This window comes from Magnolia sinica, chromosome 15 (genome assembly GCF_029962835.1).
Source record: "Magnolia sinica isolate HGM2019 chromosome 15, MsV1, whole genome shotgun sequence".
NCBI classification, from domain to species: Eukaryota; Viridiplantae; Streptophyta; class Magnoliopsida; order Magnoliales; family Magnoliaceae; genus Magnolia; species Magnolia sinica.
This window is the reverse complement of record NC_080587.1, coordinates 32,465,405-32,537,493: the sequence shown is the minus strand read 5'-3', so window position 1 is coordinate 32,537,493 and position 72,089 is coordinate 32,465,405. Positions and strand designations below refer to the sequence as shown.

The following is a 72,089-nucleotide window of genomic DNA, read 5'->3' as shown; positions in this document are numbered from 1 at the left end:
TGTGAGATCATAACTCAATCAATGTTTACAACTTCTAATTTTGGATTATCAATTCAAACTTAACTATGAAATCCAACAGATCTGAATCCAAGCGTCTTAAATTACCAACATCACGTATCTTGAAATTCCAAGTGCCCTAGATGGCCGTAAAAATCCCTTTGAATTCACAAGAAAGTCCAGAAAAATTTAAAAAATTTCACAATTTTTGCTCAAGACCAAGAAAATACTGATTAGGAAACCTAATCTCCCACCCCCAACCTAAAATCTACATTGTCCTCAATGTAAAAAAATAAGCATGCAATGCACATGGGACAACAAAATATAAGAGGAGTGATGGAAAGATAGTACCTGGACGAAAGAATCAAAAGACTTTTCCAAGAGATCGCAGCATGGAATCCGGTCAGCAGGAGAGAGAAAGTGACACAAAACTAACAAAAATAAAATCCTACCTATACCACTTTCGCAGGTGCTCTCGATTACATTTAGCGCATGCAACAAGCCTTTAAACCCCTAGGTTACCCCTAGTGGACGAGTTGTAGTCTCGTGAGGGTTTGCGGCAATGCTACCCACAAACATTGAACTAATGAATTGAAATGAAATGAAGAGCTGGGTTGCCTCCCAGGAGCGCTAAGTTTACGTCTTCAGCCAGACCAAAGCAACTACCATAATCCTATGAAAGCGATAAACCTACCTATACCTCCATCGGACTAGGAGATCAGTCCTGGTAAACAGGATCAGTCAAGGCATGGACATGTCCTCTGAATCAAATTTCTCAACAAATGGCTTTAAACGATGTCCATTTACTTTAAACTCCTTGCCATTGTCGGGATCTCTTATCTCGACGGCCCCATGAGGATAAGCAGTAACAACAATGTAAGGGCCGGTCCAACGAGATCGAAGCTTACACGGAAAGAGATGTAATCGAGAATTATACAAAAGGACCTTTTGGGCCTGGCGTGAATGATTTTCGTAGAATATGTTGATCATGAAATGCTTTCATCTTGTCCTTGTAAATTCTCGAATTCTCGTATGCATCGTTAGGATTTCTTCAAGTTCATTCAATTGCGAAGTTTGCGTAGCGAGCCAGCGTTGTCGTTGAAATTAAGATTTTTGATCGCCCAATATGCTTTATGTTCTAACTCCACAGGCAAGTGACAAGCTTTCCCATAGACAAGTCTAAAGGGAGACGTTCCAATAGGGGTTTTAAAAGCAATACGGTATGCCCATAAGGCATCGGTCAATCGGATTGACCAATCCTTAAGATCAGGGTTAACCGTTTTCTCTAATATATGTTTGATTTCCCTATTGAAAATCTCAGCTTGTCAACTTGTGGATGGTATGGGGTGCTCACCTTATGAGAGATACCGTATTTCTTCATTAAGCTCTCGAATGGTCTATTATAAAAGTGTGAACCCCCATCACTAATGATGGCTCGAGGTGTACCGAACCACGAAAGGATGTTCTCTTTTAAGAATTTAATGACCATGCGATGGTCATTATTTCGACACGGAATTGCTTCGACCCATTTAGTGACATAATCTACGGCGAGCAAAATATACAGATTTTCAAAGGATTGGGGAATGGTCCCATGAAATCGATGCCCCAAAGAATCAAATGCTTCAATGATAAGAATGGGATTCAAAGGCATCATATTTCGACGGACAATGCTCCCAATTTCGACAACGCTCACAAGCTTTGCAAAACTCATGAGTATCCCTAAACATAGTGGGCCAAGAAAAGCCACACTGCGAGAATCTTGGCCGTGGTCTTTTTAGCGAGAAAAGTGACCACCACAGGCCTCTGAGTGACAAAAGGAGATGATGCTCTGCTCATCGTCTAGTACACATCTCCTTAGAATTTGGTCCGGGCAATATTTAAATAAGTAAGGATCATCCCAGAAAAAGTTGCGCACCTCGGTGAAGAATTTCTTCTTATCTTGCGCAGTCCAATGTGTCGGTATGGAACCTGTGGCAAGATAATTAGTAATATCAGCGAACCAAGGTGAATGGGAGACTCTGAACAGTTGTTCATCAGGGAACATATCATCGATATGGGTCGCCTCAAGGGAATCGGAGGTATTAAGGCGAGAAAGTGATCGGCCACTACGTTCTCTACTCCCTTTTTATCTTTAATTTTCAAATCAAATTCTTGGAGTAGAAGGATCCATCTTTTCAGGCGGGGCTTAGAATCATTCTTAGAAAGAAGATACTTAAGTGCCGCATGATCTGTGTAGATAATGATCTTGGACCCGATCAAATAGGACCTAAATTTGTCCAAGGCGAACACTACTGCTAAAAGTTCCTTTTCTGTAATTGAGTAATTCACTTGGGCCGGATTTAAAGTCCTACTCGTGTAATAGATGACGTAGGGTCTCTTATCTTTTCTCGGCCTAGGACCGCCCCAAGAGCATAATCGAAGCGTCGCACATAAGCTCAAAAGGAGGGCCTCAAATGGGTCGGGTCGCATGATAGGTGCGGTGGTTAACGTGCCCTTAAGCTTGGTGAAAGCTTCCGGGCATTGCCAATCTACTCGCACGGAGCATCCTTTTGAAGAAGATTACATAAAGGGCGAGAGAGAAGACTAAAGTCCTTTATGAATCGCTGTAAAATCCTGCGTGTCCTAAGAAGGATCGCACGTCTCGATGTTCTTGGGTGGAGGTAGGTTAGAGATAAGATCTATTTTTGCCTTATCTACCTCGATTCCTTTGGACGAGATGATATGCCCAAGGACAATTCCCTTGAACCATGAAATGGCACTTCTCCCAATTAAGTACCAAGTTCTTCTCTTCACATCTTTTCAGCACACATTTAAGACTTTCCAAGCACTTGCTGAAAGATGGACCGTAAACAGAGAAATCGTCCATGAAGACCTCTAAATATTGCCCCACCATGTCAGAAAAAATACTAAGCATACATCGCTGAAAAGTGGCAGGGGCATTACATAGTCCGAATGGCATCCTTCGATAGGCAAAGGTGCCGTAGGGACATGTAAATGTAGTCTTTTCCTGGTCTTCAGGGGCTATCTCTATCTGGTTGTAGCCTGAATACCCGTCAAGAAAACTGTAATAGGAATGACCAGCTAACCTTTCCAGGATCTGATCAATGAATGGTAAAGGGAAGTGGTCTTTCCTCGTGACGGTATTCAACTTCCTGTAGTCAATGCACATTCTCCAACCAGTAGTGACTCTAGTTGGCACGAGTTCATTATTAGCATTGGCTACGATGGTGATTCCGGACTTCTTAGGGACCACTTGAGTTGGACTCACCCATTGACTATCAGATATAGGGTATATAATACCCACGTCCAATAGTTTAAGAACCTCGGCCTTAACCACTTCCTTCATGTTTGGATTTAGTCTACGTTGTGGTTGCCGAGCGGTTTTTGCATTATCCTCAAGATATATGTGGTGAGTACAAATCGAGGGATCGATTCCCTTGAGGTCCGCTATCGTCCATCCCAGGGCTCCTTTATGCTCAATGAGAGTAGATATAAGCATACTCTCTTGTTCTTTCTCCAGGTGGGCAGAGATCACCACCGGGTATGTCTCATCTTGACCCAAATATGCATATTTCAAATCAGAGGGCAAAGGTTTTAGGTCAAGCTTCGGCGGCTTGAGGTTAGACGGTAGAGGCACTACATCGGTTTGTGGCAATTCTTCATTTTGTGGCCTCGATCGGTGAACTGCAAGTACCGGTGCAATATCAAGCAAGGCGCACGTCTCCCTAATCATGTCATCAGCAAAATCATGGGAGTGGGCCAGGCACGTCTCTAGATGGTCGGAGGATAAGGTCTGAGGTTTCGTATCTTCCACGAAAGAGTCAATCATGTTAATGTCGTGGAACTCGTCATCATCCTCTCAGTTTCTGCCGTTATTAAAAAAATGTTTGACTCCAATGTCAAATTTCCAAAAAACATAGTCATGATACCATTCCTACAATTGATAATTGCATTTGACGTGGCAAGGAATGGGCGACCAAGAATGACGGGAATCTGAGTGCTCATGTTATTGATGGGTTCGGTGTCCAGGATGATAAAATCTACAGGGTAGTAAAATCTATCAACTTGGACCAACACATCCTCAATTATCCCTCTTGGTACACGAACGGAGTGATCAGCAAGTTGTAGTGTGGTTAGGGTGGATTTTAATTCACTCAAACCTAACTGCTTGTATACCGAGTAGGGAATCAAATTGACGCTCGCTCCTAAGTCAAGAAGTGCGTGATCAATTCGATGGTTCCCGATTACACATGATATGGTTGGGCTACCGGGATCCTTGAATTTCTGTGGCACGTCTTGCTTCAGGATGGCACTCACTTTCTCAGTCAAGAAGATTTTCTTTTGAATAATTTTCCGTCTTTTGGTCGTGCATAAGTCTTTTAGGAATTTGGCATATGAAGGTATCTGTTTAACGACATCAAGTAGAGGAATGTTGACTTTCACCTGTTTCAACACCTCTAGGATATCTTGAGAGTTAGAGAGAGGTTTTGGTGAAACCAACCGTTGGGGGAATGGAGCAACTGGCTTCTCTAGAAGTTCCGGTTCTACTTTTTGTGGGGCATCACTGGATCCATTATTGTTATCCTCTTTTGGTTCTTGAGGCTTTTCGGGCCTAAGCGGAAGAGTTTTATCAATGATCTTCCCACTCCTAAGAGTGGTGATGGATTTAGCATGCCCCATCTGATTTGAAGAGCTGGAATCATTATTTTCGTACTGCGGTTTAGGATTGGGGAGAGGTTGTGCAGGAAGCATCCCCTTTTCTATAACCGTCATATGAGAATCTATCTTTTGCATAAAATCTGTAATTCCCCGCATTGCCTGAGCCAGCTATTGTATAGGATTTTGAACCGGTTCCTCTTGAGGTTTCACTTGATTTGGATTTTGATTGAAGAAACCTGGAGGAGTCGCCGTTTGTCCATTCCTCCAACTAAAGTTTGGATGATTTTTCCAGCCAGGATTGTATGTGTTGGAGTTAGGTCCAGTAAAAGGTCTTTGATAGTTATTTACGGCATTGGCTTGTTCATTCAACACTCCTCGAAAGGCAGGTATTGTAGGACAGTTTTCAGTTGTGTGAATGTTGCAATCACAAATGCCGCAAACAATTTCATTGACCTTATCCTTCTTTCCTTCCATGGCCTCAACTTTCCTTATGAGCGTAGTCACTTTACACTTGAGATCATCCTCTTCTTTCAAGAGGTATAATCCACCTTTCTCCTTTAATTGAGTCGGCCTAGACGTGGTGTTCGACTTTGGGTAATAGTCCCAAGATTGTGTTTTTTCAGCCAAACTGTCGAGGTAGTCCCATACCTCGTCGATATCTTTATTAATGAACTCTCCATTACACATTGTCTCGACCATTTGGCGCATGGAAGATGTCAGTCCATCATAGAAAAAATTTGTAATGCGCCACGTTTCAAATCCGTGTTGTGGGCATGAACTGACCAAATCTTTGAACCTTTCCCAACATTGAAAGAATGTTTCATCTTCCTTTTGGGCAAAGTTCATGATCGCTTTTCTGAGGGTAATCGTTTTATGATGTGGGAAGAATTTTTTTATGAATTCCCTCTGCATGTCGTTCCACGTGCCAATGGATCTAGGACGTAGTGAATGTAACCACGTCTTAGCTTTCTCTTTTAAGGAAAAAGGAAAGAGTTTCAGCCTAATCCTCAGATACATTAGGAAAACATAATGTAGCTATTATCTCATCGAACTCTTTCAAATGTAAATACGGACTTTCAGATTCAAGTCCATGGAATTTGGGAAGGAGTTGGATAACTCCGGGCTTGATGTCCATTTGTCCTGTGTTTTCAGGAAAAATCATGCATGAGGGCGTACTCACTCCCGCCGGTTGTAGAAAATCTCGTAAAGTACGAGGCGGGGGTGCCTGTTGCACCTCATTCTCATCATGGTTATCCTCCACCCTGGGTGGAAGTAGAGGAGGTTGGTCTTCAGCCATAACCTCAGTTAACTCAGGGGATTTCGAGCGGTGTCTAATCCTGCGATGGATAGTCAACCCCTCAACCACTCCTCCTTCAGTCAAGAGACGTCGAGTGTCGTCACGGGCCCACTTGGGCATGAAACACTCGCAGCCCTCAATTCACAGCCTAATCCTAAGGAAGGAAAAAAGAAAATCTAAAACGAAAGAGAGGGAGAATTGGAAAGGAATTACCAAATTGAGGCTCCTAAGTTAAGGACCTGCAAAATAAAACAAGAATAAGTTAGATTCTATAAAGGAGAGAAACGATACTTTAAAAGAAAAATAACAGTAAAGTAATTTCTAAAAGAAAGTATTCTTTAAAGAAAAACGGAAATTTCTAAAGTAAACTAGGAAAGCCTAAACTAAAAAGTAAATTACTACAAGAAAATTGAAAAATAGAGAGTAGGGAAGGAGTGTACCAAAATAGAGATTTCTATCTTAAAGGCCTACAAAATAGGAAACAAGTTAGTTCTAAAAATCAAATAGAAAAAATCTAAAACTAAAGTTAATAAAATCCTAATCTTATCCTAATTCTAAAACTAATTAATTTCAGAAAATCGTAACTATCAGTCCCCAATGGTTGTGTTCACACCCCAAGTGCAGGTTGTGATGTAGTAATAAACTCGGTAAGACCGAGGTCGAATCCACAGGGACTAAACGTTATCTGAAACCAAGTAGAACTAGAACTAGCCTAAGATGTAATCAAAATCAAATGTAAATTTAAGGAATAATTGTGGAATAATTATCTAAAACTTTAAGGAATTCAGAGGAAGAAAACTAGGGATTCAGAGGCTCCACTTGTAGAGATCAGGGAGATCTATGCCAGTATCACAAATTATGAAAATTCACTGAACTGCCATTGATATAGGTTTCAAGAGATGAAAGGTGTATGAATTAGAATGGATTCCATCATCTAACCATGCCCAGGAGACAAAGTAAACAACAGGATTAAACTAATTACCAACCAATCAACAATGTATGAAGATCAGGAAGGGTACTGTCATCCTACCATGCCCAGGAGACGATGGTGAACAACAGGGCCTCCTGACGTCATAAACATTAAAAGAGAAGAGGAATACTCAGAGCCATTGCAAGCCCATTGTAATTTCAGTCACAACATGCCGTTAAATACTGAGAAAATATTCCTTGAATTATCAACTTAAAAATCAAACTAAGTTCAGAAATTTTTAAATTAAATGCATAGAATAAACTCTCCCATCTCGCTACAGGCTTCACCTCTTAGCCCTAGCTAAGAGGTTTAGCCCAACATGAATGGGCTGGATCCAAAACAAAGCAAAATAAAATAAAAAGAAAAATAAATAAATAAAAAATACCAAACTCCAACTTCTCTCTTTTGTGCAATAAGCCAAACCGATCCGTCCTCCACCCGTTCTTGGCTCCCCGTTTTTCTCTCCGTTTCTCTTCCTTCGTTCCCCCAAAAAAGACAACTTCTCTTGGCCTCCACGGCTTTCTTTATAGGCTGATGGAGGTGATGGCTGCGTGATGAGAAGGGCTTCCGCATTCCTCTTTACGCAGCATGTTTGTAACCGAGCTGGACTTCCTGTTTTGCACAGGGAAAACCGTATACATCCTTGCATTCGACGAATCGTCTCGAGTGGCCGATCATCTACCTTACCCGTCTGACATCATGGTTGGAACCTTCCTTATCTTGAGAATCCTCTGGACGGTCCGGATCACTGATCCGGCCTTGATAGTGATCACAGAACGGCCCACTGTGGCCGTTTTTCACGGACGCTCGTCCATGCGTAAGCAGGAAACGCTGTGACAATCGGTGGGCCCCACAGTATAGTTTTTAGAGAAATCCACCCCGTTCATTGGATTCCTGACGAAAAACTGGTCAGGAAGGGTGGGTTTTCTTAAAATTCTGCATGGCCCATTGTATCAGATCCCTTCACCGTCCATCTTGCTTTTGGACGATCAAGAATGGATCTCCGGGACTTTTGGAAATTTGCCACCTAGGCATGAATGATATGGCCCTTGTGATTCTCATGGACTGTCTAGATCAGTCATCTGGACCATGATGGTGGCCCATAGAGATCGAACGGCGCCCCTGTTTCATGACAGAAAAAGAGTTCACGTAAACAGAGTCTGTGTTGCCATGCACTCTTAGTGCAAAAAGTGTAGTATATACACCGTATAATGATTATGAGAAATCCACACCATTCATCTTGTTCTCCATTTCATTTGAACCGTGGGGGCCAAAGTTAAAGCGTATATGGACAGCGGGTTTTATGGACTGATCTGTTAGTTCAACCACTTTCACGAGGATCCAATGGCTGAAATTTGACGTGTACGGTTAGTTTTGGTCCTCGAGCCATGTATAAAGTTTTGAGCTGATCGGATGGCGAGAACCCCGTGATCTTGCATTTTTCACCAATTTCGGACCTCTTTAATGTGAATGGCCGCTTTCCTCGGATCCTTGATGCATAATTCCATCGATCTTCGTCTCCTGGAGTCCGTCCCTTGCCTTGGGTGTCATCGAGCGTTAAATCCATGCATTTACCACCTTTTTCATCCAGGCTCTTAAACACACCGCATTACAAACACGATTAAATCGGTCTTTAAACAATACTACGTTTGTAAATCCAGGTAAGAACTGGTCCGATATGCAATATTTGACCCTCAACAGCCTATTCAAGAACTTCGTGATACAGATAATATGAGGGTAGAAGAACTAGTTGGTTCTTTACAAACCTATGAGTTAAACTTTAAATCTCCTAAAGGTAAATCAATCGCTCTTAAATCTTCTAAATATATTTCTCAAGAAAATTTTGAAGACGATATGGCTCTTTTAGCAAAAAAGTTTTACAAGATTTTCAAAAGTACGAAGAGGGTTGATTTTAAAAAATCAAATGATAAGAAAAGATCTAAACCTAAATCTAAAACTTGGAAATCTTTGAAAGATAGTTAATGTTACAACTGCCAAGAATATGGGCATTTAGCAAACAAATGTCCTAAAAAAGACAAATCTAAAAGAAAGGAATCGTCTAATTCTGAAGCCTCTTCTGAATCAGAAGATTCTGAAACTGAGTCGGGCAATGAAGTTAAAGCCCTTATGACTCTAGCCAAGTTCATTTTTTCAGATCATGATGATTCAACTAGTGAAGAAAATCTGAATAGTAATCATGAAAATGAAGAAGATCTATAAGATGTTTATAATGCCTTATACAAGGAAAGTTGTAAAATTGCCGTAAAACTAAAACTTTAAAAAGAAAAGTTTTTAAAACTTAAAGAAAATTTTGAGTCTCTTGTTTTAGAAAAATCTCATATTTCAGATTGTTTTGAAAAGACTAAAAGTGTTTTAGAATTTAAAACCTCCCTGATTGAAAAACTTAAATCTAAAAATGATAAACTTAAGCTTGAAAACTCTTCACTTTTGATTTTAAAGGATACATGGAGGTATGCCTAAGGAGATCCAAAGTTTGAAAAACTTCTATCCGGATCTAGAAAATGTGGCGACAGATCTGGGTTGGGCTATGATAAAAATATACCTTCTAAACAGAAGAATTCTCCTCCTAAGTTTGTGAAAGGAGAAACCTCTAACTCGAAAGGGAAAAGTATTAATCAAAGTTTCTCTAAAAATGCTAAAACTTTTCAAAAACCTAAAAGCAATTATGTTAAATATAAAACTCAAAACCAAAACCCTTTAGCTAAAAAACTAGTTGATTTGCTTAAGGAGCTTTTAAAATCTAACTCAATAGGTCATTCTTAAAACAACAGACAGAAAAAAACCAACTATAATCCTAAACCCAAAACAGTTATGAAATGGGTTCCTAAGGTTACTTGCTTGGTTGCCCACACTGCTTTCAAAGCTACAAGCCATTCAAAGTGGTACCTTGATAGTGGGTGCTCTAGGCATATGACAGGCGACAAGACTTTATTCACCGATCTTAAAGATATGACTGATAGGTGAGTCACATTTGGTGATGGTAGCAATTGCAAGATTATTGGCCAAGGTACGGTTCAACTCTATAACCTCCCCTTATTTAGGAATGTTTTATATGTTGAGGGGCTAAAACACAACCTGTTAAACATATCTTAAATATGTAATAATAATCATAGCATGAAATTTTCTAATAAAGATTGTGAAATCTTAAACAAAAAGAGTTCTGTAATATTAACTGGTCACAGGACTTCTGAAAACTGTTATATTATAAGCGATGGTAGCTCATCTAATCAATCATGCTACATAGTCCATACCGATGAAACAGAATTATGGCATAAACGCCTTGGACATGTACACTATCGTAATTTACATAGATTGAGCAAGAGAGAACTAATAAGAGGTCTACCTAAATTACAAAAAGTAGACAATATGTGGTAAATGCCAGTATGACAAGCAAACAAGGAGCTCTCACAAAAAGGTGAACTCCAATGCTACATCCAAACCACTTGAGCTTCTCCATATGGACCTTATAGGACCTACCAGGATGAAGAGTCGAGGTAACAAAAAATACATACTGGTAATCATGGATGATTTTACCAGATTCACTTGGGTAGCCTTTTTAAGGGATAAATCAAAAACCCTTGATGAAGTAAAAAGGATTCTCAAACGGATCCAAACTAAAAAAGGTTCTCAAGTTTGTAAGATCCGTAGTGATCATGGATCTAAGTTCGAGAATAGCAGTTTTGAGAAATTCTGTAGCGATTAAGGAATATCGCATGAATTCTCTGCGCCCAAAACACCATAATAAAATGGAATTGTGGAGAGAAAAAATAGAGTATTTCAAGAAATGAGAAATGTAATGTTGAATAGTATGAAGCTCCCTAGAAATCTTTGGGCTGAAGCCATAAATACTGCGTGCTATATTATCAACTGAGTTTATACATGTAAATCTAATAATAAAATTGCTTATGAACTTTGGTTTGATAAGAAGCCTACTGTCAAATACTTTCGAGTTTTTGGCAGCAAGTGCTATATTTTGCGTGACCGTGAAAATTTGAGAAAGTTTGACACAAAAAGTGATGATGGGATCTTTTTAGGATATTCTTTAAACAGTCGTGCATATCGTGATCTAAACAACAGGACTAGTGTGATTCAAGAGTCCATTAATGTGGTCATTGATGATCACTTGAATACACCTGCCCCTAGTTCAGATAATGATAAAGTTCTTTTGATTGACAAACCAGATACTTCATCAAGTTAAAATAATTCTGAATTAAGGACTGTCAAAGATCATCCAACCACTCAAATTTTTAGAAACCCTCTCACTGGTGTGCGCACTCGTAGACAATTAGAAGACATGTAACTACGTGTGTTTTACATCCCAGATTGAACCAGTAAACGTAAAAGAAGCTCTTTCTGACAAAAAATGGATAGTAGCTATGCAGGAAGAACTTAATCAGTTTGTTCAAAATGATGTTTGGTACCTTGTTCCTAGACCTATAGATAAACATATTATTGGAACAAAGTGGATTTTCAAAAATAAGTCTAATGAACTTGGGAATATTATTCGAAATAAGGCAAGACTGGTTGTACAAGGGTGCACTCAAATAGAAGGGATTGATTATGATGAAACCTTTGCCCTAGTTGCTTTCCTTGAATCAATCAGACTTTTTATGTCCATTGCATGCTTTAAAAAGTTTAAAATTTATCAAATGAATGTAAAGAGTGCCTTTTTGAATGGCGATTTACATGAAGAAGTATATGTTGAACAACCTACAGGGTTTGAAGACCCTAAGTTTACTGGTCATGTATACCATCTTTAAAAAGCTTTATATGGTCTACAACAAGCTCCCAGGGCATGGTAAGAAAAATTGACTAAGTTTTTACTAAGTCATAATTTTCAAATGGGTAGTGTCGATAAGACGCTCTTTGGTAAGAAACATAACGATGATATCTTAATGGTTCAGATCTATGTTGATGATATTATTTATGGATCAATATGTATTAACATGACTGTTGAGTTTGTAAATTTAATGAAATCTAAGTTCAAAATGAGCATGGTTGGGGAATTAAATTATTTCTTAGGGTTACAAGTAAAACAACAACCTGATGGTATTTTTATTTCTCAAACCAAGTATGCCTTGAACTTGATTAAAGAGTTCAGATTTGAAAATGGTAAGAATTTTGATACTCCTATGAGTACAACTCTAAGACTCTCAAAGGACTCGACAGTTAAAGATGTGGATCCTAAATTGTATAGAAGTATGATTGGTAGTTTACTTTATTTAACTGCTAGTAGACCTGATATTGCTTTAAATGTTGATATTTGTGCTAAATATCAGTCTAACCCTAAAGAGTCACATCTAACTGCGGTTAAGCGGATTATTCAATATGTCGCAAGTTCTGTAAATTTGGGTCTTTGATATCCATATAATACTAGTGTTCAGTTGGCTAGGTACACTGATGCTGATTGGGCTGGAAATATTGATGATAAGAAATCAACCAGTGGTGGTTGTTTTTATATTGGAAATTGTTTAGTCTCTTGGTTTAGTGTCACGTCCCAAACTCGGAAAACGGGCTCACAAAATTCCCGATCGCCGAATCTAGTGCCGACAGCCTCCGTAGTGTCCCATTCTCGGATTCCGGCACTCTCATGCCAGATTCCGATCCTGGGATCCTACAAGGAGGATTTTCAGTAGAAATTTTTTTTTGTAATAGAGCATAACCATAAGCATAACCAAGTCACAAAACAACATCACCACATATCCACTATATCGAAAACTTTAAGTACAATGCAGAAGGGGAAATACAGGGTGATCAAAAGCTTCAAAATAAACTGATGTGCACTCCTGCCTCAGCGCTGCTGCTGTCCAACACTACCTGCACGCAACGGTCGTGCATAAGCTTACAAAAGCTTAGAGGGTGGTGTAAGTGTGTGTGCAAGGCCAGCGCCAAGTGTACAATATCAGAGTAATGCGGAAATATGCGATAAGTCCATGAATGCTATCAGCTGTACCAACGTTATATGATGCAAGACATGAATGCTATCGGCCATACCAAGGCCGTGCGATGCGAGGCCTATGTAGCCAAATGTCATATGCGAGATGCGAAGCAAGCATGTCAGTCCTCATCAAGTACACATATCAGTACAGTTCCTCTCTGGATATCACCGGGGTCTAATACACCTCACACTGACTGCCTCCTCCCTAGTTGCACAGTCAAGCAAGTGGAAGAGACCACACTATCCGCCTGACCAGTAGTCTGCCAATATCTACCCGGCTCGTCGATAGCGGACTCATTTGCGAGCTGGTCAAACTCAGCCTAGCTTATAGCCCCCTCACTCGGGCGGATAAGGCCACACCCCCTTCCAACCGACCACGAAACAGTGGGAGACGCGGCCTACTGGTATTCGGCACTCGGGCGCTCGTGTATCCACTTAGTCTAGGCGTTGGAGCATCTCCTGGTACCAAAAAGGTTCTGGAATTTTCACCCAAGGACATCCTAAGTGCCCATAGTGCTAGAACCAAGCATTTCCGGTATCCGATACGGCCATCCACGATGTGTCTGTGGAGCCACGGCCCTGATGTCGCTAGGGCGTGCAGTGATCAAGTCACACATATGCAAGATGCATGAGTCACACCGTACAATCATACAGCAATCTCACGCGTACCACACAATCATGTGGGGCACTCCGTCTCATAAGAAGTCCCGTAAATGTCTCAGTCCAACGGCTTATGCTATGATCAAACATTCCTCATATCAAGCATACAAATGATGCGTATGGGTATGAATCATGGGGCTATACTAAGCATGTTATAAAGTGGTGAACTATCAACAAAAGTGGGCCTACTAATGGGCCCTAGGGAGAGTTATAATGCGGACATTTAACCAACATTATTCTTACAACGTGGACGTCAAACCAACATTTCTCCCAAGGCATAACCTGTCATCAAACATTATTACACACACTATGGGGGAATCCCTCATTGCAATGGACCCTAAGGACATCCTGTTGGGCCTCGACCCATGGGCCTTATATTCATCAAATGGGCCGCATCATATGGGCCTTTTATAAATCAAGTGGGCCACATCGAAGGGGCCTTATGTACATTGCAATGGGCCATATCCCACGGGCCTTTGAATGCATCACAATGGGCCTTGTAACATGGGCCTCAAATACATTGAATGGGCCCCATCACATGGGCCTTACATGTATACCAAGGTGGGCCACACCAAAATACAAGTGATGATGATGATTTCCACCATTAAAATCCCTAAGGCCCACCAATAAATATATATTATATAATATAATATATAATATATACAATATAACATATATAATATAATATATATATATAAATATATATACATATATATATTATGATATATATATATAGATAATAATATATATATTTATATACACACACACCACACGCACGCACGCACACAGCACACACACACACGCGCGCGCGCACACACGCGCACAGGGGGGGTCCCACCGTCCAGGGTGGACGGTGCGGACGAACACATACAGCAAGGTAGGCCCCACCGTCCGTCTGGACGGTGGGCAACAACACATACATTTCTGTGGGTCCCATGTGGGGCCCACCATAACGTTTATCTTCCATCCAACCCGTTCACAAGGTCGCACGGGCCTGGAAGAAGAGAAAAAAACGAATTTCAGCTTGATCCGAAACTTCTGTGGCCCATAAAAGGGTTTCAATGGTAGAGTTCAATCACCGCTGTTTTCTTGTGGTGTGGGCTGCCTGAGGCCTGGATCTGACTAATTTTTGGAGGGGACCCACCTCAAGGGGTGGTCCACCTCATGGACGGCGTAGATACAAAATATACATCATGGTGGGGCCCACATGAGGGGCCGTGGGTCCCTGCACGGACGCCCGCTACACGCAGCGCCTGCGTCTCTGGCGCTGTCAGCGGCAGCAGCGAAAGCTGCTGCCCATATATATATATATTTTTTTTGAAGAAAACCTCTGTTCTCAAGGTTTTGCATACGTGGGGCCCGCATCAGGGAGATCCGAGCTCGCCATCGATCCCCATAGCTCAAGACAAGAAGGATGAGCCCAATATTCAATATATTTTGGTGAATAAAAACAGCAGTTGGATTTTTAACGGTAACCAACACTGTTTCTCATGCTATGGCCCACCAGTTACTCGGATCTGCTTCATTTTTCGGCTCAACGCCTAAAATGAACTCAAGAATGGAATGGACGGCATGGATTGATCTCATACATCAATGTGGAGTCCACACAAGTGGACCACCTCAATAGGGTGTGAACCAAGCTGATATTTGTGCTTTCATTTCAGCCCAGGGACGTCCCTGGACAGGGACGGCCTATGCATAGTGCATGCACAAGGTGGGCCTTGCTCCTGTGGGCCACCAAATGGATGAATGGTAAGGATAAAACATACCTTAAGGTGGGGCCCATCCAAGTGGGTCACATGGCCACCCCATCACACACAAAGATAAATAAATAAATAAATAAAAGAGAAGGAGAGAGAGAGATAGAGAGAGAAATGGGACACGCATGATGGAGGGCTCCGCCACTATGAGCCCTCCCTTACAAGCAATCATACATCGAGTGGGTCCCATTGTATGTGGGCCCACCAAATCAAGGATCAACGGTGGAGATCCCTTCTCCACCAAAATGAAAGGTCTAGATGACCCTTTACAAGCTAGAAAATAGACATCATGATGGGGTTCATAGAGAATGGCCCCATCACGGAATGATCATGAAGATCAAGGTGGGCCATCGACCACATCTTAAGGTCCCAAGTGAGATCCATACCATTGATCGGTAGGCCTCACTTGGTCCATCATCAAAACATGAAAAACCTATCCTATAAGGCACCCACCGTCCGATCTTCTTGGTCCGATGGAAAGCCGACCTCCTTGTGCTTCACTTTGATGGTGGGAGATGAAGATTCAAGGGCTAAGATGGAAGATTTTGGGATGGAAAGTGGGCCACACTACTCACTTCTCTTTTTCTCTCCTTGGAAAAAATGTGGACGTGTGAGGCTTATGGGTTGCTTGGAATTGGTGTGAGAAAAGAGAAAGAGAGAGAGAGATAAGGAGAGGTGATGGGTGTGATGGGTGAGTGATGTGAGGTGAGGGATGGGTGAAGTGAGAGGTAGTTTGACTTTGGTGAGAAAAAGCATGGGTTGCTTTACTTGTGGAGAAAGGTGATGTGTACTTGACATGAGGTGATGGATGGGATTGATTGATGGGATTGATTTGACACATTATAGAGATTCTCTTGGGATTGCAAACGCGCGGCGTTTTCTTCGAAATAAACGCCGGCTCACATCTTCCTGCCAGGGTATCGGATCGGTACAAGAGACGCGGCGTTAGAACCACGACGACGGTGCGGTCGCAAAGGTACAAGTCTCGAATTAAACCGACTCAAATCTACAACATACAACTTAGGGTCGATCGCAACGTCGATTATACGTCACAGGTCGTCGAAATTCGACAGGAAGGATCGCGGGACTCGATGGAACAGTATGGACTAGGATACGAGTCTTACATTTAGCAAGAAGCAAAGTTTCATATCACTCTCAACTGCTGAGGCTGAATACATTGTAGCTGGAAATGCATGTGCCCAGCTTGTTTGGATGAAACGTATGTTAAGTGATTACGGAATAACACAAGATTTTATGATCTTATATTGTGATAATTCCAGTTCAATAAATATTTCTAAAAATCCAATCCAGCATTCATGTACCAAGAACATTGACATTAGGTATCATTACATTCGTGAATTAGTGGAAGATAAAATAATATCTTTGGAATATATTCCGATCGAGACTCAACTTGCTAACATTTTCACTAAACTACTCAACAAAAGTAGGTTTAGTAAATTGAAATTTGATCTTGGTATGTGCAATTTAAATTGAATATTCTTGCATACTTGTATCATAGTGTGTGTATATATATATTTGATAATTTAATAGTTTAAATTTTAAATTTTTATGAAAAATGCTTATTTTTGTCAGTACACGACCAGTCATGTGTGTACTCGACCGGTCGTGTCACGACCAGTCGAGCACATCCACAACCCGTCGTAAAACTCGGTGGATTTTTTAAAATTGGGGAAAACCTTTTCTTCTTCATTTTCACTTTTCTCTCCAACAAGCCGATGCCCAACCAGTCGTACCCACCTTCATTGTTATTCAAGGTTAGTGGGTTTATGCATTTTTGTTGTAGATTCTAGTTAATATTACTTCATTTTCACTATTAGAGTAATCTATTTGATCTTTTATTGCAATTTTGGGATTTTCTTTTGAAAAATCTGATCTATTAAAACCCCACTTCAAATCTTTTGTATCTATTTGTTTCTTTGAGTCTTAGATTGCAAACGGATGCTAGGGGGAAAAAGAAAACTTCCCTTGGTCCATCATCTTCTAGATCAACTTCTATCACTCTACGCCATCTTCGGTCACCCGAAAATGATCCCTCCGATGTACGGGATCTACGTATGGGCAAAGTCATTATTGAATGTCCTGTTAACCTTAACCGTATTGCTCATTTTGGTATCCTACCTCTACTCCAATCTATAGGATGAGATAACATCTTACATTGGGGTGGATCTGCATACTAATCTATTGCTCAATCCATGTTTTCATGCATTTCTTATTTTTCTAATGAGAATTTATCATTTAAAATTGATGATAGAGAAGGTCCATTTGATGTAGATCGTCATCTAATTGCTGGCCTTATGGACACTCCTGTTAATGATGAGGGTATTCTCATTCATACTTTAGCTGAAAAACCCTCAGAATTAGAAAAGCGTATGCTCACTAGAGAATTTTGTAATTTGGATGTGCAATGGACTCATAAAGGGAATGCGCTCCCCTCAAAGTATTTGTTACCTAGATACAGGGTTCTTCATAGAATCTTTATTTCAAATCTGTACCCACGTTCCGTAACAAAACAGACCTAATTGCTTTTATGGTTGGTGTTTTGTATTCTGTCATCTCTGGTGTAAACATCTGTCTACCTTCTTTAATCTGTCATTCCATCATTCAGTTTCGTCTCCATTCAGGTCATAGTGATATTCCATTTGCCTATCTTATGACTGTTTTAGCCACTCACATGCTCGTGGCAATGCCTGTTGGAGAGGCACTTATCTATCATCTTATATTCAACAATACAAATACTAACAAGATGAAATTGGAATTGGCTCCTGGCCAAGTGGATGTTGTTGGTAGTGGTGTTGAAGCAGGGAATGAAGCAGAAGCTGGGAATCTTCCTCCTGACGATGTTGATATGGATGATATTTTTGATGAACTGGGATCAGACTCTGGAAATGATCCAGATTTTCAGCCTCTGATGTTGATGAGAGGTTGAATTCTCTTAAGGAAGAGATAACTCAATTACGTGTAACACAATCATCTCAATTTGCTTATCTGCGCAAGTATATGAAGCGTGTTACTAAGGGTTTACACAAAATTGATCCATCTATTCATGCTCCCTCTTCTGGATCTAACTAAATGTTTTTCTCTGATGGTCTGTAATAACTTCAATACTTCTTTGCTCTCTCTTAGTTTGTAAGACTGTTTTTATCTATCTTTAGATTGAACTGGATTATGATATGTGGATTTTACTTGTGCTTATCTTTTTCTCATATCTAACCTAGTTATTTCATCTTTTACTCTCCTATTTATTATTCTTGTCCATTTATTCTTCCTTTGTCATTTTGTGACAAAAAGGGGGAGAAGCTTTTAGTTTGATTGCTTATGGTTATGAAATGGAGATGGATATAGATTAGTAGCAGCATGGATTAGTAGCATCAATAGATTTATAATTTTTTATGTATGCTACTCAGGGGGAGTAAGTATAGAGGAGTGCCTCTACATGAATGTTGTGTGTTAGTTTATGACAACAGGTGCATGATTCTTTAACCAGGCTATAACTGGTTTTCTGCTATAATTGGTGCATGATTCTTTGTTAAGTATGTGTTGTGCTTCTCTTATTTTTATTTGAGTGTGTTTTGTCACAAATTTGACAAAGGGGAAGATTGTAAGTGCTATGGTCTCATGCTCCTTTGGTTGTCAAATTCTGTTGTGCCAAAACCTCTATATGTGTCTTGTATAGTTTGTTGTTATATGAATGTTCAAGACACTGCATCAATGCTTCAAGTCAAGTACAGTGATCTACTTCAAGAAATGCAAGGTCATGTACTTGGTCCTCTTCTGTAAGCTTCAATATTCAGAACTACATCGATAAGAAGAGTGCTTGTTCAATTCTAAAGAAGATGTTCAACTCAAAATGAAGTACAACCTAAGAAGACAAATCCAAGCTTTAAAAGATCTCAAGATCAAGTTACATTAAGTAAAGATGTTAAGCTTCATAAGGCTCAAAGGTCAACCATCTTCTGATTGAATGAAGTTTTAATGTTCATACTTCATGTCCTAGGTATGATAAACCATAGTTTGACCTTAAGGTAGGCCATTTTTTATACATAATTTAAGTTAAATCTTTTTATATAATTTTGGTCTGTTCTAAGACTAGTCCTGGACCTTGTTCGACTAGTCTTAGCACTGGTTCGACCAGTCCAAGAAATTCCATGACCAGTCCTAAGTTGTTGCAATTTTTCAGAATTTTTTGGTTATGCTATGACCTGTCCTGAGACCTGGTCGACCGGTCGTGTGAACAATGCACGACTCGTCCCACGACCAGTCCTGATTCTACGACTTGAACTATAGCAACCAATCCTGGTTTCCTACGACTAGTCCTGGGTCTGTTACGACCAGTTGTGGATGGTCTAAGACCAGTCGTGGACATCCTAAGACTAGTCGTAGAACGGTTTTTTCAGATAGCACTTAAAATTTCAAAATACCGTTGGTTCTACGACCAGTCGAAGTGTTTTCAAGACCAATCATAGATGAGGTTTTTGCATCTATAAATAGAGCACGAATTTTAGAGATTGATAACTCAATTCAAGAAAATTCAAGGCTTCACTCTGAGATAAGTTTGTGTTCATTTTAAGCTACTTTGTGCTTATTTAATATTCTCTTTTTGTTAGCTTATGCATTTGATTTTGTTTCTACATTCTAATATGATTTGAAAGAGGAATTTTTGTATTCTGTCTTCTTGGAATCAAAATCAAATAAAGCTAAGCCCAACTGGTTTAATTTAAAATCAATTAGAACCTAGAATCATTTTAAAGTGAGTATTGGACATTGAACTTCTATATTTGAACTTCTACTCCGATTGGTTCTTTTGGGCTACTTCAAAGAAAAAGAGAAATCCAGGTATTTTACATTATTGTAACTTACATTCTTTTTGGTTTCTTATTGGATTCGTCAGAAAAATCTCATTGTACTGGTTATCTGAGGAAAGCCAAAAAACTCAGAAAGAGGGGTTTTGAATTGTGTAAGCCCATTTAAAAGACACAATTGTGAAGGTTTTAAGTGAACCTGTGAAACCTATTTTGATATTGAACGATAATATCCCCTATGCGAGGATATTAGGAGTGGAGTAGCTGTGTGGCTGTTGTTTAACAGTTGGTGTACACACAAGCGAACCACTATAATTTCTTGTGCCATGTAATTTGAATGTTTGTTTAATTTCTATATCTTTTATCATTTAGATTTGGGGGATGTATGTGTGGATGTGAATATGAATGTTGTGATATTTACATTTCTAGCATTGTGGGAATGTTGTAATAGTTTAGAATTTATTTACTGCTATTTCTTTTATTTCCTTTTCAGTTTGAGTTTTTGATACAAAGAACGTTCTAGAAATAAGGTTGTCCTGCCATAAACCCTTGGTTTTTATAGTGTAAGGTTGTCCTTAGGACAACATTTGTATCAACATCTCAATACTTGATTAGTAAGGCTGCTTTTTATTTTAGCATTGTGAATTGATTTCCTTTATTTGGCTATTATACTTTTTTACTCTGTTGTTATTATTTTAACTTGGCATAGTCCTATTCACCCCCCCCCCCCCCCCCCCCTTTAGGACATATAGCTAGGCCATTTCAGTCATACACAATTTCATCCATGTTTGCGGTGAAGATGGATTTACCGAAGCAATTGAGGATAGTGAAGACAGTACAAAGGACATTTCGCCATTTCATGTGGAGGTTACTAATGCCGAAGAAGGTCGAGCATTATCTGCGTGATAGACCGCCCAAGAGAGGATTGAGCGAAAAAGAGGGATGAGATTGCGGAGATGATGTGGAATGAGTCTTCCATGCACGCGACAACGTTATTAATTCATATTACAGTTTCTGTAATGAACTGTTTATTGTAACAGCGGGATTGTTAAGACAAATATTTCGTATTGTTCCATGAACGATGTCTTGTTTGAGATACTTCACTGCAATTTCAGTACATTATTATATTTCCATCATATTATATAACAGTCAAGCTTTATATATATCTTGAATTCCTTCATCATTATATTAATGTCACATATTTCTGCTTGTTGTGCTCTTTCCATTTGACTATTACTGATGTGTAGGTATAATGAATTTCCTCCGGAACTCTTTGAAGATATCAAGAGATAGGAATGAGAGGGCGTCGCCTGTAAGGTTGCAGGCTCACCAAACAAGAGTTTGGCATTATCGAGTCAGAATGTAGGTACACTAACTAAGAAAACTTTGATTCCATCAAGCAAAGCTCCTTCACCAATGAGCCTGAGTAACCTCAATCGAAGGATATCCGCTGGTAAGAAAAATGCTCAGATTCGATGGAGTGATCCAATGTGCAATACATTAGTTGATGCATTAGTGGAGCAGGTTAATCTTGGGCGTAAGAGTGACATTGGCTTTAAACTTGAAGCTTATAGGGCAACGATCACAGAAATTCAAGATAGACGTGGAATCGAGTTGGAGAATAAATATATTTCAAACCATTTGCATACCTTAAAAAGATTCTATTGGACAATCAAAGATATGCTGAATGCCAGTGGGTTTGGATGAGATTCCGATGAGAAAATAGTTATCCATTCGGATGATGTTTGGGATAGTTACATTGCGGTAAGTAAATGTCCTAAACTTTTAGTGCATACTTAGAGAGATTTTGGTATATTCTTTGTGATTAAAAACATCGTGTAGTAATTGAGTTCTAACTGTCAATATCTGCAATTTCACCCATATGCTGAACGAGTTTGTGGGAAGCATATCGATAGATACAATAACTTGGCCTTTATGTTTGGTAATGAATGCGCACATGAATCATTTGCCAGTACTACCTACTCATCACTCCTTTCCGGTAGACGCCGCCCAAGAAATGAGCTCAATTCCAATGAGGATTCCGAAGACAATGGATCTAAAACTATTCGTCTATTGTCAGACAATGATGATGGTCATGAAAGTAGTTCTAGCCTTTATGTGAACAAGGGATCACAACAGCGGTAAAATGGTATAACAAAAACCCTATGGAGACCTCGAAAGGGTTTAAAAACAGTCGTTCCACCTCTAGCGACATGACCCGACAGAGAAAAGGGTAAGCCAAGTGATCACATTGGTGATAAGATAAGAGAGATAGTTGAGGCAGTCAAGACCCTGACTATTACAATAGCACATGGTAAAAGTATGACCCGACTTCAAAGAATGTTAGGCATTCTAGAAGAAGTTGACGGACTCAGCCATGAAGACCAACTTCGGGCTGTTAGGGCGTTACAAGCAGATATAATTAGTGCAGGGTTCTTCATGAAAATAGGGCACGAGAGGAGGAAGGAGTGGATTCAGAAACTTCTCCTCGACCGCACTGGCCCACTCTAAAAGTGAACTAGCTTCAAATTACACTCCTCAAGACTTTCATGAAACACACTCTCTTTTTTGTATTATTTTTTTGGATATTCAGGGTTGCAAACTTTGGGTGCTTCTTAAGCACATAGCAGACTGGATTGCCTATGGTTTGGATGATGCAATTGCTGATGGTTTGACTATCTGCAAGTAGCGTGCTTTTATTATGTTAACTTTTTAGATAGTTAAGATGTCAATGATAGTTATTTTCTTCGATGCAGGTGCAACACATGTTATATTCATCTGAAAATGATGAATAAACGGACATAGGCGTCTTGATAACCTCGAAAGGCATAACCATGTTGTTTACTGGTTGTTATTGATTGGGATGCACGTGTGATTGTTTGTACTATTCAATATGCTACAATTCCGTTGATATATCTAGATATGATGTTATGCATATGATGATATATCCATGATTAACAATTTTGTTGATGATCCTTAATTTCATATCGTAATTTGTGCTCTTGTTTTTTCATATCGTCTTATAATATCTCAACATGGTAGAATTGTTACTCTAATGAGGAGTAATATAATACATATTTAGTCACAGCATGAATGATTTGGTTCTATGAATACTTGTATTGATATGGAACATAGGGAAAGATTGAAACATCATAAGCGGGTCAGATGTCGGAATATACGTTGTCCACATCATTTTGATTGTTTTGAATCATACTCAATGAATCTTTGTTTTGTATTATTATGTCTTAATGGGAATAGTGGTAGTGATACTTTCATAGGCTAGTTCGTAACTTTAATGATGATCTAATTTTAGGTGCCAATGGGAAAGTATTACGTGGTCTTTGTGGGGAGAGTTTTAGGGATTTATTGCAATTAAGAGGATGCTCGTGAACAGGTAGATTGATTCAGTGGCTATAGACACCAATCGTTTAAGTCATATGTTGAAGCCACGACAGAGTGGAAGAAATACAAGGTAAGGAAGACATCGGAGATGTTTGCGAAATCACTCTGTTGGATAATTTCAGATCAGTTTTGATTAAACCATATCCAACAAAGAATGGTTTGTGATAATTATTGTGGGCCGCCCTCCAGCAATCAACAAGTTGGAGGATCCGTGAAGAGCATAGCAGTGTGTCAGAAAAGCGTAGTGAAGGCCTGTTTAGGAGGGCGAGTGAAGAAACTGCTCGGATTTGCGATTCGGTGATTGTTGACGATAGACATGGTGGGGTGCATGATTCTGATTCTTGTATTGTGGATGTGGTTGAAGAAAATGCAGATTGCGGGACGATGAATGCTATGATCGGTGTTCTTCTCGGAGTGTTGGTTATATACGCAGCGCTTACGTGGTTCATTTCATCTTTATTTAGGTAAGAAAGGGATGTTTGGTTGCATCCTTCAAAACCATATGTTGAAGGGTTTTCTTTTCTAATAGAGGACTTGGACTGGAGTCTTCAAATTTTGCTTTATTTTTATTAGATATGAAATGTTTAATGCACCGTACTTCTTTATTCAACTTCATCTTCATCTTCTTTCATGCGTCTTTGTATGGAGGACCTTGAGCTCGCTCACCCAATACACAACGAAAAATGGTTATCAAGGTGATTCGGTGGTATATCGAATCTAATCTCCCCACCTCGTCTACATTTATATGAAGCTTCCGATTTAAGCCCACAAATATTATGTGGGCTATGGTCGACCTTCCGTATCTGATTGGTATAAATACATCAACTAGGGGCACTATTGACAGTTATGTATATGTGAGCATTATCTTATAAAATGGTTGCTACCTTTATTCATTGCGCCAATATCATTCTTTTCTAAACATCGATTAATCCATCGCCTTTGTATAATAATCCAAATCTACTTTGATCCAAACAGTTTAATTTTCTTTTGAAAAATGAAAGAATATGAACTTTTATATGTTAAATACCTTGGCCATGCAAAAATATAATACAGAACAATATTATAGGCAAATCCAAACAGCCCTTAAGCCCTTGGGGTTGATGTTAATCGGTTTGGATGGAACCGCTTTACCGATTTTGGCTCGTCCTCCCACACCATATGGTGCGAGAAACAAACCGAAGCGTTACACGTACATCGTGGTAACACGGTCCACCGGCGAGTCGCAACTGGCGGTTGTGTCGGAACGTGCCTTTAGTCACATGCTTGGCACGTGGTTCTGTGTCCCGCGGATAGGCTCCACGCTATCTCAACACACGAATCCCCTCATGACTAGTAGGTGCGGATTAGGTACTTACAGGATCAGTAGCCACTTCACTCCTGAAGTGACGTCACCAAGCAATGTGGGCCCCACCATGATGGGTGTGTTGTATCCATGCTGTCCAACCATTTGTAAAGATCTTTTTATGGCACGAGAAAAAGAATGAGATAAATATAAAATTCAAGTAGACCCACCACGGAAAGCTGTCCGATCAATCACACTCACACTAAGACATTTATAAGGCCCACATGATGTATGTTTAGATCCAACCTATTCATGAGTTAACGTTGAGACATACGAAGTGATAACAAAAATATTAGCTTGATGGGAAACTTCCGTGACCCTTAATAAGTTTTGAATGGTGGATGTCACTATCCCCACTGCTTTCTATAGTGGGGTTCACTTGATTAACTTTACATTTATCTCATTATTTTTCAAATGGCATAAAACGATCTCTATAAATGGATGGACGGTATGGATATAACACACGCGTTACGGGGGTCCACAGAGCTTGGTGACGACACTTCAGTAGCGATTTGGATACTGACCTTGTCAGGATCTAATCCGCGCCCGTGACTTGTACGCTTCCCCGTTAAAGAAACGTCTCCAAAACTCTATCCACTGGGGATTTGTTTGCTCGGCGCCAACGGAAAAAAAAATGGCTGCCATTTTCGCCCTCTCTAAACCCTATCCCTCCCTTAAAACCCCATTTATTCCTAATCAGTCTTCCCAATTCAAGGTACCTTTTCCTCTCTCTCTCTCTCTCTCTCTCTCTCTCTCTCCGGTCGGAAGCAGTGTATTTTCATCTTAGGAATTTAAAGATTACCAAATACGAAGTGCTTGTTTGAGTCAATATCGGTGTCCCCCGCCGCCACCACCACCACCACCACCACCACTCTTTGCTTCTCACAGAGCGGACTTCCCTTCATCTTCTCCATGCATGCATTTTCCTGGGCTGAGGTTTTATGGTGGTTTTCAATTGTGACAAGTGGGGAGCATGCTTCGATAATCCATGCCACTGTTCTGTTTTGTTGTGATGCAGGGCCATGCCCATATAGGCCTACGGTATGGCCCAACAAGACGTAGGCCCAACATGTGCTGATTTTTGGACTGATTATTTACAAATTTGGGAGACTAAATCATGGATTATAATTTACTATATTTGCAAGATATGGAGGACTGATTAAATATATGATTTTAAGATTTGATTGATATGATCGAAGATATGGGCTGGTTTTAGAGATAGAATTACTTTTCATGTTTGGTTTTTTTTTTTTAATAATTATTATGCTTTTACGAAGATTAGATTGATTTGTAATAAATTGTGATTAATTCTCTTAGTTGGTGGATTTCAATTAAAGATTCATTAAGGATCTATAGAAGGGTTCATGCTGTAGGAATTAATCATTCGAATAGTTTTCTAAGTGTTAGTTTTCTTAAAGTTTTTGTAAGAGAAGGTTGATATTTAACAAAGTTTCTCAATCTCTACTCATTGTTCTTGTGGGTGTACTTTTTTCAAAAATCTTTTTGCAACTTGGGTATTGAGATCTCATTGACTCAATAACCAGGTTACACCATTTTTGTATTAAAGCGGGTCGTCTATAGGAATTTTTTGACTCGACATCATCTCCTAATGGTATCTAAAGAGGTGACACTAGAAGAGTTAACGTAAATAGCTCAATTGATTCATGCTCACAGAGTGGGTAGATCAACTCATGCATGCGGTAGGCAACCTCGCTAATCAAGTCGGGAGCTTTGGCATGAAGGGAATCCGGAGACTTAAGTTGTAGCATACGGACACATAGGGGAAGGTCTCTACCAAAGTCCTTACCAACAACGGATTGTCTTGGCCTATGAAGACACCAATGATTGAATCCTTCAATTGTTGGAACGTGACAGAGAACTCGAAGTTAAAGTAGAAATTTCGAAAACGACGAAGAGATCAACGGAGTTAAAAGAAAAGTAGACATCTGACGTGATTGATGTTTTAACGTTAGACCTACACTTGAATTCGCTAATAGATCCATTGATGGGTCCAATGATAGTGACATTCACATTAATAGTCATGCAAGTAGGTCTCAATACTCAAATTCAAACACTTTTTCAAAAGATCATTGTGGCATGAAAAATGGGGCAAATGTTTTAGGATACACGAAGAACTTTAAAGTTACAACAAAATAGTTGGCACCCACAAAAGCGTATGTGAAAAAGACATCATCTATAGTGAGCTCCATCAAATGTCATGCTGAGCCGATGCTTAGGGTTGCCTCATCAACTTCTACCAAAGAAGAACATGATTCGTCATAGTCCAAAGTTTGAGATTGGTTTCAACTCGAAGACGAGTTCTTTTGAAGCCAAGAAAAATTGATGCAAGCACATTAATGCAGGGGCATTTTCACATCGGACTCGAGTAGGGTAGCTCGTGGGATGCAGGAACACACTCAGGGTGGGTGACCCATGTGATTTGGGGCCCACAGGGGAGGTCTCGTGTTTGAGACTCATCACTGGGGGTGATTAATGCAAGGGCATTTCACATTGGGCTCGAGTGGGGTAGCCTGTGGGATGCGGGGATACACTTGGGGTGGGCGGCCCATGTGATTTGGGGCCCACGAGCCCACGAGGGGGGTTCAGCTGAGGTCCTAACCCATGAGATGTGGGGCCTGGGCTATGAGATAAAGGGATTAATTCGCCATCCTCTAACAGTTCGAGCTTTTAGAGCAAGTGGTTAATTGTCCTGCATCAAACTATTCCAGTCTCGCACCGTTGTCTTGTTCCTATTCAGTTTGGATCATATAAAGACATACTTTGGTGTGATGTTGTTCGCATGGATGTTGGCCATATTATTTTGGGTAGGCCCTAGCTCTAGGACAGAGATGTCACCATATTTGGTCGTTCAAATGTGTGTACATTCTGGTTTGAGGGCAAGAAAATCAAGCTAAATCTACTTCCACCCAAGAACATGACTGGAACGGAGTCCTCCACAAAGAGTGGTGTGAGCGGCTCGAAGGAATTGAATGAGTTGAAGTCCAAGTTTAAGCCTCTCCATATTCTAAATGCCAAAGACTTTGAGCGAGAGACTGAGTTGAAATTGGTGGTGTACGTCCTTGTGGATAGGGAGAGTGCGCCAAAGGCTAGTGTAGAGTTACCCATTGAAGCCATTTCGGTAGTGGATGAGTTCCGTGATGTCTTTCTTGAGAATCTACTGAATGAACTTCTCCCTGTGAGGGATATACAACATGCCATTGATTTAGTCCCTGAGACGAATCTACCAAATCTTCCTTATTACAGAATGAACCCAAAGGAGCATGCAGAGTTGAAAAGACAAATTGATGAACTCTTAGAAAAGGGTTTCATTTGAGAGAGCATGAACCTGTGTGCCGTGCCCGCCCTTCTTACACCTAAGAAGGATGGCACATGGAGGATGTGTGTTGATAGAAGGGCCATCAACAAAATCATAGTTAAGTATCGGTTTTCCATACCGCGTCTTGATGACATGTTAGATATGTGGCCAATGTTACTATCTTATAAAAAATTGACCTCGAAAGTGGTTATCACTAAATCCGTGTAAGCCCTGGTGATGAGTGGAAGACAACCTTCAAGACGAAGGATGGGTTATACGAGCGGCTAGTCATGCCTTTTGGGCTGACTAATGCTTCAAGTATTCATGCGTGTGATGACCCAAGTGTTGAGGCCCTTCATGGGGAAGTTCCTGGTCTCTACTTTGACAATATCTTGATTTATAGCATGACCAAGGAACAACACCTTAACCATTTGAGGTAAGTTTGTGGGATCCTTAGAGCCGAGAAATTGTACGCCAACCTAAAGAAGTGTGCTTTTATGTTTAGTAGTGTTATCTTCTTAGGTTTTGTTGTGTCAGCTGAGGGTGTATCTGCAGATCCCGAGAAGGTCAAAGCCATTTTCAATTGGCATGAACCCCGCAATATTCACGAGGTGCGCAACTTTCACGGCTTGACCACCTTCTATAGGCAGTTTATTCGAAGTTTCAGTTCCATTATGGTTCCCATCACGGATTGCATAAAAAAGGGGAGTTTCAATGGACAAAGGTAGCCTCGAAAGCCTTTAAGGAGATAAAGGTCAGGATGACTGAAGCTTCAGTCGCGCGACTTTCGGATTTTTCGAAAGCTTTTGAAGTCGCATGCGACGCGTCAAGGGTTGATATGGGAGGAGTACTTTGTCAGGAAGGGCACCCTGTCACCTTTTTTAGTGAGAAACTAAATGAGGCGAAGCAAAAATACTCCACATACGACAAAGAATTTTATGCGGTAGTGTAATCATTGCGCCATTGGCGTCATTATCTACTGCCGCAAGAATTCGTCTTGTTCTCAAATCACGAGGCTTTTAGATATCTGAACTCTCAGAAGAAATTAAACCCTAGGCACCCCAAGTGGGTTCAATTCCTTCAGCGGTACACTTTTGTGCTTAAGTACAAGGCCGGTGTAGAGAATAAGCCTGCCGACGCGTTGAGTCGTCGAGTCGCGTTACTCAATTCCATGAGTGTCGAAGTCACGGGCCTTGAGCGTGTTAGAGAGGATTATTTTGAGTGCCCAGATTTTGGAGTCATGTACGCGTCGTTGTTAGAGAGTCCGTCAGGAGCTAGTAGTGAGTATTTAATTTTAGATGGATATTTGTTTAGGAGTGATTGCTTATGCATACCGCGCACCTCCCTCTGCGATTTTCATGTATGGGGGTTACATTCAGGAGGGGTCGCGGGTCATTTTGGTAGAGACAATACCATTGCCCTAGTGGAGGATAGGTTCTATTGGCCAAGCCTCAAGCGAGACGTGGCCAAAATTATAGGACAATGTCGTACTTGTCAATTGGCAAAACAGAGAAAGCAAAATACGAGACTATACACACCTTTACCAGTTCCATTCATTCCTTGACAGGGCATCAATATGGACTTCATGCTTGGGCTCCCCAAGATTATTCGGAAACATGATTCCATATTTGTTGTTGTGGACCGTTTTTCTAAAATGGCCCACTTCATTCCTTGTTCTAAGACTTCAGACGCATCTCATGTTGTCAAACTGTTTTTTAGTGAGGTTGTCAAACTTTATGGGTTACCAAAAAACCATATTATCTGACCGTGATGTGCAATTCATGAGTTATTTTTGGAAGACACTATGGCACATGATGAATACTAGGCTCCAATTTTCTTCTACCTACCACCCTCAGACCGATGGTCAGACTGAGGTGGTCAATAGGAGTCTAGGGAGTTTGCTTAGATGTTTAGTGAGGGAGCACACCAAGACATGGGATACCGCACTACCCATAGCCGAGTTTGCATTTAATAGTTCTGTCAATAAGTCCACAGGTTTAAGTCCTTTTGAAGTCATTACTGGTTATAAACCTAGGAAGCCTATTGATCTTGTCCCTATGTCACTGTCCCATAAGTCATCAGAGTTTGCAGAGTCCTTTGCGCATCACATTCATTCATTGTATCAAGAAATCAGGCGAAAGATCACTACTAGTAATGAACATTACAAACTTTCTGTAGACCAACATAAACATTTCAAGGAATTCAATGTAGGGGATTCTGTGATGGTCCGCATCAGGCGAGAGCGGTACCCTCAGGGAGTCGTTCGTAAATTATACGCGCGTAGCGCTGGACCATTCAAAATTATAAAACGAAACGGTCTCAATGCATTCGTAAATACACGTTCGTAAATTACACGCGTGTAGCGCTGGACCATTCAAAATTCCACTTTCTATGGGAATTAGTTTCACATTCAATGTGGAGGATCTAGTTGCATTTAAGGAGACCTTTGATACATTGTCCAGCCTCTCACCTAACCATCCTGATTCCCCAGACTTTTTCCTTGATCCATGGCCTCTTACCGACCATTCTTCTCAGCCTCTACCTCCCATACCTACCCTTCCCACACCCAGAGAGGAGATAGAGGATATCTTGGACCATCAGATAGTATTAACGTCAGACGGCGAGTTTCAAAAGTACCTGGTTAAATGGAAATCACGTCCAGCTTCAAATAGTACGTGACTCATTGAGGAAGAGCTTTAACGAATTGATCCTGATATCTTAGAGTGGTTCGGGAGTTTTGTTTCACCAGTGGCGAAATCTTCGCAGTGGGGAGAGTTGATGGGGACATCTCGCGCACATGCACACCCCCTCTACGCACGTACGCAAGGAGGAGGGCCTCACCATCAATCTGGATCGATGACGACATCTATGGAGGGCCTCCTAGTTAGTGGGCTGTGTTTTGGTTCCTTAGAGTGGACCCGATCACCATATGGATCCCACCATTGGATCTCATGATCGTGGCCCACTACCCAGAAGATCAAGGACTTTGAGTTTTGCTTATTATCGTTATTAGGAACATCATGAACGGTTTAGATTGCTTTGATTAATTGTTATTTTTGTTACTTCGTCTCTAAGTAATAGTATGCGCACATGGCACGACTTTTTGGGTATAGGGTTTTCTTATGAATAGGCAACCCCTTGTAGGTTTTTTCTCATTGAAGATTATTAATAAAATTATGTGTTTTCCTGCTTCTCTAATTTTCTGAGTTGTGGAAATCTAATTGGGTGCGAAACCCTCCCTTCTTCGAAGGGCTAACTACCCTGGTGCGAAGCCATACCCATCCCAAATCGCCCCCACCACCTACCGTCTATATTCATCATCTCTCACAACCATCCCATCTCCAAATCCATCCCCTTTTGCAGCCAATCCTCCTTCTATAACAAATTTGCAAAATCAGGCCATGCAGGAGGGCTGAAACTTCGTCGGAGCATCGTGCACAAACCAGACATCTTATCGGCGTGAAGGTGGACCTCCCCTGGCTGACCAGCACCTAACTGGCTGATTTCAGATTTGTGGGCCTCACACATGTGTGGGTAGGATCTCACGCATGTGAGTTAGGCTCGGGCCGCTGTCCACACGTATGGATCATCTCGGGTTCGTTTCTCTCTTCTATTTCACTCCTCTCTCGCCTTATTTCTCTAACCCTAATCCTAGATAATCCTAAATTTCAAATTCTATTCCACTTTTGCAAACCCTAGGTTTTCCCGAATTGAAACATGTGAATTCCTTGGATTGGGGAATAATCCTTTGCATGTGTGGATGAATCTACTCTCCTTTGAGCATTGTTTGGTCTATAATTTTTAATTAATCCAGCCCTAACATGTGTAGGCTTGGACCCTCGCAGATCCCCCTTGTTGAATGCTTGACTTTATGTGGGATGTAGAATTTTTGTGATTGTTTCTAAATTAGTATGATCTAAAGCCTAAAATCTTGCATATCATATTTAATTTTCATGTCGTGCATCACACATGGCCCACTGTATGGCCTAACAAGACGTAGGCATGTAGCCCACTGTAGGCTCAACATGTGCTGATTTTTGGGTTGATTAGTTACAGATTTGGAGGCCTAAATCAAGGCTTATAATGTACTATTTTTACAAGATATAGGGGGCTGATTTAAAGATATGAATTGAAGATGTGCTTGGTATGATTGAAGATATGAGCTGGTTTTGGAGATATAATTACTTTCTATGTTTGTTTTTTTATTAAACTTTTACCATATTAAGGAAGATTAGATTGGTTTGTAATAAATTATGATTGATTCTGTTAGTTGGGGATTTAAATTAAAGATTCATTTAGGATCTACAAAAGGGGTAGTGGTGTAGGAGTTTCATTTGAATATTTTTTAAAGTGTGAGTTTTCTTAAAGTTTTTGTAAGAGAAGAAAGTTGATACTTAATAAAGTCTCTCTTTACTTCATTTTTCTTGTGGGTGTAATTTTTTATTTTATTATTATTTTTAATCTTTTAGCAACTTGAGTGTCGAGATCTCATTGACTTGATAGCCGGGTTGCACCAGTAGGAAGCATCATTCTTGAAAACTCTCCTTGATAGGATTGTCGTGTCTGATTTTTGATAAGATTCTATTCATTATTTGTAATCTTCAAAAAAAAAAAATAAATAAATAAAAGAGGTGTTGAATGACAGTGTGGTGTGGCATTGCAATTTCGAAGGAATCTATGGGGCTTCAAAATCGAAATGTTGTCTAACCTATTGGAATTATTGAACAAAGTGATCTTCTTCCTGAATGTTAAGGATGATAAAGTATGGGTAACATCATCGAAGGGAATTTTTTTTTTTTTTTTTAATAAAAATCTATGCCCTTCCTTGAAACCATGTGTTTTACCGAAGTGGACAGCTCCCCTTAGGTATAAGTGTGGGTTCCTTGGTCCCTCCTCTTGTTGGTGCTTTTTGATGGGCAACCACAACTAACAAAATTCTAACAGTCAACAATCTCCAAAGAAAGGAATTGCTCATTAGTGCAATGTGCTAGAAGTGTGAAGAATTGGTAGACCACCTCTTTATCCATTGTGATGTGGCTCGTGGAGTTTGGACAAAATTTTCCATCTATTTGAAGTGGAATGGTTACGCTAAGTGCATTAGGGGAATTGAAACATGGATGGGGTTCGGGTCCTTTCAGACCTAGAGCTAGACTAAGGTGTATAGAGTGAAAGGAATAAAAGAAGCTTTGAAGCTCCAGGTTCTAGCCATGATCACTGTTTTTGCGAAAATTAGAAGAGACTTTGCAAATTGGAGTAGTTTCTTTGTCGAATTTTCTGTCATATCCTTGTCCATTCTCTTTTGTAAATGGAGAGAGACTATTGATGATCTAAATAGGCAATCCACCAAAATGGATTGTTTGGCGATCCTAGCCAATCTGGGGTAGGAGGCCTCCTTAGAGATGAAATTGGTTCTATCATCTTTACATTCTTGGTTCCAAGGGAAGGATCTTTGAATTGGCCCCATAGTGGAAGGGGACTCATGCAGTGGGATAACCTGAGCTTTTGGATCTTATACTCTTGCCCCTCCCCCCTCTCTGGAACTTGACCTTTATTCTTAATGATGTGAGAATGATCTCTCGCTTGATGAACATGTATTTAATCATATTTAATTATATTAATCAGAATGTTGGGAAGTTAAAGAACATGTTCATAGGATGAGTGTATATGAAACGAGGATGTTGAGATGGATTAGTGGCAAGATGAGGATCAATATAAATAGAAATGAATGCATTCGAGGGAACCTGGGAGTACTACCAACCAATAGGTAATAAGATAAGGGAAAGTAGACTTAGATGGTTTGTTCATGTGCAAAAGAGACCTAGGACCGCGCCAATTAAGATTGAGTTGGTACAAGTTGAAGGGTAAAGGACAAGGGGAAGTCTAGAAAGGACGTGGATGGAGGTAGTAAGAAAAGAATTAATGACCTATGGTCTAACCCTTATAGATTGCAATGGTGGAATACGATTCATGTAGCTGACCCCAATTTTTTGAGATAAGGCTTAGATGACGATGACAACGAATCATGAATCAAATACCTACTCTTTAACTAAGGGTTCCATATAGATTCTGTGTATAGGAGACTCGCTTTCATTGCCTTGATGGAGCCTCTTTCCTTTCCCCCTTTGGGGTCTTTTTTAATATTTGTTTGTTGTTGTTGGTAACAAGAAAAAAAAAAAAAAAACCAGTCTTACATTCAACAAGAGTTGCAAGGATCAGGGGCTTGGATCTTCTAACCTTGGAGATTTTGGGAGCATGCTTTATCCTCAGAGGCGCATAGTGGACGTATGGTTTGCATTGATGAAGCATGGGCTCCACCTGTCAAAATTTAGAAATCTGTGTATGCTGTGCAAAGCTGCAACTTTCTTATCCTGAATTCCTTGTCATCATTTGGTGTCATCATCACTTGTCATTGTCATTCATCAACTTCATCATCTTCTTTTATGTCACAGGGCAATGTGTGGAGCCTACGGACCATGCCATCTCCATTTCCATCATCATCAACCCCATTTCGCATCAACAAGAAACAGGAAGCACCTCTTCCTACTATTCTCTGCCAAGCTGCTGCTGCTTCTTCCTCAACTGCTGCTGCTGCTGGTGCCACTGGTGCTGCTGCTCGGTTCCGCCTCCACAATCTGAGTCCACAACCTGGCTCCCGAAAGAGGAGCAAGAGGAAAGGAAGGGGGATTGCCGCTGGGCAAGGGAACAGCTGTGGCTTCGGGATGAGAGGCCAAAAATCGAGGTCGGGGCCCGGAGTCCGTAGAGGGTTTGAGGGTGGTCAGATGCCTCTCTACAGGCGCATCCCCAAACTAAGAGGAATCGCAGGAGGTATAAATCATGAATCAATTGTTATTACTCTTTGTGAAGATGGCCTATCTCATTGCTTTAAGTTCGGTTTTTTGGTTGGATTTCACTTTTATTTTTTTACCTTAAATCAATGACTATCTGCTTTTATTTAACAGATTAAGTGCTATTAGAAAATAGATGTAGGAGAAGTTTGATTTTTTTGGTTGGATTTTACTCTCTCTCTCTCTCTCTCTCTCTCTCTCTCTCTCTCTCTCTCTCTCCCCCCTATAAATTATATGATGGCCTGCTTAGATTTAAGCGATCAAGTGCTATTAAAAGCAAATTTAAGAGATGAAGTTTGATTTTATGGTTGGATTTTACTCTAATCTTTTCTTAATCAATAATGGCAGCTTATTTAAGAGTTTAATTGCTATTAAAAAAAATATGGAAGAGATAAAGTTTGATTTTGTGGTTGGATTTGATTCCATTCCTTTTAAATTGAATGATTGCCTACTTAGATTCCAATCAATAATTTCATGCTATTTTTATTTTTTATTTTTTATTTTATTTTTTTTGTGAATTAGAACTGTTATGATGCTTATGGTGGTGTGATGTAGGCAAGGCCCACCATGGGGCCCAATGTGTGCTGAATCTTGGGCTGTTTGTTGGTAGTTTTAGGGTCTGAATTTGTAAGATTACCATTCACAATTTCTGGACTATTGCAATGTTGATTTTGAAGATTATGGTTGCTGATTTTGACATTTCTCCAAATATTGGGGGTTGATTTTCTAGATCTACCTTTACTATTTTTAAGCTATTACAAGTTGGCCTTATCTTTGTAGATAAAGAGTAGTTGCTATTTGAAAGATATCTTATCTTGGATAGGTAGATTGATATGAAATCAATCAAAAAGTTAGAAATCCTAATTTAAGACTCATTGGGATTTTAGGGTCGTATTTAAGGGTCTATAAGAAGGGCAGTTCTAGGAGGCAGATGCTGCTACTTATTTTTGAGTTTTTTTGAGGTTTACTTAAACTAGTAAAGAAGTTTCAGTTTCAGTACTCATTTTTGAGTTTTGTTGAGGTTTACTCAAAAACTAGTAAAGAAGTTTCAGTTTCAGTGACTCTATCTCTCTCAGTACTCTGGTATGGTGCGATGCGGCCACAGTTGAGCCAAATTGTTCTCCACTACTGATTGCTGTACAACTTGTGATTGTGACCCCCAAATGCTAAATTTTCAACTGATCATGTATGGGTTGTCATCTTTGACCTTGAAGGACCGTGATCGTGATTACATGAAGAGTCCTCTAGCCAACACCGAACTCAATATAATTTTGTTAGAGGGACTTCTCCTAGTTTTTAGTTATCTCGATAGATTTTAGATCTCCCTTAGTATTTGCATCATTAATCTTGTGGTGCACTATGTAAGTATTAGATGATGTTGGAAAGATGTGAAATTAGTCATATTTGAAATTCTATAAAGTTAGTTTCCAATGAGACCAAGATCACATAATACAAATGCCGCTTAAGTGGTTAACGATCAATTTTCTGAAGGCATGTAGGGGTGTGATGGGATTCTAAGTAAGATTTAGGATTAGAAGAAGGGTAATTGCTTGAAGGTGACACTCATTAACTCCTTAAGGGTGGGAGCATGTGCTGTGGAGTTTGTGGGATTCAAGGTAATGTGAAAACCTTGGAAGGACCCTATTTTCAGGATGGTGCTCGAGAAATGGGTGGATGATTGAGACTATAGTGTGAACTCACATGACAAATATTTTTTAAGGTTTCACTCTTGTGAATTCCTAAAGATTTGTTGTTAGAAAAGATCCAATCCAAACTACATGGAGGGTTGGGTGTACACTTTGGGAGAGAAAACTTTGCCATTGTTAAGGAGAAATACTATTGGCTGTGTGATGTAGGATGATGGAAACTATCCTAGGATGCAAGATTAGAGATCAATTTACACATTAATTTCAGCAATCAACATATAAAATCAAATATAACTACATAATAGATTTGAAAATTCAGATTTATAACACGAAGGTTCTAGGTTATCATATACACGGTGTACGAAAATATAAAATAATTCAATAGTGGCTCACTTGGAAGTAGGGACTTCCAATCTAGCGTGGGTAGTGCAACAATCACGTGGATAGATAAAGATGCAAGCAAAATTCTGGTTTGGGGAAAGTTTCACAAAAATTCAAATTTTCATTAAGGTTTTGTATTCATGGATGGAGATTTAGGAATTGGGTTTTTAGGGATTCAAAGGATCTAGGGATTAGGGAGTTTTGGAGGAAAATCAAAGAGGGAAAACCCAAAACGGGGGCCCACGCGTGTCTAGGTAAAGGAGAAGAAAGATAGGGAGGGTTGAGTGTGGTTTTGATGGGTTTAGAAGGTTGTAATGGAAGGGGAAAGAGGAAGACAAGAGAAGGAGAAGAATACCTTTTGAAGAAGAGAACGATGAATGATGTACCTTGGGGAATCCACCACCAAATAAGCTTCTACCCTTCCAAAATTCAATTGGAAGGGAGGGTTTCTCACAAACCTTAAGACACAAGGAGGAAAATTCCATAACTCCAGAGCTTCTCTCTTTTTTCTTTCTTCTCAATAACACTACTAGGGTTGGACCTCCACCCTCCGGTGCTTTTATAATTAAAAATTCGGAATAATTACAACTATGCCACTCACTTAAGCGAAATGTCCCATCATCCAAATAAGAAAACTAAAACATTTATTATCAATCTCAACCATCAAATAAATTCTAAAAATAACAAAAAGCATAAAGAAAGCATGATCAGAGTCCAAGGGGCCCAGATTTGGTGACCCGATGCCTAATTAACAAGATCCAACGGTTGGATCGACATAAAATAAAAATCCTATGACTAAAATGGTCTCTTAAGCACCCCAAGACATCATCCCAAAATGGAGTCTTCCTGTTGCATGTCCAATGCATGTGGGGTCTTTAAAATGGCTCGACAAGCCCCATCTGGAACTCGTCTCCCATCCACGAAGAAAGCTGTGCTGAGGTGGATGGTCATCTCTGTCTCTGGTACACCTGAGTAGGTCCTCTAATGTGCCCATCACTGTGCATGCGTCATGATGTTGAAGATTCGTGCTACAATGTTGTTGATGCTAAGTTTTCAATGGGCACTTACAAAACAACAAAAAGCCACCTTTTTTAAGCTTCTCACTGTTCTGGTTGCATTTCGGTGGGATACTTCCATTGACTTCATTTTTTTTTATCTTCCTATGACTCATAGGGGAGTTGAAGTTCAGATCATGTACTTGACTTGGCACCATTATCAGCACAAGATCGAGTGACTAATGATGCTGGTGCGTTTGTCGAATACATCTGAACTTGCAAGTGTAAATAAAGAACAAGATTGAAGAGTGCAACACCAAGTACTGAGATATTGAGGACAAATATCGGAGAGAGAAGATATACAAGGAAATTAACTCAAAATTTTTTTTTTCAAAGAAAAAGAAGGAAGAAGTCGAACCCGTTTTTCCATAAAGACCACCAACACTTGATGAAGCCAACTTACAGGCAGAGGGAGTACTTAGTGTTACCATGAAGACTAAAACCATGCAGTGCTCCCTTCATTACATTGCTGATGGAGAACAGGAAACCAATGAATCTTGATCTTTGAGCAAGCACGAGTTGCTGCTGTTACACCGTATTCCAATTACCAAAACCTTCCTTATCTTCAAGTCCTGGAAAACACAGCACAAAGGAAAGTAGGTTACACTACATTCAAGGATTTACTAGATGGATTAGGTTTCTATAAAACATTTGAGACGTAGAGAGATTGGTGGTTCCTTTTCCCAAGATGGAAAGGTAGGAATCATCGTCGGCTCAGCAAACTGTGGATTTGAGAGGATAGTAAAGAAGAAGTTTTACTTTTACCTACCAGTGCTGCCACATGATTGGAGGTACTTGGATTGACGATCTCGGTTGAGCTAGATGGCAGGTAGGAAACATGACGACCAGTAGATGTAGCTGGCATCAAAGTATATTGTAACAAGTTGCAAATAATTTGGCTCACTGTGCATGGCGCTAAGGCTCCTGAAACTTGAACGTGGGAAGCATAACCAGATTCTCCTATCAGTGTAGACGAACTAGCAGGGGCAAGTGATCAAAATTCAATAGATGTTGTCACCTCACTGCCACCATTGCACTGGCTGTGGTTCATGAAGAAGGAAATGAAGCTGATGCAATGGCATTTGTGCATTCAGAAACTTCCCACACTTGCACTTCAGTGCACGCTAAATCCTCTACAGCTACCCTGTCAATGGCATCAACCATGGGTGGCATCTGAATTTTGAAGTTCTCGAGTGCCAAGCAGCAGGAGCTCATGGCTCAATAGCTAGTACTGGTCGCTCAGGACCACTGGTAGAAGCATAATGGGGCAGCACTGGTGATGATGCATGGTAGCATTGACAATCTAAAGAGAAGGGAGTTATTCCTTGCTCAGTATTTGATTTCAATAGGCTCGTTGGGATCAACAAGTAACTCATAAATCATTTTCTTTGGTAGATCACAGCTCGTACTCTAGCTAGATATCATGTAATGAGTAGATATAGTTAATGACATCCTAGATTCTCTTAGCCTGTGGGATCTATAATAATACATTCATCATGTCATAAATAAATTGCAATATCACTTATATATATAATTATATTGCACATAAAATTATATGCGTGCGTCTCTTTTCCAATTATTTGATTCTTAACAATGGTGGATGGATGCTCACTATAGAAGGCTCCTCGTCCATGAAAAATTCTACCCCATTCAATCTCCAGGAAAGAAAGCCTCAATTGAAGAAAAAGGTAAATGCATTGTCGGGGAGGATAGATCAGACGAAGGAGAAGAGGGCCGGGGTAGCGATGGGTGGATGCTAGTCTCGACGAAGAAATCTCAAAATAGAATATCACAAGGATCCTCTCTTATCGCCTTTTCGACAATGTTTGTGCAGAAATATCTGTTGCATTGGAATGAATCTTGTTGGTGCAGAAATCTGGACGTCCTCCTTAGACCATTTGAGACCTGCAAAATAAGACAAAGATGGAGACCCTGGATGCTGCAGGGGACCCTCTGATGCCAAAGTCAAATATGCAAGCTAGGTCTAGTAGAGCATAGAGTTTTTGGGTGTAGAATTGTGTGCACCTTTCACCATTGGGGGTGCTCCTATTTATAGTTGAAGAGGGGTAGTGGCGTAGATGATGATTTTCCTATTTATTAGGTGCGTATTGTAGATGGAATCGTATCCTGAACATGTCGTGGGCATCTCCCGAGATCTTCGGCGGAGATCTTGGGCAGATCCGTGTTGCGATTGCCTCCCGAGATCCTCCGCTGGGATCTCGGATAGATAGGTTGGAACCAAGTCAGAATCAGTAAAAGCACGTCGGACGATCGATTTGTAGAGAGACTTTGCCGACTTGGATTCTTAATGAGTTGTTATCGAGTCTTCTTGTAGCCTCGAGTAGGTAGCCGACCTGCCTTTGTCCAAGCACAGGGGCCGAGATCCTTTCCTTGGCGAAAAGACTTAAGTGATGGCCGGGAATGTACGAGTTCGTGGAAGAGCTTGATGTCTGATGGAAGTGGGTATATCTTCTGGCAGCTGAGTTTGTGATGGGCACGGATGTCTGACCTGACCTTGTCTTATTGGTCAGTCCATTTTTACCCATAACAGTAAGCCCCCCTACTTTCGAGCTCACATAGCGAGGTCGGGAAATAAGTTACTTTTGGTGAGGTCGGATGTCCTTGCACATGGGGCATTGGGCCTGCTTGCCATTAATGCAAAGGTGGCGGTGTGCATGGGAATTGGGGCGTATTTGCAATCAAGATACAACACGCTCGATATAATGCGCGTCTCTCGAGGTCACGTGTGCTGACGGCACGCCTACTCGGCTTTTGACCTATGAGGAGTTGACACGTGGCGTCTTTTGGAGAGTTGGGTTGATTAGCAAGTGGGAGAGCTCCATGTGTCTGAGCGCGGGAGTCAAGGAGCCATTTCAGCTACGCATTGAGTGCGAGCATTGAATGCTTGTATGAGTGGGTTTTCTATAAAAGGAGGAAGCCCTAATCGTGCAAGGGCTATTTGCCTTGCTGCCTCTCTCTGGTCTAAGGTGATTTCAAGGCGATTTCCGTTGATCTTCAGAGGCTTTCTTCTCTGGTGAGCCCCACCTCTCCTGTCTTCCCTCCTTTTTCATTTTTCTTCTGGGTCTTTGGTTTCCGACTGTCATTCCGGCCGAGAAATGTCAAGCTCGTCGAACCAATGGCGGGAATCGTCCCAGCATGATGGAGGGCCGGATGATTTGATCTCCTAGAGAATTCGCCCTCTCCGTTGGTGATGATGGGCGATAGGGACTTCCAAGCATCCCATGGGTCGAGGATGGCTGCCCAGTCCTCGGCCGAGCGGTTAGTGGACGCTGAGGGGACTACCTCAGCCAGGGAGGAGGCTGATCAATCTTCGTCCGAGTCAGAAGAAACTGGGCCAATCGAGTCGACATTGACGGAGTCCGCCCTGGTACGGATTAGGTCGAAGTACTACATTCCAGACTCGTTGGTGCTCTAAGCTCCTGTACTTGGTGAAATTCCAAGCAAGCCCATGTTGCAATAATGATAATATCACAATATTATTGATATTATTGCTGACAAATTGAACACTTCATACATGATATAACCATGCGCCCATAACAAATTTTGAAATGGATTTTTTTGTTAATGAACAATTTTTTGGCGATATCGATACATAATCGCCGATATATTGGTGATGATATCAAAATATTGCTAATACATTGGCGATACAAGCGACACTTGGAATTTACACAATAAAAAATATGGGCGATACATTGACATAACGATACATTAGCAATACAAGCGACAACTAGAATTTACATAGTCAAAAATACTGGCGATATCAATAAATTGGCCATACTTAAGTGATACGTCGCCAATACCTAGGGGGGTGTTTGGCGCATGGTATTGGGAAGGATTAGGTGGGATGGGATTAAAAAAAACGTAATTATTAGGTATGGCAGGGATTGTCCCCTGTTACCATAGGATAAGCTTAATTCCATGCTATGTTTGTAATACGGTGGTACATTGAATGGATATACCCACTATCATTTGAAATTATTGAGAATAACATATATGTGTTATGTCCAAACGGTTCATCTGTTTTGTAACCTCATTTTATGGCATGGGCCTAAAAATGAGGCAGATCCAAAACTTATGTGGCCCCAAAGAAGTTTTCAACCGTATTCAATCACTGCTGCTTTTTATGGTGGGGTTCACTTGATCTTTAGATCTACCTAATTTTTTGGCCCATGCTCTAAAATGATCTCAAAAAATGGGTGGACGGTGTGGATATAGCGCACACATCATGGTGGGACATACACAACTTGCTAACATTGAGTGGAATTGGCATGGGACCCAATGCAATTCCATCTAATCTAATTCCAAGCTTTTCCATTCTTCCCAAACCTTGAGTGGAATTGGCACTTGGTATCGCCGAGTTGGAGATACAGATAATATCGGGGATACTTTGAACAATGCTTATAGTTCGTGGTGGGCATGCTTGTTGTGTTGGTTGGATGGTCATACCCATACCATGGTGAGCCCCATAATATCTCGTCTACATGATAATTACCATACAAGCATGTGCTTTGATTATTTCTTTTTATACATACATAGATATACACTTACATATGAATTAATGTATAGATATGTATGTATGCACAAATGTCTGAAGAGGTTCACATGCAATTAGTTGACAATATCTCAAGCATATATGACTTTCAACAAATTCCTTTATACAAATATCAGATTGATCCACTCATCATGAGGGCCAAATCCCAGAAAACAATGGATTACACTGATCTGATCAAAAGTACATTTATGGCCCACCAGTCAGTGGATTGGTCTGATTTTTTCTCTAGTGGATCTTCATGATGTTGCCAACCTTTCTGAATGGATTGGATGTCATGCATAGAGAACATGTTGTCAATTATGCACTCATTGGACGATGAATTATTGTCCAACTAGTTGCTTGTTAGACCTCCTCACAGACACGTGCTATAACACATTATTGTATCTTAAAAAAAAGACTACACATTGTTACAACAGATCTGGGCCCGGTCCGTTCCATTTCAAGCTGTTGATGAATGAGCTTGACTGTATTCCCATCAAATTACTCATCTTGTCTGAAATTTTAGACCTGAACCGAGTTGTTGGGCTTAGCAGTTTAGGCTGGAGCACAACTGTGATGGGCCAGGCCTGAAGACCAGATGGGATGTTGACCTTTTGACAGTTGACACCATTATCAGATGTAGGCATAAGTACAGCTAATCAAACCTATCATCTGAGTCACTTTTGTTGTCCTTTTCTGAATGGTAAATCACCTTCGGTGTTGTCTAATTGATTAACTCTTTAACATGATAACCTTCTACCAAATGTACCGATGATGTTTACTGATTGATTGTTCACCTAGCAGGTAATCCCTTCTAAGTCATGGCCGTTATTTGTTGCCCCCAAGGAAAAAAAAGAAGAAGAAGAGAGAAACGAGCCATGACCCCATTGTTCACAAGATGATATTTGTTTCCTGGGAAAGGTGTTTGTTGGAGATGATTTAACTTCTTGGTGTTATTGAAGCTAACTTGTTAGGATTTAACTGATTTTCTCTTCCTTTCAATTATTGACTTTGATGAAGTTTTTTCTTCTCGTATAGCTGTGCACGTCATGTATTTGTGAAAGGCAGTAAGTATACTTTTTGGTGTATGTAGATTCTGGATGTAAAGATAAGTTTCTTTTTTCTTTTTTCTTTTCTTTTCTTTTCTTTTCTTTTCTTTTTCTTTCTTTTTTTTTTTTTTTCTTTTTAGAAAAGGCAAGATCTGTTTCTATTTCATTTCTTAGTTACATGAACTGATATCTATTTCCCTGTCATTATTAGGGATGCATGCTGGGCTGCCTAAGTTTGTGCCAATCAACTTAAAGAACATAGCAGCTGCAGGATTTCAAGATGGGGATGAGATATCATTGGAATCGTTGAAGGAGAAGGGCTTAATCAACCCATCTGGGAGAGAGAGGCGTCTTCCTTTAAAGGTAGGTTAATATCTTGGAATTTTGCTCTTAACTAATCTGGGGGATTGTTGAAGTATCACCAATTTGTGATATTTGGAAAATGTTCTACACCGAGCATGGCTTTTCTTTTTCAAATACATCAGGTATTGCATCTTGATATGATAAATTTTAGTATCGTTTGGTCCTCCATAGTTTTATTTTCTTATCATTCTCTTAATTAAATTTCAATTTATAGAAAATCAAATTATAATTAAATGTGATTTTTGTTTTTGGACTACGTAAATGGGTGCATCTGGTTGGGATATTTTGATGCCTGTGCTCTGCCACTAAAGTATGTCCTTTTTAAATTAGTAATGTTACATGGGAATTTGAGGAGCTCACCATGAGGTGCTTTGTTTTTGGAATTGTTCCTGCTTTGGTATTTTAATAAAATATCACAAAAAGCAAAAAGGGAAAAAAAGAAGCAAGAAATCCTGTTTCGGATTGGTGAAGTGAATCCGACCCCGAATATCTGGCACAAGGCTATGATGACAATGATGACTTTACGCTATGCTTAATTTTGGCTTAGGTACATCATTGCCTTAGAAAATGGACATATCTATATATTTTATTAACGGTGTAAATGTGCTTTTTTCTTCCTGTGATGTTTTTTCATCTGCTATGACTATAGGAGTTGCATGACATGTTAGATTGATTGACATCAATTATTTTGTTGCAATCACAATGTTAATGTTGAAGCTTGTTTCATCTGTGCTTTGACCTTCAATACATCTTGGCCAGGCCAAGCGTAGAAAAATTATAGAAAATGAAGGATTTTTGTAATTATAGTTTAATTGTCAAATGAAATCCATTTATACAAAGGCTCCATCTCCTCTGAGAGCCAACAATGTCCCTGTAGAACAGAATATCTAAAAAGGAAACTAAAAAGGTCTTAGGAGAAGATGGAAGAAGATAAGGATGGCTAGACTATGATCAGAGATTAAGAATCGGAGTGAGGTATTGGATCTTTCTCAGTTTTCATCATCTGGTTCAAAACTACTCTTTATATTTGAATGCTAACTTCAAATTTTATTAAGAATAAAATGAAACACAAAATACAATGTCACAGCAGCAGAAGCTGCAGACAAACTAAAGAATCAGGCCAAACAAGCAAAGCTGACTGGCGACTGGGATTTACAAGCTCCTATAATCCCAAACCCTCAACCCTTGTCTGGATGCATTGAATTGGCTGGCGTCTGCATATTTCTCAGACTTCTGCAAGCCATCCCGGCAACTTTCCATGGCACATGCACATAATTCATCCAGCCAATAATGTTCTTAGTCACCTTCTAAAACTGCTGGCATCAACGTTTTCCCTATCACCAGTTTAGTCGCTTGCAAAATTACTGCAGCCTCAGCAAAATTAGGTTCTTGGATTCCTAATGGAGCAGAAAATTCCACAATAATTCTCCCATTATGATCCTGGATGCACCTCCCCACCGTCAAATCCAGGACTTTCCAAAGGAACATAAAAATTTTTCTTTATAGGTCCCTTCAGTTGCGGAATACACAGCATGGAAGGATTGCAAGAAGTGAGATGCTTCTGCAGGGCCTTGAGCCAACTAGTTGAGCACAGGGCATCTTACTTAGATCCAGGACAGCCCTGCTTCAATCCGCAACTAGCTGGAGAAATTTGTTTGCAATACCCTCCACCTGGAGATGTGTATTCCTGAAAATTCTGTAGTTTCTTTCTAGACATGTGCTCCGAATAGTTGCATCCCCAGCCATCTTCCACAGTTTCCTCTCTGAGCTTCTCCATTCACTGGAAGATCATTCGCCCAACATAGCCTTGGCAGTCCTTGACATTGCCAATCTTTGTCCGAATCCTTCCACCCCCTGAGACCAAATTTCCCAAGCAACTGGACAAGTGATTCACAGATGACTGACCAACTCTTCGTTCTTATAACACATAAGCATCTATTAACCATGGGCATTCCTCTTTTTTCTAAATTAATAATAGTTAGAATTTCCTCTCAACAGGCTACCCCCACAGAAGCCCTACCCTTAAAAGAAACACAAACTTGGCAAAGGTTTTACCGAAGTCCTTGGCATTCCTCTCTTTTATATACCGCTGGTGATGGAACTTGACTTGGAGCGAGAGTATGAGCAAATGGTTTTACTGAAGACCTTCCATAAGGCATCCTTAATCCAAATGTATATCTTTTTCCAGACTGCTTAACAGACTAGTGGGAGATTGAATCTCTTGTTCTTTTAAATTCCGACAGAAGACATGCCCCCAAATGATTTTTCCTTTGTCTCTTGAAGTAATCTTTAACCGAAGCTTCCATATCTGCTGCAATGAGAAAGAGGTCTGCAAAGTTTTCAATCAGCAAAGAGGCTCCACATTACGGATCATTCCAGAATCTTACTTTCTCCCCATTGCCTACCGATAATCTCATATAGTTGCAACAGATTGACTGCACCCTAGAGATTGCCCTCAAAATCTCCAAGCACTTTTTCTTTGAGGCACATACAATATCCCAACCATTTTTAGACACTCCTAAGAAGAGAAGACTCTCCCCATTCCCCAAAGACCAGCTCCATTTCCCCAGCAGCACCATGTTCATGCATCTGATTTCTTGCACTCCCATTCCCCCAAATTCCACTGGTCTACATGCCATGTCCCACGCAAGTAGGTGGAATCGGTGGTGCTCCAAGTCATGCTCACCTGTGCACCTACGCACGTGCGCACCTTTGCAAACGTGTCATGGGCGACTAATCCGAACAGTCCATGTGATGCGGAATCCCATGAAACCCCAAGGGACAAATTCTCACCCTGATCTAAAATTTTGGTGGGCCATATCAAAAAGAAATGCAAATTAAGGGAGGAAACTATTTTCATTTTTCATGGCCCACCAAAGTTTTGGATCAAAGTAAAAATTGGGCCCACGGGGTTTTATGAGGTGCCGCTTCACTTGGACTGTTCAGATTTTGGAGTCATATCACGTATGATGAGTTCTCAAAAAAGTTCGCACGAGTTCCGTGCGAACTGGTGTGCAGCTGAGCATTTAGCTATATATATATATATATATATATATATATATATATATATATATATATATATATATATATATATGAGAAAAGGTTCTATGCAGTCGAGCTCATATGAACTTTTCATGAGGTTAAGCTGTGTGGGCCCCACCGTGATGCGTGTCGAACATCAACACCGTGCATTTGATGGGTCCCTTTTAAATTATGGGATATCCCAAAAATCAACTGTATATGAACTCAGGTGGGCCATAGCATCTAAAATTATGTGAAGACATACCTAAAACATATAAAATCACTTGGTGGGGCCCACCTAAAATTTGGATGCGTCTGAAACTTGGTCTGACCCCTCATCCAAGTGGGACACACATAATGGATGGGCTGGATTTGTGAACCATATCTCGGTGGGCCCAACAAATGATTATGAATGTTTTAATGGAGGGTAGCCCCTCTCAACTTCTGTATGTGGTGTGGCCTACACAAGTCACAGATTGACTTGATTTTTAAGCCCTAGGCCCAACATGGAATGGTGCATCTGATTGATGGGGTAAATGTTCGAAACGCATAACGGTGGGGCCCACACTGCTCGACCTCATGGGAAGTTCCCATGAGCTCGACTATATATATATATATATATATATAGTCATGCTCACCCTACACGTGTGGATTTTCACCCTGATCTAAAATTATGGTGGACCATAGCAAAGAGATGCAAATCAAGGGAGGAAATTGTTTTCATTTTTCATGGGCCACCAAAGTTTGGATCAAAGTAAAAATTGGGCCCCGGGGGTTTCATGACATGCTGCTTCACTTGGACCATTCAGATTTCGGAGTCACATCACTTATAATGAGTTCTCAAAAAAGTTTGCAGGAGTTCCGTGCGAATTGGTGCACAGCTGAGCATTCGGCTATATATGTATGTATGTATGTATGGATGGATGGATGGATGGACTCAAGGTGCTTCATAATCTTAGAAGGGCATCTGAAAATGGAGATCATGTGATTTCGGCATGGTAATTCTTCCACCAAAAGATAAAAGCTTACCTTCCATGTGGCAAGCTTCATGAGGAATCTTTCTTGGACTTTTTACCAATTAGAAGCCTTTCTCCCCTTACAAAGAATACCCAGGAGCTTCATACTGCCGCCTTCGGATATCTTCTGTGTTTATTGACCGAGAGTCTTCGTCTAAATTTATGCCAGCCAGCAAGCTTTAAGCCATATTCACCTTCCAACCTGATATAATTTGAAAGGATATAAGAATGTGCTTAAACATCTGAGCATCTTGAATAGAGCCATCTCCAGATAAGCATATCGGACACGGGAGATCTTTGCTGCATACCACCTGCATTCCTTTGATCAAACCCAGATCACAGGTTCTCTGCAGAAGTTTTGAAAGGCCTTCACCCACATTAGCATATCAGAGGTATGATAGCAGGGCTCCTTGTCTAAGGCCCCTCCTACTTTTTGAAAAAACTCACTAGAGGACCCGTATATAAGAATAGAGAACCAAGCTGACTGGACACAAGCTCTCATCCACTTCTCACCAAATCCCATCCTCTGCAGGAGATCTGATAAAAAGGCCCAATTTAGACTTTAAGATGCTTTGTAATGTCAATTTTGAATAGAAAACCTTTGTCTCTACATTTTGAATACTCATCCACCATCTTGTTTGCTATGAATGGGTAATCTAGAACTGATCTACCTGCCACAAATGCAGACTGAGTTTCTGAAACAATAGTACTGATTAGCTTTTGAAGTCTTGTGTACAACACCTTCAATGATCTTGTATAAGCTCCCAATCAAAGCTAATTTGGCCTGTACTCTAACACCACCAGCACAGTTCTTTTTGGGAATTAGCATAATGAATGTTGCCTCGACCGATTTGCAAATGATCCCATCTCATAGAAATCCCTGAAAGCCACCAACAAGTCTCCTTTTATGATATCCCACCAGTGTTGGTAGAACAGGATTGAGAAGCCATCAGGGCCTAGCGATTGGTACCGTTTAGGTTGGAAGATCACTTCTTTAACTTCCTCAAAATTTCTAATCGATTGGCCTCTTTGGAAATTGCATTGAACTGGTCATCAAGCAAAGGCCTATGGAGAAATTCTTCAGAGAAAAAGGTCCTTAAAATAAATACAAAACAGGTACACACCTCTTCCTTGGTAGAGGCTATCTTCTTGCCAGATGCCTGTCTTCTTCTTCTTCTTCTTTTATTGGATAAATATCCCTTCTTCTGTGGACATTATGAGCCTCATTAAATGATTGGGATTTCTTTTGGAGAGGTCTCATTGATATTCTCTGCTGTATTTGGCAAAACAAACTCTAGCCATCTGCCATTGAGATCAGCAGTGGTGTCCCTCCTTTCTTGATGTCTAATGTACAAAGTTATAGCTCCTAATCCCGGCAGACCTTTTATGTCGAGGAATAACCACCTCAGTAACTTTGCCAAAATTTTCTTAAACAAACAGCAAAATTCCACCCATGTCAATGATTCCCAAAAGCATTCAATGAATAGAGAGAATCTTCCCCTTTCTTACATTCTCTTACCCTCTTATCCAGCCATTTCTTTCCCTTTATTTATTTATTTATTTATTTTTGATGTGGTCCAGTCCCTTTTTTAACAAATGCTTCTGAATCTCCAGCTCCGTCTTTGTTGCCTCCATATGAAACTCCTCATAAGTAGTCTTTTGTTTCTTCAACTGCTGAGCTGTTTCCCTGATTCCTTGTCACCATTGGAAATTCAAAACTTATGCTATAAGAAGGTAGCTGTGAATGCTTCCTGCACTAGAGAGTTCTTCCGCTTCTGCTGCTGCTTAGGAGAAAGATGAGAGGGTTTATATATATATATATATATTGCCTAGAACTATCCTTTTCTGATGTGTGATTTGCAGCAAAGAACATCAATTGCAGTTTGGGACGCATGTTAGTATATGTGGACTGTCCAATCAATGCCCTAAATGCAGGAAAAGAACTATCCTTTTCTGATGTGTGATTTGCAGCAAAGAACATCAATTGCAGTTTGGGACGCATGTTAGTATATGTGGACTGTCCAATCAATGCCCTAAATGCAGGAAAAGAACTATCCTTTTCTGATGTGTGATTTGCAGCAAAGAACATCAATTGCAGTTTGGGACGCATTTTAGTATATGTGGACTGTCCAATCAATGCCCTAAATGCAGGAAAAGAAAATCCACTAAAAGGTAAAAATCACATCCATCCAGTCCTCCTGATGAAGTTCCTGTGCATCTAAGGTCTGGACGATTGGTTCCTCAGCTTAAGAATAGCTCCATGAGAAATGTCGCTGATGCTTCTTAGCACATGTTGCTCCCACTATTTTCTTTTTTGAAAGATAATCACTTCATTAAAAAGCTGCAGCCACTATAAATAAGTATACAATATATAGGAAAAGAAACAAAACTACTGCCACCCCACCGGGGAATTGGGACGAGATATTCGATCCCGACACCCACTCCATTACAAAGAGTTTAGCTTTCCTAAAAACATCTATAGCTTTCCCCTTTTTATTTTTGAAACATCGATCGTTCCTTTCCAGCCATAAGCCCATAAGCCCACTAGTATACTCAGCCTCTATATCCTTTTCCCTCTTTTCCTTATACCCCCTCCGTACCAAGATGAGAGAAAATTATCTATCGACCTTCGAAGCACCCAAAGCACTCTAAAAAGTCGAAAGAAAAGATCTCACACCTCTCTTGCAAAAGAACAATGAAGGAACAAATGATTCACTGATTTCATGCCTTTTAAGCATATCGGACACATTCGGAAGAACCATATTCCTTTTATAAAGGTTGTTTATTGTTAACACCTTATTCATCCCAACAAGCCACCCAAAAACTGCCACCTTCAACGAGGCACCATATTGCCATACGAAAGTTGTCGGAGATATCCCTTCATTTTCCACATTTACACTTAGTAACCGATATAGGGATTTCACTAAAAATTTACCAGATTTGTCTTTTAACCTTCTGAGCAAGTCCGTACTTGAAACTACCACATAGCCTCACCCTATCTCTGTTGCTTGCTTGAATATGTTTTGGGATTATTTGCCTCCCCCTTTCTTCAACGAATTCAAAATAGGCCACATAATCCTCTGGCCTGTCCCCAAAACATACCCCCACCAGTCAAGCAACCTCCATTGTCACCAATTTAATTCTTTTCATGCAAGCCATGGAAACCCTTCTATCCTGTAACTTCCTTAACTTTGGAATTGCAGGGCCCCCAGACTGTTCCATCGAACTCCTTTCTGCCACGACCATTGCTCCCGACTTTGATCGATAGCCAAAGGTGTCATAATTACAGGATCCCTTAAGCCTTCTGTCTCCGGTACCACAACACTTGATGGATGATCAGAGCATCTTACCTCATTAGTTGAAATCCCTGCCTCCTTTGAACCCTGGTCTTCGTATGTGACTATTCCACGAAAATGGGAAGATTTCTCCTTTTCTGCATATGGAACCACCTAGGATCTTTTGATGACCTTCAGACCCCCCAACATCTCTGTCCTCTTAGATTGCAAGTCGTGGATATGCTTTGAAGCTTCCCCAGCACTGATTACTCTACTCTGGTATCTTTCTTCTTCGTTGTTTGTCGGATGTGCACTTCCTGGGGCATTTTGACACACGCTTCCTCTTCGTAAGATAAGGCCGGCGGCAGAAACGGTGGCTCTTCTAGGGTCTGTTTGTGCCATACCTCTTCGCCAAAGGGCTTTCCTGTTTCGAGCCTTTCTCGATCTCCTCCCGAAATGATTCGAAGAAAGGATTTAAGGGATTCAAAAAATTGCACGTGTCGCCACTTAAATCAACCCACACGTGCGATTTGGCTACTTAAGGCCTCACATGACAGCTTCAACACATGTGCCCAAGTAAATACTTCATTACTCGACCCCTTTTCGAATGTATCTTTTGCAATCCTGCCATTAACTTCTGCTGCCACCGTCTTTCCACGTGTCGCATGGGTATTGTGTTATGGTACAACCTGAGCAACGATGCCCTTCAAGCTTTCAACACGCGTCACGGTAGAAGCTACTCTTGCTCCACATGTCAGCTTGTCAGCCTTTTCGACTGAAACACCTTTATTGGAACCAATTGTAGAACGACACCACCTCTCTTCTCCCTCCTGTGTCTTGTGGTAGCACGTAAAATGTAGTCCTCCGTCGAAGCTCACAGGTGCCATTGACAGACCTCTCCCATCTTCTCCTGAACTGAGATCTTGTTCCTCTGATTCTTGAATCACGGTGGTTCTGATTTTGGCATCGTCAACCCTTAAAAGTAACCTGGTTCGGGAATGGGACAAGCTTCTTCTTTCTGATCTTTAGACACATAAAACACAATTCTTCGCTATTGTCCGTTCGATTATCAGTCTGTGTAACGTCCCAAATGCAAGCTCCTATTTCTTTGAAAATATCATCGATCCAGAACTCGAGTGGTATGTTCCATATCTGTAACCAATTTTCTTCCCAACCGAACACTGATGAGGTCTCCCATTTTTGAATCTCTACAATCAAATCTTTCGAAACTGACTTACAAGCCGTAAAAACAACTTCAGCATGTTCTTCACTTCCCAACAAGACGAGCATCTTGTCGATTTGTTCTTCAGCGTGTTCTTCACGTACCACTTTTGATTGGACATAAATCAATGAAAACATCCTTTATATTCATCTGTAATCAGGCCTTTTATCGTTAGATGGGAGATGAACAATCATGGGTCCACACAAACTTATGAGACGATCTTCTGCTCTTTGGGGATGTAATCAAGTGTTTGGTCTGACATAAATTAACAGAGTGCTCCAAATTGTGTGAAAAACAGTGAGGTTGGAATTCTTTTAATTTTCTTATTGTTGTATTGAACCTCCTTCAAACGCATGTTCCTACTGAACTTGGACTTCCTTTATTTTAATTATTCATGGGTCCACACTAACTCATGAAAGGGTCTTCTAGTCTTTCTTTGGGGCTATAATCAAGTTTTCTTGTTGATTTGACATTAGTGAAATGCTCCAAATTACATGAAAAACAATTTAGTGCTCCAAATGGCATGTGAAAAGGTGTTGACATCTGGATGGCAGATTCGTATCAGCTCATTAATCCAATTAACTCTTCTAGTCAGGGCCATTGCCTGATGGAGATACCTCTCATCCCATTTATTCTACTGTTGTTGTTTCAGTTAATCTTGCTTGGGTTGATAGAGCTGTTAATGGGGAGCGAAGGGAAAAGGCGTTTTGGACAAATGCTGAAGCAAGGGCAGAGGGAAGGCGTTCCTAAGGGAGTGTCTGGATGAAGTAGATAGGAGAGAGAGATGATCGTAGGAGTAGAAGCAGAGGTAGGGCCAGGGGCCAAGGCCATGGAAGATGGAGAGTATGTCAGAAGTGGGCAGCTGCTGGGTAGATGATAGGGAGGCGGAAGCGGCACTAGTGGCAGTGGAAGCCTCGGGGAAGGGTGCTTGCAGAGATTTAGTTCTCGCCAATCAATGTGAGGCAGGTTGCAATGATGGTCAATCTATGTAAAGAAGAAGCTGGAGAGGCTTGTGAAAGAGCTGGGGGTGGGGATATTAGGAGAGGAAGAAAATTTCAGGAGGATCCTCAAGAGAATCGAGGAGAAAAGGAACATTGCAGTCTCTCAATTAAACAGTCTCCAAAACTCCACAAGGTTATGGGGTGTTAAAAATATGCAGTGTGGTATTGATAATGATAATCGTCACTCCAATAAAGGTGATGAAGGGGAGGGGCCAGGGATGCACATGGTGTTAGAATGATGGTTCTCTCACGGAATATGAGGGTGTGGGGAGTGGGGATAAGAAGAGGGCTGTGAGCGACATGGTCAAGTCAAGGCAGATGCTCTCAAGGTCCAAGAAACAATGAAGAAATTCTTAGATGAAGCTCTGGTTAAAGAGCTGTGGGGTAAAGGGAACTGGCTGGGATTGGGTTTAACTAGACGGGAGAGTGGGGGGTATTTTAGAAGTCCGGAATAGTGAAATTTTGAACAAGGATGCAACGCTGGGATGCTGGTTGTTGTTGATCCTATTTGAGCATTGGAAGTGGGGGCAGTCGGTGGTGCTTGACTGTGTGTATGGTTCAAATGTAGCTGGGTTGCGAGCTGATTTCTGAGAGGAGCTTGGGAGGGTCCCTGGAAAATGGAATGTCCCCTGGTGCTTGGGGGGCGATTTCAATGTGATCAGAGTTGGTGCTGAGAAGAGGGGAGGGTCCAGGATTTCAGAAAGCACGCAGGGATTCAATGACTTCATTGAGAAGTGGGAGCTCCTCGACATTCCTATGCATTGGACAAACAACCAAGCCGACCTAGTAACATGCAGACATGTTCGTGGGTGGCGTTATTCCCTGTGGTAAATTAAAGAGCCCTTCCTGAGCGATTGTTGGATCATAATCCCATTTGTTTCTCGATGGAATCATGAGGTCCAAAGCTGTTTGAATTTGAAAGCTAATGGTTAGAGCATCCTCAGTTCCTGGATTTGGTTAGAGCTTGGTTGTCAAAGTCAAGAGTTAAGGATGGGCTGGTTTTCAGTTTTGTGAAGGCTGAGGCTTTTGAAAAGTAAACTCAAGTCCTGGAGTAAGGCAGAGTTCAAGGATGTCGTGGGGATCAGGTTGAACTTTCAAGAGGAGCTGGCAGAGATAGAAAAAGAGGAAGAGGAGCTGGGGCACCTACCTCCTGATAAAGCAGCTCACATGGGGGAGGTGACAGATCTTCTCAATTTTATCTTGAGGAGAGGAGATTTACTGGAAACGTCGGTTTAGGGAGAAATGGATATAGGATGGAGATGGGTAACACCAGCTATTTTCATAGAATGGCGAACTCAATGAGGGCAAATTTTATCTCTTTAATCGACATCACTGGAGAAGTCTCTTCAAACAAAGATGAGGTATGTGCTTATTTTGTGAATCATTTTTAAGCCTCTCTCTTTCTTCTTCTTTTTTTTTTTTTTTTCCTTCTTTGAAGAATTTCCTTGTAACTGGAAGGAATTTTCTTTGAGGCTTTATCAGAAGAGCAGGTAGATCTGATAGAAGAGGAGTTCAGGTAGAGCAAAATAAGAGAAGTGACAGGCTAAAGTGTGATAGGGATCTGGGTCCTGATGGGTACCCTCTTCTGTTCTTCCAGTGCTGCTCGGAGATTGCTGAGGACGATCTGAGCTGCTCTTCAAGGATTTCCATAAAAATGTGACTATTTGTAAGTCAATTGACATTGAGAAAGCATTCGAGTGTAAATTGAACATTCTTACTGGACTTGTTGCAGCAAATGGGATTTGGGTCGAAATGAGTCGGTGGACGAGGTTGTGTGCAGTTGGCTTGGTTCTTGGTGTTAGTCGATAGATTGCCCAAAAGGATTCTTCAAAAGTGAAAGGGGCATATGGCAGTGTGACCCCTTGCTGGCTTTTCTGGTTGCAATTCGTTGTCGAAGGGTTATCCAGAGTTATGCAAAAAGGAGTAGATCAGGGTTTCATTAAAGTCATGAGAGTGGGCAGTAGTAGCTTATGCATCAATGATGAGCAATACGCTGACGATACTATGCGGCTTGAAGATGCCTCCCTGCAAGAAGCACAAATCTTCAAAGATATTCTGTCTTTGTTTTTCAGCAGTATCGGGTCTGAGGGTGATAGCAGGCATCAACATAAATCCTGAGAACATTGTGGAAATTGCAGCACCCATTGGTTGCAGAATGGATGAAGGCTGTATGAGGCATCTGGGTGTCTCTATCATTCCGGGAGGCAGAAGGGCTACTGGCTGGGACAAAACCTTAGAGAAATTCCAGCTAAGGCTTGTGGGGTGGAAAAGTACAGTACTCTCTGGGTGGTCAGATTACTACTCTATTGAAGGCTTTCCGATTTATATGCTTTCCATTTTTTGGTGTCCTTCCAAACAAGCTTGAATCTATTGATAAAAAGATCCTGTGCAACAGGAGTGTCAACCATCAGTGCTTCCATCTCATCACATGGGAGCAGGTCTGCAAACCAATGAAAAAAAGGGGGATTGGTAATAAGGGACATAAGATCAATGAACAATGCTCTCACATTCTAGTTGCCATGCGAAAATTTTGGTTCTTTTGGAAAATTTCCCATTTCACTCAAAAATAAAAAATTGGAGGTCAAAATCTATGATTAAGCATGCAAAACATGCAAAATCATAGATTACTAATTTCATTGCACAGATTCTAATCAATTTAACAAGGGAAAATGGTTTAAATTAACAAAAAGTCACCAATTGGGTTTCTGGCACCACACACTCTCCATTCTTGATTTCCACACCTAAATCCTATTTTCTTTCCACACAAATAAAAGGCATTGGTCGAAATCCCCTTAGAAACATAATCCCAGCAAAAAATTCAGAGAAAATATATATTTTTTAATTTTTGGTGATTTCCCCCTTTTTTCTCCAGGGGATTGACACAGGTGCAATATTATTGATATGTATCTCAAATATAGATGATGTCATGCAATATATAGCTGTGATATTTTGAATATAACTTAATGTATTGAAATATCATTGATATGTTACGATATATCGTGATATTTTTAACTCTCTAATTCATATTGGCATGTTGCGATGTCAGTAGTACCGGCCAACCAAGCTCTGAAGTGCAACACAAATATGCATTTCAAGTTGGAACCGGAACTCTGGAAACTGTTTGGGTGTTTTACCTCATTATGAATGTAGAGGTGGAAGCGCCACTTCTATAATATACTCTTTTATTGAATTGCACTCTCACAATTTAATTTAATTGAGCATCCAAATGCCAAGTATCAGTGGCTATAATTATCACACACAGACAGAACACTCCCTTTTGCATTATGAAAGATTTGTGTTAAACTTTCATACTTGTTTCACTGATTTCCTTCATATTTGTAGATTTTGGGAGACGGGAAGTTAACTGTCAAGCTGAATGTCAAGGCACGTGCATTTTCGGCAGCTGCAAAGGAAAAGCTTGAGGCAGCTGGATGCATTCTCACTGTACTGCCCGGAAGAAAGAAGTGGGTGAAACCATCAGTAGCGAAGAAACTTGCACGGACTGATGAGTACTTTGCGAAGAAAAGAGCTGCCGCCACCGCCCTTGCTGCCGGGGATGCTGCTTCTGCATGAGCACAATACATCTACCGCAAGAGAGGAATAGCATACCAAGGTGATTTTAAGCTCTTGCTGTAATTTCTCTCTCATTAATGTATGTTGATTCCTAATCAGATACTTTCTTGATCCACTTCAAAATTTTAGAATGAGAAATCTTTTGTTTTAGCTATTTGCTGTCTAATGTTGCAGTAAATAGCTATTTACTCTCTCTCTCTCTCTCTCTCTCTCTCAGAGACCATGGGCTGGAGTTTTGGGTCCAAGGGATAAAAGGGGAACCCCTGGTTCGGACCTGGAACTGATCTAGGCCAGTTATGATTGCCATGACCTGCAAACCAGGGTCAGGCCTAAAAAGTTAGATGGACCGGGGTTTGTACTATCCTGGTCCGCATCAAGCCCATCCCCGCAAAGGACCTGAAATTACCAATAATATCTCAGCATGGTGTATTAATGAAATAATAGATTTACAATATATAGGAGACTTATAAATGAGGCATTAAAGTAAGCTTTTTATCGGACTAGCATCATTCCACAATATCTCAACAATGTCCAGGAAACCTTTTAATGGAGGTTTAAACTGTGATTTAATTGTAGATTGCAATTTCCCTTCTTATAAAGTGCAATAATTGAGAAATGAAACATTTCATGGGAGTATCTTTCATCATCATAGGCCTGTTCATGCCATTTTTGGTTTGCTTTACAAATCCTGTTTCATCATAGGCTTGTTTCTGCCATTTTGGGTTTGCTTTACAAATCCTGTTCCGTCAAATACGCAACTCATTCCATAGAAAGCTCTTGTCCACCCCGGCAAATGTGTGTAGTGGTTAGCCTGTTAGTCTGGTGGACCACCGTGTGAATGGTTTGTTAGGCTGAAAAACAGAATGAATAGACAAGTCATACGTCAGTCATCAGTTTTCCTGGTTGAAGATGAACTGTACATATAATCATTCCTTTGCAACCAGCTGAGCGGATTGCTTCCATTTCCTTCTTGTGCTATGGCCTATCTACGTGATTGTGGTTGGTCCACTATCAATGCTCCCAACTACCGCACCTGTTTGCACACATGTACGTGAGGAGGGGATGCAATCCTCTCTTGATGGAAGATAACTTATTTTAGTGACAAGCAGTGTTTTAAATATCGACGATATCGGCCGATATATTCCACGATATATCTTGTATCCCACTCGTGCGATATGAAATGCATAGGTAGTGCTGATATATCTCACCTATTCGATTTGGTGAACATTTTCGATTTTCAATCCATTTTTTGGTTGTAAATCACATTAAATTAGTGTAAATTGGTTACAAATCTATGATTCTTCATGTTTTTTTAATGAAAAATCATGGATTTGGAGCTTTGATTTCAAGATTTAGAAAGATGGGTTATGTAAGGCCCTAGCTTGAGTATCCGTTTTATTTTGTTAGGTCCCGCGGTCCTACCAGTCAAATCCCGGCGACCCGCGACCTGTAGATCTCATTTGCGGTCATCCTTAAATCCTGTCATGCTAACCTGACCCGGATCGACTCGAAACCTATACCGTTGTGACCGCGTCAACGCCGCGGTTCCAACGCCGCGTCTCATGCATGAATCCGACGTGTACATCTTGAGATATTGACTGCACCATTTTTGGCCATTCATCATGCATGTAGGACCCATCTAGACCATGGGCACGTTTTCCCCATGTGGGTCCCCACATAGAGCACTCTATCCCATACATGCTACTTTCCATCATGCCTAACCTATAGCTAGCAATGATAGTTTTCTTAAAAAGAAAATCCATCATTTGATTTCTCCCTAACCTATGCTATCACCCTTCCCTAAGCTACCCATCTCTCAAAACTACTCATTACCTTGCTAGAAACCCCTCCCTCTCTCTCCTCTCTCATTTCTCTCATTCTCCCTCCCATGGTGTAAAACGTCCACCTCTCCTCCATTTTTCAGCAAGTTTTCCTCCCTTCTCTCTCCCAATCCCACCATTACAACATCATCTCCTCCATTAAAACTTTTTCTTTGGATCATTGAAGCTAGCACCTTGAAGATTAGAGGAGATCTTGGAGGTGGGTGTTGCTTGAAGCTCTCTTTCTTCTCTTTCTTCTTGCATTTCTTTCTTAGCATGTTTGGAAGCATGTAGGACCCACCATTCAATGGTGGAGGTCCTACATGACTCCAAGATGAGAGCCCAAGAGCCTATTTCATGCATGTTCACTTTCATGGTGGGCCATTCTCCATGGATCCACCATGATGCATTTTTCCTTTGATCTAGCACTTCATTGGTCATCTATACCTTGCATGCATGGTAGGGATAACATCCCTACCTCAGCAACTTCTTTGATTTATAGGATAGCATGCATGTAAGATCTATGTACATTGTATGGTCTAGATGTGAAGGTGGAGGGTTCATAGTGATGGAACCCTCCCCTATGGCCGTGATCTCTCTCCCTCTCTCTCTCTCTCTCTCTCTCTCTCTATTTCTTCCCCTTTAGATTGCTGATGTGTGTGGCCCACTGAGATGATCAGAAAAATCACAAAAATCTCAGATTCACCAGAAATTTGGGACGTCTAGGCCCACTTTGACTTGTATGGGTTGGATCGCCCCCATACCTTGATTTTCTTAGGGATTTTTGCAAGGACATGGATTTGAAATTTTTATGGTCACCTAAGATGGACCCCACTTGATGTTTTTGGTTATAAATCCCTCTGGATATTTTCTGTGGACTGAAATATGGACAGCATATTTTGCTGTCCAAATTTCAGGCCCATTTGCTGCATTGTTTTTAGGCCCATTTGTGGGGCTTTTTATCCCTGATTTCCTTGGGGGTTTTCTGGGGTGTGGACCCCACCTTGATATAGGATGGGGCCCCACATCAATTGTCCCATGATTGAGACCTATGGGATGGGCCAAAGAGGGCTGGACGTCCAGAAATTTCTGGACAGTCCAACAATGTTGCATGTTGAAAATGGACCTAGTATACCTTGAATTTGGGGAAAGTGGGCCACTCCAGTATACTCCACTTGCTGTCCATACATGGAAGCACAAACCCACCTATTTTCCCAGTGATTTGGGAGGCCTAGGCCCACCTCATGAGGTGCTAAACATGAGAACAACAACAATTTCAGCAGCAGAATTTTTTTTTTGGTTAATACCTTGCTGTATTTTTATGTGATTGTTTAGGCTGGTGTTTGACCCAAAAATTTATCTCTATGGTGGCCCACCTTACTGGGACCCACCCTATGTGAACATAGGCCATTAGGGCCATCAGATTTTGGGGTGAAAGTGGCTGGACAACCACCTTTCTGGGCGTCCTAGCTGGTTGACGTCCAGCAAGGGTGGTCGTCCCACCTCCATGTGGCCCACCTTGATGTAATGTTTCATCCATGCGTCCATCCATTTGTGTGGCCCACTCCTAAGCGGGATATCCATGGCGGGGCCCACTTTAACCTTTGATGTGGGCCAGATCGTCTAGCCCATTGGACCGCCCACCCCTTTGTGGGATGCCCAATACATTGGGCTGTTGTTCAGTCCAGCAGGAAGGCCCACTTGTTTTATGTGTTGTATGTGCACTCCTTATGTGGTGGGGCCCCCTGTGTATGTTGTTGGCCACCCTGGGATTTAAATCCACTTCATATTTACCAGTTTCTGGGCTCCAGCAGGCCCAGATAGCTGGTGGGCTAAAAATCCAGCATGGTACCTTATAAATATGCGTTATTTATGGCTGAAGTTTTAAGGGTGTGGGGCCCACCATATTGTGAGAATTTGTTAGAATGTTTCGTGCTTTTGCTTCCCTAATTTTGGGCTTAATTAATGCATCTTGGGGGCCCGCTTTAATTGGGTTATAAGGACGCTTGAACAACCAGATATTTAGGACTCTTTGTAGGCCCAAATGGGCTGGGACGTCCTAGCTAGGCCTAGTGGATTTATGGGCTATATCCATCATTATGTTGGGCTGGTTAGGCTGAAATATGTATGTGTAGTTGGGCCCTTAGTTGCCCACCAAATCAAGTAGATTTTTGGCCTAAGGTTGCAAGGCCCAATTGGCTTAACTTGGATATGATTCTTGCCCATGTGTTTGAGATAATGGGCTGCCCACTAGGCCCACCATAATGTATAGATTTGGTGACCTTATTCTTGGGCTATAACCTTCCCTATGGGCCCATGTTATTGCATGTGGATTGGGCCATGTATTGCCCATTTGGACTCATATAATGTATGTAGGCCTTGGGCCACTTTATTGAGGCCCAACATGTGATATATATATATATATAGTTGCACATTTCTTGTTTATGATTGTGCTCGGGCCACGTGCCTTGAGTCTTGGTAGATTGTTATTGGGCTGCCTCTTTGGGATAAATGGTGGTTGAATGTCCACATTTGTGTACCCTTCTAGGCCTGGCTAGGCCCACTTGCATCTGTTGGTGATTAAATGTCCACCATAGACCCTTGCTAGGCCCATCCTCACCATTTAGGCCCATAGCATTGTCTACCCAGTCTCCTGGGCTACCCCAAACTATTGGGCCCCCACTAGTGGTTGTATTCTTTCTTTTCCATTGAAAAAATTGTCTAAGTACCTAGACCCTACCTTGTTATGAGAAGAGTCCAACATCATCGCATGACATACTTGGTTATTTTCATGACCCATTCCCATGTGCATCATATGTATGCTTGGTTGAGATGTGATTGGTCATGGTTTATGCCATTGGGCAGGCTGTTATGGGACTCCCTGAGTGATGGAGTTGCCCCTCTTGAGCGCGCTGTATGCGCAGGACTGATGCATGGTTGATTTGTGTGATTCATGCATTTGACATTGCATAGCACGGTTAATATTCACCCTAGCTTCATCAGGGCCGTAGCCTCCACAAATATATCGTGGATGACAAGGTTTGGATACCGAAAATGTTTATTTGAGCACTTTAGGGCACGTAGGATGTCCTTGGGTGAAAGTTACAGAACCTTCGTGGTATCATGAGATGCCCCAACGCCGAGATCGAGTGGAAAACATGAGCGTCGGTGCCTTTACCATCAGGTCGTGTCTCCCATTGTATTGTGGTCGGTTGGTAGGGGGTGTGGCCTTACCCGCCCGAGTGAGTGGGCAATATTTAGGCTGAGTTTGACCAGCTCGTAAATTGGTCTGTTATCATCCAACCTTATTGGTGATTGGCTGTCCACAGGTGGGTAGTGAGGTCTCTTACGCTCGCTGGGCTATGCGGCGAGGAGAGCGGTAATCAGCAGGTAGTGTATTTGACCCCGGTGATTTCTCAACGAGGAACTGTACTGATCGTGGACTTGATATGAGGATGAGCATGATCGCATTGCATATTGCATATGATACTTGGCTATATAGCCCCGCATTGAATAGCCTTTGATTGGCAGATGGTATTCCTGTCTTGTATTGCTTAGCCTTGTGACAGCTAGTGGTATTCATGGTCTTATCGCATTCTTCCACATACTCTGATATCGCATTCATGACACCTGTCCTGCACACAATTATACCGTCTTCTAAGCTTTCTATAAGCTTATGCACGATTGATGCGTGCAGGTGATTCGAGGCCAAAGAGCGGAGCAGGAGCTGGAGCGTGCCATTGATCCTTTTGGAGCTTTCTTTATATAGTTTTTGTATTTCCCCTCATGTATCTTATAAAAGTTTAAATTCTTAGTGGATTTTGTAATGGTGTTCTTGTAGTTATTATCTGTGGTTACGATGTTATGATCTTGGGTATGCTCATTATGAACTAGACTTATATTTTAAAATTCCTCCTTGTGGGATCCCAGGATCGGAACCTGGTGAATGGGTGCCAGAAGTCAAGAATGGGGTACTTTGGAGGCTGTTGGCGCCGGAATCGGCGATCGGGAACCTGGTAAGCCCGGTCTTCGGGTCTGGGACGCGACAGTTGTTGGTATCAGAGCATAACAAAATAACCCAGAAGTAATTCAGGATAACATTACATATCTGCTTCAAGCACGTTCTCTCTTTGATTTTGTTTCTCCAATATCCGAGTCTCTTGAGGATTCTAATCTCAAGGTGTCCATCACTTTTGTTCTTGTGTAGACGATGCCGCCTAAATGAGGCACCTGTGATACTCGAGCGACCCGATCAACCCGATCACATCCTGCTCCACCTGTTACGGACCCTACTCTCGATCCTATATCGGAGGTTGTCATTCCGCCTCTAGCTGATCCTATTCCTTAGCCTGCCATGCCTATCCCTGAGGCCCTCACAGTTTCTGTGCCTCCGCCTGAGGCCAGTATAGCCCCTACCATTCCAGTTGGAGCCGAGCAGTTATAACAGATGCTTTAGGCAGTCATCGCCGCCCTCCAGGGACAGGGCGGGCATCCTGTAGAGACTCCCGAGCAGGCCGAGCAGATGTGAGCAATCGCTCTGTTCCGAGATTTCAGACAGTACGATCCCCCACGTTTCAGAGGTGAGCCCGATCCCACAGCGACCGAGTTATGGCTTATAGAGGTGGAGAGGATCTTCAACACCATGTGATGTACATCATAGCAGCAAGTTCCTCTAACCGTTTTTCTTCTCCAGGGCAAGGCCCAGCACTGGTGGGCTTCTGTTTCCAGATCCGTCGGGCTAGATTTTGTATGGACTTGGAAGGACTTCATGGATCGTTTCAACCAGAAGTTCTTCCCTGAGCACATTCAGGAGCAGAGAGCCTTAGAGTTCGAGACATTAGTCTAGGGTGATATGACAGTGGCACAGTATGAGGCCTGCTTTGTTGCTTGGCCTGTTTTGCGACTTACTTGGTGGATGATGAGAGGTGGAAGGCTCACCGTTTTGTGAGCTGCTTGCGTCCTGCTATCGGGAGTAGAGTAGTTGGGTATCTTCTCACTACTTTTGTTGAGGTTGTACGTAGGGCCCTGGTGTATGAGGAGGATTGGGCCATTTCGTAGAGGGCTAGTGATCAGAGTGGGGACTGGAAGAGGAAGACACCTTCCAGTAGCTCCTGTCAACATCAGCACCATCGGCATAAGGGCCGTCCAGGGTTTCGACAGCCAGCAGCACAGCTAATGACATCTTCTTCCTAGCCGGCTTCATCTTCTTCTGGACCATTCACCGGAGTTTGTTTCTGTTGCGGGCAGACGGGACATCGTAGGCGCGAGTGTCCCCATCGCCAGCAGCAACAGAGGGCATCGCAGCAGCCACCGCACCATCCACCACATCAGCAACGGTAGTGACCCTAGCATCAGCCTCTTAGGCCTCCTCCTCCGTAGTAGAGGCAGCAGGGTAGACCGCCCCAACGATCGTAGCAGCAGCAGAGACCGCCACAGAGGGGACAGACACCTCCCCCACTGACCCAGGGCATGTTTTACGCCACTCAGCAAGTCGTGGACCCTCAGTTGCCAGGAATGCTTCCTTTGCCTGCCTAGGGTATATTCTATGCTGTGCAGTAGACGTCGGTTCAGGACCCTCAGTCATCATTAGTAGTCGAGAGTATTCTTATTGTCTCCGCTTCAATTGCCTGTATATTGTTTGATTCTGGAGCATCCCATTCGTTTGTAGTCGAGGAGTTCTACCGATCAACCGGTCTTCCGTCGGAGTCCACTCATGAGGCCCTATCAGTTTTGACTCCCTAGGGGAAGTTTGCCGTTTCGGGCCGTATCTGTTTGTCTTGTCCCGTGCTAGTCGGAGAGATGTTCTTGCCCGCTGCTTTGTTCGTGTTGCCGATGGCCGAGTATGATGTCATCCTAGGTATGGATTGGCTTGCCGAGTACCATGCTGTGTTGGACTGTTCTGCCCGGATGATCACGTTCTGCATACCCGGCTTGCCTATGTTTCAGTTCGTTGCCGAGCCCAGAGGAGAGCCACTGTCTAGCTTGTTGGCCTGTGTTGTTGAGGAGTCAGTGGTTGGGTGTTTCGAGCAGTTGCCAATAGTTTGTGAGTTCCCGGATGTGTTTCAGGAGATTCCGGGTTTTTCGCCGCGCCAGCAGATAGAGTTTTAAATAGATCTGATGCCCGGTACCGCGCCTATCTCGAAGGCCCCCTATCAGATGACACCGATGGAGTTAAGGGAACTGCAGGAGCAGTTGGATGGGTTGCGAGAGTTGGGTTTTATTTGTCCTAGCCGTTCGTCATGGGGAGCCCCGGTATTGTTCGTGAAGAAGAAGGATGACTCGTTGAGGCTCTGCATGAATTACCGTGAGCTCAACAAGGTCACTATTAAGAACAGATACCCGCTTCTGAGGATTGATGATTTGTTTGACTAGCTGCAGGGTGCTCAGTTCTTTTCCAAGATTGACTTGTGCTCTGGTTATCATCAGATTCAGGTCCGAAAGGAGGACATCCAGAAGACAGCTTTCTGGACTCGTTACGGTCATTTCGAGTTTCTGGTCATGTCTTTTGGGCTGACCAATGCACCTGCCGTCTTCATGCAGCTAATGAATGGGGTCTTCCAGCCCTACCTTGACCAGTTTGTCGTAGTCTTCATCGATGATATTCTGATATATTCGAGGACTCGGGAGGACCATGAGTTGCATTTGCAGATAGTGTTAGAGACCCTCCGTGCCCACCAACTATATGCGAAGCTGGCGACGTGTGACTTTTGGCAAGAGGAGGTGAGATTCCTCGGTCACGTGGTGACGAGGGAGGGAGTCGTTGTGGACCCCTCGAAGGTTGATGCAGTGCGTCAGTGGGGCCAGCTCATGAACACGTCCGAGATTCGTAGTTTCCTTGGTCTAGCGGGATATTATCGGCGATTCATTGAGGGTTTCTCCCACATTGCAGCACCGCTAACCAGGCTGACTCGGAAGAGTGCCGAGTTTGTGTGGAGTGACGCTTGCAAGCAGGCTTTCTTGGAGTTGAAGGACTGCCTCACCTCCACTCCTGTCCTCACTCTTCCTACGGGAGTGATGGTTTTGTTGTTTTCATTGATGCTAGTAGAGTTGGTTTAGGTGCTGTTCTGATGCAGCACAGGAGACTAGTGGCGTATGCCTCGCGCCAACTCAAGGTACATGAGCTGAACTACCCCACACATGATCTGGAGTTAGTGGCTGTTGTCTTCGCATTGAAGGAGTGGAGGCATTATCTCTATGGGGTTGAGTTCGAGCTCTTCTCGTACCATAAGAGCATGAAGTATTTATTTTCGCAGTCGGAATTGAATATGCGACAAAGGCGATGGATGGAGCTCCTAAAAGATTATGATTTCGACCTTCAGTACCACCCGGGCAAGGTAAATGTGGTGGTGGACATGCTCAGCCATCAGCCACAAGGCCTGGTGGCACAGATGATGGTTCGTGAATGGAAGATGCTCGAGGATGTATCGGAGTTCGACTTTGAGTTTGGTCTGCAGTCCTCTATTGTTCAGCTTTCGAGCCTGTCGATTCAACCCTCTCTTGTCGCAAGGGTGATCGAGGCTCAACAGACAGACGAGTCGTTACAGGGATATCGAGCAGAGGCAGCATCCATGGAGCAGTCTGACTGGCAGATTGGTTCTGATGATGGACTTTACTATAGAGGCCGATTGTGTGTTCTGGACGTGCCAGAGTTGCGTAGAGATCTAATGACCGAGGCACACTGATCGAGACTTACGATCCACCCGGGCTCATATGAGGAGGTAATATTTCTGGTCGGGGATGAAGCGCCAGATTGCTAGATTTGTGGCCGAGTGTGACATTTTCCAGCGTGTCAAGGCCAACCACGAGAGGCCCCCTGGTCCTTTGTAGCCGTTGAGCATTCTACTATGGAAGTAGGAGCACGTGTCGACTGATTTCATTATGGGCTTGCCGAAGACTCAGCATGGTCACGAATCCATCTGGGTTGTTATTGATCGTCTAATGAAGTCGGCACATTTTATTCCGATGTGTGTGACTTGGACATTGGATCAGCTTGCGAAGGTATTCATTGAGGAAATAGTGAGACTACACGACATTCAGGTTTCGATTGTCTCTGACCGAGACCCCAGATTCACGTCTTAGTTTTGGAGGAGCTTTCAGCAGGTGATGGGGACCACTTTGTAGCTCAGCACCGCTTATCATTCGTAAACGGATGGGCAGACCGAAAGGGTCAACCAGATTCTTGAGGATATGCTCAGAGCTTGTGTGATTGACTTCGCGGGTAACTGGGATGAGCATTTGCGCCTGGCTGAGTTCACGTACAATAACAGTTATCAGGTGACCATTTGCTGGCTCCTTTTGAGGCACTAATTGTTAGACCAAGGTTGGAGAGCATCGTCTCTTAGGTCCCGAACTTGTGTAATAGACATAAGAGATTGTTGATATTATCACGCAGAGGATGCACACAGCTCAAAGACGGTAGAAGAGTTTTGCTGATCGTCGGCGTTGACCCCTCGAGTTTGCAGTTGGGGACATGGTGTATCTCAAGGTCTCGCCCATGAAGGGCGTTGTGCGGTTTGGAGCGAAAGGCAAGCTTGCCCCAAGATTTATTGGACCTTTCGAGATCACTGGACGCGTAGGCATTGTGGCCTATAGGCTTGCCTTATCTTTTGAGTTGTCCAATATTCATGACGTGTTCCATGTATCGATGTTGCAGAAGTGTGGGTCGGACATTATTCGGGTGATTGATTGGCAGCCCCTTGAGGTCCGTGGGGGTGCTTCTTACATTGAGCAGCAGATTCGCATCCTTGATTAGAAGGAGCAGGTTCTTTGGACCAAGGTCATTCCCCTGGTGAAGGTTCAGTGAAGTCATTATTCGGAAGCAGAAGCGTCTTGGGAGCGTGAACCAGAGATTCGGGAGCGCTATCCCCATCTGTTTGTTAATTGATTGATATATATTATATATATATATATATATATATATATATATATATATATATATATATATATATATATATATATATATGGTGATGTATGTTTGGATTCTATTGTTTTGTTCTGATTATGGCAAAGTTTGAGGACGGAATTTCTTTGTAGGTGGGGAGAGATACAAGACCCTAGCCTAAGTATCCGTTTTATTCTTTTAGGTCTCACTGTCCTACCGGCAAATCCCGGAGACTCACGACCTGTAGATCTCATTTGTGGTCATCCTTAAATCCCATCATACTAACCTGACCCGGATCGACCCGAAACCTATACCGTTTCGACCGCATTGATGCCGCGGTTCCAATGCCGCGTCTTATGCATGAATCCGACGCGTACATCTTGAGATATTGACTGCACCATTGTTGGCCATTCATCATGCATGTGGGACCCACCTAGACCATGGGCACATTCCTCCCATGTGGGCCCCACCTAGAGCACTCTATCCCATGCACCCTACTTCCCATCATGCCTAACCTATAGCTAGCAACTTGTCAGGAGTGGCACGGTATGCGCCTTTTGCACTCCACACCCTCTCTCCTTCTCTTTGTTTCCAGTACCTGTCAGAGGCACTGGTCTTCTGAACATCCGATCCCCCAAATGAGGGGGTAGGGGGTATTTATAGGCTTTCGCATGTGTGAGCCCTCGAATCCTGTGTTGTGGACCCCACTTCGCATTTTCCAATTATCTCTTCTTGAAACAAGTTGCGTGGCCCAGCGCGACCATCACGAGTTGCGCGGACCCACACAACTTAGGTCTCACGTAACTTGGGTCCCGCGCAACTCATGACCCATGCAAATCACCTTATCTTCACCTTTATGCTTCATTTCATTCTTCAATTATTCTTCTTGAAACCTCTTTCCTTGACCAAATTGCATGCTCCAACAGATGCCCTCTTGATCCGAAATTTGATTTCTCTAAATCAACTTGAAGGATAAACTTCTTCATGTGGAACCTGAGTTGCACGGGTCCGCGTAACTTCCACCTGCACAACTTGCTGCTGGTGCTTTTGGTCGATAAATACTGAACCGCTCAATCATTCCTCACTTTAAAATTCTTCTATCTTTTGGCAAACCCCTTTTGTGCATAACTGTTCCGCGCTACTTGCGCGCGTAACTCATCTGCGCAACTCTTCCTCACTTAGTGCCAGAAACTTCTATTCCGAAACTCTGCTGAAATTTCTAACTTTTTCCTTTTGGGTCCTAAGTCTCTCTCTTCAGAGCGTCATACTTTTCTTAACATTTTTCCATCATGAGACATTCAGTAGCTTTGTCTTTAAGGAAAAGGAATCCTTTTCCCTTCTCAACACTTGAATAGTTCTCTTGCCATACTTGGGATTGTGTAGGTATTAACGAAAAAGTATTAGACCATTGCCACCCCTATACAGGTAAAATCATCTCTTCCCCTATAAATTTACAATGCCATTAGTCAATCTCACATAACGAGCCATCCATCCATCAAAGCAGCCTTGTTTCTATAGACAACTAGATCACGAGAGAACCCCAGATTTTGAAAGGCCGTGTAGAAGGAAAGGACTCACTTCAAAAGACTGGCATGATATACAAAATGTAATTTCTACATCCTTGTCACGATCCTCATCAGCCTTTCCAGACTCATTTCTTTGAAACTGCTCGTCAATATTTCCTTACTAGTTATGTCCCTTAGAGAACATATGATTTTCTAGCCAAGGGTATTTTGTCTCCTCAAGATTTCCATAGTGTTTGGGCCCGCGCTGTTGTTCGAAAACACACTGCTACTGTGGAACAAATTAATCTTGTTGATGCTATTATAGCCACATCAGAGCATTTTCATGGAAACACTGCTATCTTCAAGGGCTTTCTTAACTTTTGGTCTCCAATTACCAACTCCTTTCATCTTCCTCTGGGTGATATGAGCATCACTCTATGAGATCTTCTCTGTATAGCAGGCCTCCCCCATCATGGGCAACATCCTTGATATTTATATCCCTTTAAATGAGGAATTTCTCATGCCCCTATAGAAAATAATAAATCTGAGATTTCAAAGACCACTCTTGAACTCTTTGAAGAACTGACCAACTTCCCCCATCCTGAGCACATTACTTCTCTTGAATGGCTAGCTCATTTCTCTCGTAGACTACGGTATATTTCTTTTCTCTTACTCTTTTTCTCATAAGATCTTCATCCTTTCTCCAAAATAACCATATTCTTTTAATCTAGAAGCTTTGCAGGCTATAATCAGCAAGATCTTAAAACCATTCATGAGAATATTACAAGCACCACTGAATACAACCACTCTTGCGAATTAGCAACCTTCTTAGTTTATTGGCTAAGTTTAGTAATATTCCCCAGCTCGGAACAGGCGAATATCACAAGACCATCCCTTTTTGTAGTTGCTGGTGTGATGACTGAGGTTCATTAGCTCCTCCAGTTCTGTCCTCCCTATATCATGCTTTTGGGGATATAGTTTCTAGCCCTACAGATTCAGCACTCCAATCTTTCTTGGTTTGCGCTCCTTGGCATTCTTCGTGGGCTGGCTAGGAGTGTATTTCCCGTGGACCTTTGATGACTCAAGAGGGGCATATTCAAATCCCCATCGGCTTCCTCTTCAACATTATCAGCTAAGGAAGATGGTTGACACATCACATGGCTGGATCACTCGCAAGATAGAAAATGGAGATCCTATTGATTTTCATTAATTTCCATTCACCATTCATTCGGAAGGCATAAAAGATGTTGATGACAATTCTATTTCTTATGGCTTCCTTGTTTCCATTAGATCCAGTACTCTTCCCTTAAGAGAAGGTAGCACATTCTGGCGTGAACCATATTATCCGAGTAGATTTGCTCGTCAATTCGGATTTGACCAAACTGTGCGGGAAACTTGTAATGCTGTTACAAGACCTATGAGGAACTGTGGCATTGGGCCATATAATTGGGCCTTGATATGGTGGCAACTCTTGAAAGTTAATACAGGATCTCACTTCATACTCTCAGGCCAAGGCTACCTAGTCCATACTTCCTATCTTTGGTGCGCCGATGGGCCCATTAGTACTATTTGGTGCGCAGATGCTATCCAGCTGACTATGCCATATATATTCTTCCATCGTAGCTAAGGAGCCATTAAGAAGACCAAGGCATAGGCTATTCCAAAGAGACCAACCATGCCCCTTGTCCCAGTCAGTTCTGCATAAAGATTTCTTCAACAGACACTATTTCTAAAACAAAATTTACTGATATTCTAAAAGGATGGATAGCCTTTGGTATGCCTTTGAAGAATATCCATGAATTAATCTTCTGCAGAAAATAATGATTCTTTGCAATTTTATCCTCCTCCTCTCTTGTGAATTTTGGAAGGCAATATTCCTGAAGTATTAAGTAGACAAGAGACAAAAACATAGTCGTTTTCCTTAAAAGAACAAACATATCATCATTGAAAGTTCATCTTCTTCGGAGTAGAAAATAGTGAATGTACTGACCAAGCTTGACATTATTATATTCGAACAGGAAATATAACATTTTACTTTCTCGCATTTATTTTGATATCTCATCTTTATATGAAACATATACGTATACGCATTTTCAGAATTACATATTGATTTAAGATTCATAGTATTTCTAGGCTTGAGCAATTCTCATAGGCATATTTGATAGGCACATGCTAATCAAAGTAATAAGCTATTATAATGGTTAGCATATCATTGCCCATATGATATTTTAGAATGGGCAGAACTAAGTTTCAGTTCAAGTTAGTTACACACATAGTTTAGGCTCATAAGTAGTTGGAGCAATCACAGTTTAGACTCATAAGTAGTTGGAGTTGGTCTTACACGAATGGCCGTTGTAACTCTTTAGAGTTCATGGGGCTTATCATTGCTAGGGAGTTCACAAACCACGATCCATTAGAGGGGCCCAGTGAAGCTACCGGGGCAGTGAACTCAATAGGATTTATGCACAGGGTTGGCCACAGTAACTCTCTAGAGTTCATGGGGCACGCAAGGCTACCATCGGGTACCAAATCCAAGGCCGTCGGTCCATCAATGAGGGGTCATCTTGCTTTAGAGACCTACCCTCACACATTACTACTGAAATCAAACTAGGGATTTGAGGAGTCATCTTGCTTTAGAGACTCACTTTTCCTTCATCTGCAAGGTTAGACCAATTCACGAGGGGGCTCTCTTTGGCCGTCCG

General features: G+C 41.6%; 1 protein-coding gene and 1 non-coding gene across 2 annotated transcripts; both read left to right on the top strand.

The window, feature by feature from the left end:
• Positions 1-5,413: 5,413 nt before the first annotated feature.
• LOC131228283 (small nucleolar RNA R71) lies at positions 5,414-5,520 on the top strand. The gene has a single exon (XR_009162794.1). It is a non-coding gene; the product is annotated as a small nucleolar RNA R71 (small nucleolar RNA).
• Positions 5,521-25,418: 19,898 nt separating this feature from the next.
• Positions 25,419-57,200, top strand: LOC131226631 (large ribosomal subunit protein uL15c). Its single transcript, XM_058222218.1, has 4 exons — positions 25,419-25,581; positions 34,632-35,007; positions 43,922-44,073; positions 56,951-57,200. The coding sequence occupies exons 1-4, from the start codon at positions 25,501-25,503 to the stop codon at positions 57,179-57,181; spliced, it is 840 nt and encodes a 279-aa protein (XP_058078201.1). The 5' UTR covers positions 25,419-25,500; the 3' UTR covers positions 57,182-57,200.
• The last annotated feature ends 14,889 nt before the right edge of the window (positions 57,201-72,089 follow it).

Bases quoted from the DNA above. Each gene is read 5' to 3' on its own strand.
- LOC131226631 (XM_058222218.1), top strand. From the start codon at position 25,501: ATGGCTGCCATTTTCGCCCTCTCTAAACCCTATCCCTCCCTTAAAACC. The intron at 25,582-34,631 runs GTACCTTTTCCT...TTTATGTCACAG, and splicing joins ATCAGTCTTCCCAATTCAAG to GGCAATGTGTGGAGCCTACG. The intron at 35,008-43,921 runs GTATAAATCATG...TGTCATTATTAG, and splicing joins ACTAAGAGGAATCGCAGGAG to GGATGCATGCTGGGCTGCCT.